Source organism: Euphorbia lathyris, chromosome 5 (assembly GCF_963576675.1).
Source record: "Euphorbia lathyris chromosome 5, ddEupLath1.1, whole genome shotgun sequence".
In the NCBI taxonomy this organism is placed as follows: Eukaryota; Viridiplantae; Streptophyta; class Magnoliopsida; order Malpighiales; family Euphorbiaceae; genus Euphorbia; species Euphorbia lathyris.
The window spans coordinates 49,402,005-49,474,093 of record NC_088914.1 but is presented as its reverse complement, the minus strand read 5'-3'; the positions used below and the strand labels follow the sequence as shown (position 1 = coordinate 49,474,093).

The 72,089-nt window shown below is 37.5% G+C and overlaps 2 protein-coding genes across 4 annotated transcripts; one reads left to right on the top strand and one right to left on the bottom strand.

Annotated features, from left to right (window-relative positions):
* Positions 1-9,100: 9,100 nt before the first annotated feature.
* LOC136230524 (nuclear transcription factor Y subunit B-7-like) lies at positions 9,101-9,574 on the top strand. Its single transcript, XM_066019604.1, has one exon. It carries the CDS (start codon positions 9,116-9,118, stop codon positions 9,572-9,574), a length of 459 nt encoding a protein of 152 aa, XP_065875676.1. The 5' UTR covers positions 9,101-9,115.
* A 10,382-nt stretch (positions 9,575-19,956) lies between these two features.
* LOC136229262 (E3 ubiquitin-protein ligase RGLG3) lies at positions 19,957-27,186 on the bottom strand. Of its 3 annotated transcripts, none has more exons than XM_066017915.1 (12): positions 26,957-27,184; positions 25,995-26,182; positions 24,440-24,524; positions 24,224-24,364; positions 24,007-24,120; positions 23,352-23,449; positions 23,196-23,275; positions 23,021-23,126; positions 22,019-22,146; positions 21,776-21,929; positions 21,631-21,687; positions 19,957-20,471 (listed from the first exon to the last, which is right to left on the bottom strand). In XM_066017915.1, exons 2-12 carry the CDS (start codon positions 26,160-26,162, stop codon positions 20,388-20,390), a joined length of 1,215 nt encoding a protein of 404 aa, XP_065873987.1. In that variant the 5' UTR covers positions 26,163-26,182; positions 26,957-27,184; the 3' UTR covers positions 19,957-20,387. The 3 variants fall into 3 exon arrangements, with proteins under 3 accessions (XP_065873987.1, XP_065873988.1, XP_065873989.1); XM_066017916.1 differs by lacking the exon at positions 26,957-27,184 and adding an exon at positions 26,754-26,873; XM_066017917.1 differs by lacking the exon at positions 21,631-21,687 and having other exon boundaries at positions 26,957-27,186.
* Between the last annotated feature and the right edge of the window lie 44,903 nt (positions 27,187-72,089).

Here is a 72,089-nt window from a genome sequence, read left to right as displayed (position 1 = left end):
CTGATGATTGAAAGTACAACCAGTGTGTATGTCCACCTTATGATCATCCCTAAGATGAGGAACCAGGAAAGGAAAATCACCAACAACAGAGCATTCTAGGCACCCCAAGTTGTAATATTTGCAGGGCAATTCCAGTAATTCAGCCACCTCTTCTAGTGTTAAACATCTAATATCTCCAAGCTCCTGCCAAAAAGTGCGACACATGTGGTGTACCCTTGATTTACATGTAGAGCACAGTGTGTGTCCGTTGTGACACTTTAAACTCTATAATTAGAGTCTGAAACATGAATAATATAGTAGAAAATGATTTTTAAATGAACAAAAGTGCTCAAGAAACTCAAGAACTTACTGATGATTTTTCAGGAGGAAATATTTGAAAAACAGGGCATAACTTCAATAGTTCTAGCTATGCTTCATAATATTTACCTTGGATTTCCAAAGCCTGCACCCAGGCAGAAAATAGTCCAATTAACCTCATTTTATCAGACTATGTATAATATGCTTTTGTGATGACCAATAATACTGTTGGAAAGTAATTCCTTGAATGATTTTGATTTACAATAGTCAATATATATATATATATATATATATATATATATATATATAATGATAATATCATAAATTTAGGCTATTAAAGATACACTTTCCTAATTTTAGAAGATATGGAAAGTCAATAGTCAAATATATCAAAGATATACTTTCCTAATGCTAGCTATGTGTCACGGGGCCAGATATGAGCCAGGCCAAAACCCCATGGGCGCCTCGACTTTCCCCCAAGTCTCGGCCAACCAACTCCTATCAAAGGGGTTTATCCCCTTCCAGCGTCCCATCAATGCGTCTGTCGGTATTCTGTCCCGGAAGGTCTCCCTGTGATTAAACCTCGTCCTATAACGGGCACGCACTATGGGCACTCGCCGGCCCCATAATGTTCATAGAGTTCCCCTCTACGGAGACATCCGCCTCCCTTCACGAAGGACGAATGCCCGACTCTCATATCCCTAGTGGACGAGGGTGAATCGCTTAAGCCAGTACCGACTCTCTGCCTACGTCTAGTCCCCAGACTCCTTTGGGCTTTTAGAATCCAATACTGAGCTCTTTAAGGGTAGAGCACAAACCGGTTACAAGGCAGTTGAATATGCAAGAGTACCTTCCTCTATTCGTCTACTCAACTCCTACTAAGTGCTACAACCCAGCACCTAGATTTCTCTACCACTGAGTATTTACAACCAAACACTCAGCACAACACTCGCAATTTACGATTGATACAATTTGCTCTTTTTCAGATAAAGAACACTTTAGATGATTACAAAAGAATCAATCTAGCATTTACACAGAGATAGAAAGTTGGTGTAAGATTTCTTTCTTGTTTTTGAGTGCTTTGAACTTGTATTTTTCTCACTTGTAGATTCTGTAATTCGGCAATGATCCAAGAGGATTGCTTGTCCTTTTATAGTTGAACTTTGAGGATCAAATGATTTGAATTTGATTTGTCCGTTGAGTCCAAAACGGCTCTTTTGGGGGACAACCTTCTGGTCAGCTTCAGATGTGCAGGCCAATCTTGTTTTCTGATTTCTTCAGATGTCAGGCTTGTCTTCTTCCTACAGACTTTGTCTTCTTGCGGTAGTTTGTCTTCTAGCAACGAACATTTGATCCATGCATCTCGGAATTTGGTTTTTGCGTAATTCCAAGGCTTCAATTATTGGTGCAGACAGTTGTCGGATTTGTCTTTTAGCTATCAGATCATTCATGCTGTCCTGAAGATCACTCAGCTTCACTTCGACAGTCATTATCTTTGATTGTCACCAAATCTCATACTGAGTTCTTTTTCACTCAGCTTCTGTGGTCAGCTTCGTTCTGCAAGATCTAGTTCTGAAGCAGACTTCTTTTATGCTGAGTTTCGTTCCACTCAGCTTCTTTGATTAGCTTCTTTCTTGAGCTGTTGTTTTGAAGATGACTTATCTTCTCTTATGCTGAGTTGCTCTTCACTCAGCTTGTGTTGTGTTCTCATGCTGACTTTGTCCTGTCTTAATTTTTATTTCCTTTTGCATTTATACTCAATATTGAACAAACGGATTAGTACAATTAAATCAAAGCACTTAAATTTAATTGTCTCTTAATCATGGATTAAACTTAAATGATTTTTTCAAATCAAAATCTTGTGGAAAGGTGTTTCAACAGATCCATTTCTAGCTGTCGCAATGATAAACACGACTTCCCTCGAAGTAGCACCTTCTAGGCTTGATGTGCCTAAAAACACCCCAAGTTGAAAGAAAAAGCTCCATTGACATCCAAAATGAAGCAAATTTGGGTACCTAAAGGCACTTTTCCGATTGCAATAAAAGAAGAAAAACCATGGAGGAAACAAAATGTAAAAAAGACAAATAAAAATGTCACAAACAAAGGCAGACCATGTTTATTACCCCACCGGTGCAAATCCCACTCAGGAAATGGCACGTGAATCGATATAAAAAAATTCGACAACCTCTCTCAAAGAAGGCAAAAAGAAAAATTAGAAAGAGAGGCAGAAAAAATGAGAAAAAATGAGACAGATTTGTCTAGCGTTGATTAGTAATGTTTCGAAAAATAAAATCAAAGTCAAGAAAAATAAAAAAAAACTCGTGTCAGGGATTTTATTATCTATGTTGGATGTGTTGTCACTTCTTTACTTTTACCATTAAATTTTAGAAGTAAAAATCCAAAAGATCGACAAAGTGGAGTGATGATCAAAGCTTCATCAGAAGATCAGATGAAACGGTTTATTTCGACAAGCCCACTCTGAGAATGATATGCCATATCAAACCGTTATACTTTAAAGCACTCATCGGCGACAAATCTGTTTTGAGAGTTCTAGTTGATAACGGATGCACCGTTAATATATAATTCCCATGAAGATGGCTATAACTCTCAAGAAATTGGAAGACGATATGACATTGTTAGAAGTTTCTATCTCAGCTTTCACCAGTGAAATTGCCATGAAAACCCAATTGTAAGGTTTTGCTTAGAAATGAGAGAAAGGCGGAATTCCAATACACTGAATAGAAACATATAACATACAAATGAAAATTAAAAGAGTCTCAATTTTTAATAAATTCATTTTATCGCGTGATAAATTTGCCTTTTTGTGCGGACTAAAATAAAAAACTGTTGTAAGTACTCGATCAACTATATGTTGATCAAGCTATTTGTAATAAATGTGAACTGAGCCTATTATGAAAAATATTACTTTTACTATGCCAAATGACACTACTAGAAAAATCACGTTTTGTGACGGAAAATTCTGTCAGAAATCAACCTATTTCCGTCACTAAAGTGATTCAGTGACGGAATTTTTGACGGAATAGAAACGTCAGAAAACAGTCGGCGCAGATTTTGCTCACGTTTTTACTGACGAAATGTCCTGACGGAATGCTGACGGAATCCCGTCAGCACGTCAGACGAAAACTGTGACGAAATAACCCGTCATAGATCATTCCGTCACAAAACTATTTCTTGACGGATATTCAATCACTTAACTTTCTGTCTGAATGCCTCTTTTATGACGAAAACTTCCGCCAGAATTTATTTTTTAACTTTTAAAAAAAATTTAAATTTATATATATATATATATATATATATTTGAATAAATATATACAACTTAAATTCTAATTGGAAATCATTGATATAACATAAATTCTCACTATAATACCATAACAATTCCAAAGAAAGACAATAACTTCAAGTTAATAATAACTTCTAATGAACCTAAACAAATTGAGCAACAATTACATAATATCCCTTTTCATAGCAGTGCCTTCTCTACTTTCTAACCTACACCAAAACGCACAACTAAATCATTTCAACTTTCATTTTTGGGTCTCTTCTTGGTTGGTGATCTCTTTGTTTTTCGTTACATTTGGAACATCTTTCTACAACTGCACTTGAAATTAAAAAAAAAACCAATAAAAAAATGGAATATCAGTAATGCATTCCCATTATTTTCAACTTTCTAAGTAGGTTAGGAAAACTAAATATAGCAAAAACCTCAATACAATAAACTAAAAAATGGAATAGCACATGTGAAACAAAATAATCCAAAGCAATTTTTGACAACTATATAATCTGGACTTCCCTTTAGGGGGTCAATATCACAAAATAACAGGCCAGGAAAAATATGAACATTTTTATAGGTCAGACACCAAATAGTACTTTAAGCCTAAAATCTATTAGATCTTGCAATTATGCCTTAAAATCATTTCATCATATTTAACAAGCAAGAATCTAGGATTGCAAGTACCTTCAACACATGTAAATTGTTCTATAATCCTATTGAAATATTTATCATACACTCATGTTGCATCAAAACTTTTGTTCTGTGCTTTTTCTAGAGAAGATAAGGTAATATTATTTGCGGCATATATACAATTTAGTTTAGTAATCTAAAAGGTAAAAAAATGCTAGAGTACTTACCTTTAGCATCCAAGTTGTGTTATCCACCTCTTGAGGGATATGACTTTACATACTGATGATTGAAAGTACAACCAGTGTGTATGTCCACCTTATGATCATCCCTAAGATGAGGAACCAGGAAAGGAAAATCACCAACAACAGAGCATTCTAGGCACCCCAAGTTGTAATATTTGCAGGGCAATTCCAGTAATTCAGCCACCTCCACTAGTGTTAAACATCTAATATCTCCAAGCTCCTGCCAAAAAGTGCGACACCTGTGGTGTACCCTTGATTTACATGTAGAGCACAATGTGTCTCCGTTGTGACACTTTAAACTCTATAATTAGAGTCTGAAACATGAATAATATAGTAGGAAATGATTTTTAAATGAACAAAAGTGCTCAGGAAACTCAAGAACTTACTGATGATTTTTCAGGAGGAAATATTTGAAAAACAGGGCATAACTTCAATAGTTCTAGCTATGCTTCATAATATTTACCTTGGATTTCCAAAGCCTGCACCCAGTAGAAAATAGTCCAATTAACCTCATTTTATCAGACTATGTATAATATGCTTTTGTGATGACCAATAATACTGTTGGAAAGTAATTCCTTGAATGATTTTGATTTACAATAGTCAATATATATATATATATATATATATATATATATATATATATATATAATGATAATATCATAAATTTAGGCTATTAAAGATACACTTTCCTAATTTTAGAAGATATGAAAAGTCAATAGTTAAATATATCAAAGATATACTTTCCTAATGCTAGCTATGTGTCACGGGGCCAGATATGAGCCAGGCCAAAACCCCATGGTCGCCTCGACTTTCCCCCAAGTCTCGGCCAACCAACTCCTATCGAAGGGGTTTATCCCCTTCCAGCGTCCCGTCAATGCGTCTGTCGGTATTCTGTCCCGGAAGGTCTCCCTGTGATTAAACCTCGTCCTATAACGGGCACGCACTATGGGCACTCGCCGGCCCCATAATGTTCGTAAAGTTCTCCTCTACGGAGACATCCGCCTCCCTTCACGAAGGACGAATGCCCGACTCTCATATCCCTAGTGGACGAGGGTGAATCGCTTAAGCCAGTACCGGCTACTGACCTAGGGGGTGGCGAAGATCCAACGCCAGGGTAGTCTCTGTCCCCTATAGTGTTGCTTATACTAACTCGGCCTCTACCATCAGCGTACGTTGATATGTTCTATTCGCCACTCGACACCGAAGCTTTCTCGTAGCTTTTCCAATGTTTAGGGTTGAGTTTGCCTATGGACAAACTCCCCCCCCCCCTTACACTATGCATAATGGAAAGTCAAAGTCAAATATAATATTTATCAAATACAAATAATGACATTGTAATGGGGTGCACCAAAACTAAAAAGTGAAATTTGTTAAGAGAAAAGATTGATCTTTGAAAGTCTGACGAACTCGGTGATGATTGAAATTACTTGAGGTCGACAATTGACGTTCTTGGATCTTCCTCGATGTACATGTTACAATGTGTGAAGGGTGTTTTTCCCATTTGCTAATCTATATATATTATATAATAGTAATGATGGAACTGAACTGACACTTTCTCCTTTTTTTACTAGTTAAAAATATCGTATATTAATTTTAATTATATTGTATATTTATTTATAAAAAATATTTTATTTGTACTATATTTATCTATAAAAAATTTAGTTTAAAATTCTTTAAACTTTCTATATGGTTTTATACTTTTTTTTTTTTTTTGTGAAGAGACTATAAAACAATAAGTCTCCATTTATATAAAATACTTTTTTCTATACAGATTATATTAATGGTTTACTAAGTCCTTATTCATCTATGTAGCTATCTATACATCTACTAAAAGCTGAACTATTTCTACACATCTATCTATTACTATACTTAAAGCTGAATACACTAAGAGCAATTATACTAGGTGTTACAAGGGTGTATCTTGTAACAACCAATATTTTGGTTGTTGTAGATTTAGGTAAGTTACAAACAAATACATAAAAACAATACTGCCAAATAGGAAGAGAATTTGCACTACACCCTTATGATATAGAAGATGCCTGTATCCTAGAGGCACGTTAGCTTCTCCAATTGCTAGAAAGCCACATACTGTATGTCTGTCAAATTAAAATAAATATTGTACAGAATATCTTTTGAATATAGTAGATTTGATTTTTGTTCTTTATTTTTTTTAATAAAAAAATTGTTTTTAGTTTGAAATAGGGAAAAGAATAACTTGTTGTGTCAAACGGTAGAAACAATTTAATTTTATAAATATATACAAATGGTCACAAATAGTAACTTTTAAATTTTTTTTTAAATTATTCTTTCAAACAGTAAAATTTTCAAAATTCAATATAAAATCCCAACATATGTTTGTGATTTGTTACTGATAAAATAACGCACGTGTGAAATGTAGATGACAAAATTAATGACCGAGAAGACAATTTGATTAATTATTTTTCAAATTAAACCAAGTTATCAATGTTAAGAGTAAAATTACTCTTGGCTTCCAACGTTATGGGTAAAATTGCATTATTTTAGACGTTAGGGGTAAAATTGTTCCTAACCCAAGACTTTAAGGGTATTTTTGCACCTTAAACTATAAATATTATATAATTTTAAGAAATTATTAAAAAGTATTGAATTAATTATTTATTGTGTTAAAAATTATTATTTATATATTAATTGAGGGGTTTGGATAAAGTTGTATGATAAATGGAGGAATCGAAAGAATAACTTGTTGCATAAATGGACCACTCGTTCTTCTTCACTTGCTCACACAAAGGTTAACAACTGTTGTTTTCATTTATGAATTGCTCTTTCTTTGGGATGTTTGAGTTAATAATCTTTAGCCTCAATTCAAGCTTTCTTCTTTATTCTATCCATCAGTTATTCTACTCTACTCTACTCTACAGGGTGCCTTGCCTGATCTTTGTGGCTAATCTTCAATAATATGTAATGAATTTTATCCTTCTTTTACTATGGGTTGTTTGCTTCTTCTGCAATAATAATATTCTTTTTGTGAGATGGATGCTTCTATTTCTTTCTAAAATGGTTCTAGACATATCCAGTCAGATTCTATTTAATTTTATATATGTTGTCTAGTATGGAGAGCCATTTTTGGGGGATTCTAAGGTTTAATTCCTTAAGTACACACTGTTGTTGCTTTATGTGGAATTATTTTACTCCTCCTACTCAACTTTTTTAATGAGTCATTCATGGGTCAGATTGATATTTTTACTGGTTGTTGATACATTCATATTGGGACCTTTCCAATATCGAGAATCACAATTGGTCACAACATTTGGTTTTCTTCTTACTAAGATTATGGAGTGCTAACAATTACAATATTGTGCTATTTAACTCCTCATTATGATACTACCATTTAACTATTACTATTCAGAAACATGGTTAGATCAGCCATTTTTATTCCAGATAAAGAAGATCATGGAATGTTCTTTAATACGAGTATATATTTAATAATGTGAGATAGAGAAGTGCTCATCACTACATAGCAATATGTTATGCTTATTTCCTTTCCTAACAAGGCCAACATTATACTTGAAATTGATATGGTTATTTCCTTTCATAACAAGGTCATATATATATATATATATATATATATATATATATATATATATATATATATATATAGTGATATATTATGCTACTTTCCTTTCCTTACCCTTCAATTGTCTTCTAACTCATAGGATAGAATATAAGAGGGTGTTTGGTTTAAACTTCGAAATCAGAATTAGAATCGAAATCGTAATGCTATGGAATAGTTGGAATGCCTATTTATTTATTTTTTTGTTTGGTTTAATTCGGAATCGGAATTCAATTACTTTAACAAGTGTTTGGTTCAAATTTTAGAATCATAATCAAAATGCGACAAAATTAAAATTAATTAGATAATAATATATTTAACAAGTAAATAAAAAATAAAAACTATTAATAATTAACAAACCTGAAAAAAGAAAAAATAATTTGTATTATACAAAATATTAAAAAATATATTATCAATAACATAATCCTTGACAATATGTTAATATAAATTTATAATAATGATATGATATCAAATAGAAAACAAAAATAAAACGATATAAAAAACCTAATTAACATATAAAATGAGAATGAATTATAAACTATAAAAAAGAGAAAAACAATAAACAAACTCACAACCATCAGATGTACATGGGAGTGAAGAAGAAAAGAAAAAAAATGATATTAAATTTAAATTGTTGTATTTATTATTTTATTTAATGAATTAATAAAATATTGTAGGTGAAGAAAATGATTGAATATCTGGTGCATTAGCATTAGATAGGTGTAGACAGTAGTAAGTTAATTAAATTGAAATTATGGGTATAGTGAAATAAAAAGTGAAGTTTATTATTATAGTAAGTAATGTTTATATATAGTAAGAGAACGAGTCAGATGGAAAAATAATTAGTAGTGAGCCTGTTGATTAGGCTAAAAGGAAGGTGGTTTATGGAATTATTTAAATCCATAAAAAGAAAAGAAAGTAGTAGAAGAAACAAAAAAAATGGAAGATGGAAATGGAAATGGGGATAGAAGTGAAAGCCCAGAAAGTCCAATATTCACAAAGAATAATAAAAATAACAGTAAAGAGCAAGATAGATTTCTACCAATAGCAAATGTAGGAAGAATAATGAAGAAAGTAATACCAGGAAATGGTAAAATATCAAAAGATGCGAAAGAGACAGTTCAGGAATGTGTATCAGAATTCATAAGCTTCATAACAGGAGAAGCTTCAGATAAATGTCAAAGAGAAAAAAGAAAGACCATCAACGGTGAAGACATAATATGGGCAATTACAACTTTAGGATTTGAAGATTACGTGACACCTCTTAAATTATATCTCACTAAATACAGAGAGATAGAAGGAGAAAAACTTAATATTCCAAAGCAGCAGCAGCAACAACAATATGATACTACTAGTAGTAGTGTATATTCATCAACTACACCAAATCCACAACTGATATCTCAACCAAGTTTTCTGAGCGCAGATCAATCTTTTTCATTAAATTTTTCATCTCCTACATCTATCCAAAAACAACTACAACACCAACATCAACAAGATCAAATTGATTCAGTTGCCCATTGGTAATTCTAATACTATCTCATCTCTTTTCTCTCTCTCTATATATATATTTACATTTTCTTTTTTTTTTTTTTAAATATTTTATTTTATTTTTTGTCGCTTATTAATGATATACATACTTTTTTTATTATTTGTCATATTTTTGTGTGGAGCATGTTTCTACTCTAAACTTCCATCAATTATTAGATACTCACAACCATTAATATTGTAAATCAATTCGATTCATTTCAACAACTTCTTCATCTGTGTATATGGACTTTTTTTTATTATTTGACCTCCACTTTCTACCTTGCTTTATTAATCTAATAGTATAAAAACAATATGCTTAATTTTATTTTTATTTTTAATTTATCAAGTATGAACTTCTCCCTATTCTTCTTGGCTTTTTGAAAAATTGAAGATTCCATTGTTTTATTTTCTTTTTCTTTTTCACTTCTTAAAAATTCATCAAGTTTAGAGGTTTTTTTACCTCCCAATTTGTAAAATAATGGCTATAAAATGACAAATAGTTGGCTTTTATAACTTTTCAACAACAAAATTTCACTCATTAATACTTTCTTGATGATGCGAGATATCTTTTAACGTCAAGAAGGTGAAAAATGGTAGCCAACTAAAACTGATGTACATCAATTTTCATTATATATTCTTTTGGGGCAAGCAAACTAAAAAATAAATAAATTAAAACACATGTTTATAGTTTAAAAGTTTATAAATAAAGTTATGTGATATGTTTTTTAATAAAATACATTATTTTAAATTAATGCAATATACAATCGACAATTAAGGACATTTTGATCTTTTAAAAAAATTATATGTATAAGTATATATATAAAAAAAATACAGTCCCCTTCCAAGACACAAGCTCCCCAAATCAAACCATAAATCATATGAATTTTTTTTACTAATTTGTCATTTTATGGACTAAATTAACGTTTAAGTTTATTTTACACAGCTGTAATTCAATTTGAAAAATGTGTTTCATCGAACTATATGTGAATGTAATTTTAAAAAAAAGGAAAGATAAAAATGTCATTCGTTATCATCAGAACTTAACAATGTAATTTAAAATACTTTGTTTTGTAAACAAAACATATAGAAATCTTTGTTTTATTTTCAAATGTCTAGTTTTATAATTTACCTGGTCTTAAAAATCGGAATAGGTTTGCTAAATGGTTATGGAATTCCAACATGGACTCACCGTCTATCCATTATGGACTGGCCATCCACAACTTATTATTTCCAACAACGAAGGTTTTCGTTTTTAATGTAATATTCTGTTTTTACCCCCATTTTTTTTGTAAGTTTCTTTTAGGGATAAGGTGCAAAAATACCCCTAGCATTTACATCTAAGAGTAATTTTATTCCTAGCATCTAAAATGGTATCATCTAAGAGCAATTTTATCCCTAACGTTAACAAGTTGGGTCAATTGAAAAATTTATTCATCAAATTATATTCTCGGTTATGAATCTTGTTATCTACATTTCACATGTGCGCATCATTTTATCACTCATTAGTAACAGATCATAAACATATGATTACACGTGAAAAAAATTAAATTAAATTAAAAAAATATATTGTATTTTCTACGAGTTGGATAAAAAAAATTCAAACATTTCACCGAATTTAAAAATATTAATCTTCAATTCTATTATTATAATCACAAAAATATGATATTTTTTAGAATCAACTTACGTGCAATTGGTGCAGAATAAGAAAAAAAATATTTATGTTTTATAATAATGTCTAAAATTGACCTAACTTGCCAACTTTAGGGGTAAAATTACTTTTGACTACCAACGTGAATGGTCTACATCATTTTAGATGTCAAGAATAAAATTATTCATGCCTCTAAATATTAGATGTATTTTTACACCTTGTCTCTTTCTTTTATAACTGTTTATGGGCATTTTTAGGTTTTGAAAATAGTATAAATTCATCTCTTAGGAATTCTTTCCTTCAAGCTTTGGATGATTCAATCTTAAAATCAATAACTAGGTTTTCACCTATAATTTAGGGATTTTTCCCTTTAAGATTTAAATGTTTGAAACTTTGTTGGTTTAGAGTAAAACTAAAACCCACATGATGGACAAGAATAAACATATTTGCTCCAAATCGTTGAATCGCGTACGATTTCCGATTGAAACCTCTAAAATTCAACAAGAACTTTGGAAATGTGAAAACTCACGATTTCATTAATCAAAACCAGCTCTCCTTTACAGTGAAGTCAAGCCCTTAAGTAGGTAACCAAAATCTTAACGGAATATGAAAAGACTTAAAAGAAAAATGACATAAAAGCAAAAAAAAAAAAAAAAAAAAACTGTAAATTGCAATTAATACTAAATCAATTGCTATTAATTGTAAATTTTAATTTCATTAATTTACAATTAACTGTAAATTTTTGAATTTGATCGAAACATCTGAAACTCCACAACTTGAACAAAATTCGGCCTCGAATTTTCATCATCCAAGAATTTTCAACAATTTCTACTGGTCCAATTTTCTTGACAGACAACCTTTTATAATTACCTCTAGAAAACCTCATCCACACAAAATCTCCCTTTTCGAACTCAGCATGACACTACTTATCAGGAACTGTAACCTTTTCGTCTACTATCTTCCCGTTTAACGAATATACTAGCTTAGTTTCATGCATCACTTCCTCATCCACACATTCCTCATCAAAGATTAGTTCACCCGTAAGCACGACGTCACCCTCGTCATCATCACCCTCATCCAAAATTTCCTGATCAAAGATCAATCCATGAGTAAACATAGTATCATCCTCTTCATCATCACCCGTATATACAATCTTTTGATAAAAGATCAGTTCACTAATAAACAAGGTGCCATCTCCGTCATCATAGTCTTGATCAGAATTATATATGTCGGCATACTCTCCGGCGCAGGGATTTATTTGTCCATCATCATTATGATTCCTTCTAGGATTAGGATTCCTACGTTCATGAAGCGCAAACAAATCTCCATCCTCCGTGTCAGTTGATCCATGATAACATCAATTTGTTGACATATCATTTGCTCAACTGATAGGGACATTTTATCCCTATATTTTAGGGTGAGTTACGGTTTATTCTTGAACTAATAATGACTTTTAGTGATTAGTTCTTCGTAAATTTCAATAAATCAATCGAGATGTAATAAAATGTGTACTTTCAGTTAATTTTAATCATTTTGAATCTCGTTTCATTATGAATAAAGTAAATAAATAAATCAAGTAATCTCGAGTTTAATGATTGTCTTTTACGGGCTTAAGAAATGCACGCAAGATACAAGAGGCAGACAAAAAGCACAGAAGCAACGGATCACACGTCATGTGAAAGGAAGAAAATATCCTTCTAGAGCACCACACGGAGTGTCGGAAGTCAACTCGATGTGTGGATGTGAAACGGACAGGAATGATAGTTAAACAGAGACTTTTTGAAAATTTTCCCTGGTGAATAGGCAACTTACACGTCGTGTGACTGTCCCACATGGTGTGTGGGAAGGCCCACACGGCGTGTGGATGGCCCACATGACATGTGGGAGGCCGAGAGTAGCTGTTTAATCGTCGAATTTCGCCAGAAATGTGCCAAAAGCAAGCCCACTCACCGTGTGAGGTAGCCGCACACCGAGTGGGACCAAAATTCAGCATTTTGTGTGTGAAACAGCCGAAAAGAAATGTAATTACGATTGTGCTAGAGCTTGATTTCTGTATAAATAGGAGTGATTGGCACTCAATTACACATTCAATTTTCATGTAATAAAGTTCCTTACACCTTGAGAGCTTGTTGTAATTCTCTCGTTCCCCCGATAAATTTACGTTCCATCCTCGTTCCCCAAGCTTGAGAGTTCCACCTCTGAATCCGAAGCGACGACCTTGAGTCCGATTAGCTAGTTCTAAGGGCTGACTCTTCTTCCCTTTACATTGTTAACTAGTTTGTACTCTTCCTATGTGCTAGATTCGGTTGTATTCCGCATTTACACTTTTCACAATTATAATATATGATTTACGATTTTCAGCTTCACTATAGTTGTTAATGTTTACTCCTTGCTTTGATTCTCATAATTGATTATTGTGTAGGTTGATTACAAACTCTGAAATCTATTAAATTCACATAAGTGTTGCCATACCGGAATTGACAATACGGAAACCGTAGGAATTGACAAGCCACATAACTTATGGGCCCTATTTTCTGAACCTAAACATTAGAGTCGCCTTAAGAGGGAACCACGATCTAAGAACTTCACGGAGTTGGTCGGTTTGCATATAATCATCTTTGCAAGAGTAAACTATTACTCGTACATATTCTGAAACATTGTTTATCACGTGTTGTAACTTAACGCCATCTATATCATCCCATAAGGGCTTGAAACGCATGAAAATTGTCTCACCTATAGTTTAGGAGTAGTTTATTATTGTTACCCAAACCAACCTAAAGTATTCATCGCCTAGATAACATATAGAACCGAGTAGTTTAATACTTATGGGTATAAATCCCATGCATTTGATACTTGGACTTAACCAGATTTATTACTTGATAACGACGGGTACACTTATCCCTTAATTGAAGCCATATGAGTAGGAATCACCTCTAGTGCATCACCGCTCCTCGATTACCATAAAGTTTTTGGCACCGTTGCCGGGGATTTATTTTTCTTGCAATGTTAGACCAAAACGTTTTATTGTTAGTCTAAGCATTTTTTGTGAATAATTTTTTTATATATACTTATACACTAATATCATTCTTTTTATGTTAATATTTTTCTTTTCTTAAAGTCATTAATTCTTTTCCAGTTTATGCTCACCCGATCCCAAAGAGGTAATATTATTCTTATTGATCTCGAAATTGAACATACTTTGTATAGGATAAGAAGAGGAAGAATGGTCGAATTCAACAACAAGAACCAACATGCTGAGAACAACCAACGCCAAAATGGAGGAGGCAACAATACAAGGATGATGTTGGAGATCTTAGCTCCGGATAGACCACAAAACCGAAACGGAATCGTCGCCCCTTCCATTCCGGCAAACACATATGAAATAAAGACAAACATGATTCAGCTCATCCAACAAAGCGGCCAATTTGGAGGAGAGCTTCATGAAAATCCAAACGAACATTTAGATAAATTTCTTATATATGTCGATTCTCCGCAAAACGGTCTTCCACCCAAGGTCGTCCGTCTAAAGTTATTTCCTTTTTCTTTGATAGGATAAGCATTATAGTGGTTGTTATCCTTGGAAGCGGGATCTATCACGACATGAGAGGGGCTCAAAAAGGAGTTTCTTTTCTACTATTTTCCGCCTTCCAAAACAGTTAAGTTGTGGAATGACATCACCTCTTTTCGGCAACTTGAATATGAGGCCCTTCATGCAGCTTGGGCTTGATTTAGAAAATTGCTCCGTAGTTGTGCGCATCACAACATTCGAAAGTACAATCTAATAAGTACTTTCTATCACGGGTTGACTTCCATTAATCGTGCAACTATGGATTCTATAGCAGGTTGAGACCTTTTTAGAAAACCGGCAAGTGATGCGTATGGACTCATCAATGAGCTTGCCAGAAAGAGCGTCCAATGGCAAGAAGGTGGACTAGTCGGACCCCTGAGACATCAAACATTCGTCGTGGAAAAAGAGGCTCCAAAAGGTTCCATGGTTAAAATGAATAAGAAATTAGATGCCTTGATGGGACAAATGAGCCTTAATAAAAATGCATAGGTCCTGATGTGCAATCATTATAGTGGAAACCATTATGTGCCAAGTCGGTAGTCCATTTGCCAGTGACGGCGAAAGTATAAATTATGTAGGAGGTAATCAAAGGTACAGTTCTAACCAAAACTCCTACCCAAACACACACCACCACCATAATAATAATAATAATAGTGATAACGGATGGAGGCCTCGGTACCAATACCCTAGCTTGTCGTACAACAATAATAATAATGTGTTGAGGCCCCCATCCGGTTTTAATCACGAGTATAAGGAGCATGGGCTAGGCCAAGCACAAAATGATCAAGGAGGGCAAAACGCCCAACCTCCCAACAATACGCAAGACCAAATGGTAACTTTCTTGCTTAAGGGTATCTTAACATGTCTTGCCGATAATGAGGCTTTTGTAGGGATTTGGACCACCAAGTGGCTCAGTTAAATCATCAACAGCAGGAGAGACAACTAGGGTCTCTCCCAACTAACACCGAACAAAACCCATAGTCCAAAAATAGAGAGTATAGTCAAGCAATGACTCTACGAAATGGTAAGGATTCGGATCCATTGGTTTCCAATGCGGACTTGATAAGCTCATATTTGACCCTAATAAACATACCTTGTATGAGTTAAATGGGGCGAATTAAGGCTTGGAATTACATAAAATATGGACTAAAAGAGGTTTTATATGCATATCTAAAAGAAAGGACGAAACAGCTGCCATGCAACCTGTTTTGCAGGAAAAGCTGATTAAGACCCGACGGACCGACGGATAAAGGGAAGAAACGCGGTAGACAGCTGAAATAGGGAGGCGGTAGTAGGAGTGGCTAAAAGTAACATAATGAAAAGAAGATCCGGACCTTGAGTGTTCAAGTGTCCAAAGTCAACACTCCTTGATTGAAAGAACAATTTCACCTTTTGCTGAACAATCTATTTTCTGTAATAATTAGTACTATTTTATTTTGGGAGCCTTTCCTCCTATTTATAGCGAACAATAGGTGGAGGAAAGGACACACGTTTATTTTTGGATAATTTTGAGAGAGAGAAGCTTCATCTTTGGAGCGGAAACTCTGTGAAGGAGCCAACAACCTCCATTAATGGAGAGTTACTACTTATCTTCTGGCTGTTCACTCGGCACCATGAGTGAGTAGTCTTTTGAATGGGCTAAGCCGTCTTAGGGCTGGAGCTGTAGGTACTCTTACTCTTTTTTATGAATGAATGTAGTTTATGCTTACAGTATTTAATGATGCTCTTCAATGCATGTTTCTATATTTGTTATCTTGTATTTATGAATGATGGGAGACTGCTTTCATTCTCACTGATCTATAATTAAATATGTGGAACCTGAAATAGGAATATTAAGGTTTTATATCAAGGGTTTTCTGAAAGGAAATGATGCTTTGTGTTTAATGCAAGAAAGAACCATCTTTAAGGACGCTTGAAGTTGTAGTAAGTCTTAGGATCTTAAGAACACACGGAAGTTGACTTAAGTGGACCTAAAGCAGAGACCTTGATTGTGCTATATTGTATTCATGAATAAATAGACCAAAGTGATACTATAGCTCATTGTTCTTACCTGTGGCTTAGCCTGTTCTACCCTTTTTTATTGTGAAAAATCAGTATTTTCTAAACGAACTATTAGAAGATCTATTTCTCTGTAGCACTTTCTAACCAAGTGTACAAAACCATTTCCAACTAAGAAAGAAGTTACGTTACTACGAACACCCTGTTCTATAAGGTTTTTCGGGTTAAAATTATTCATCAATCCTTGAGGAGACGATACTCTACTTACTAATATATTACTTGTTGCTAGTGCACTTGCTAGAGTCCACTTTTAGGACAACATGACTCCCTACAATAGTCGCAAACACGAGAAAGTCGAACTACTCCGACTATAAACGTAGCGACGATTTGAATTCTTCGAACCATTATTTATATGTATTATATGCATTATATGTATTTTTATTTTCATTTCTCTATTTTTCCATGAGGGCGAGCCTTGGAGCAACGGTAAACGTTGTTGTCGTGTGACCAAGAGGTCACGGGTTCGAGTCTTAGGAGTGGCCTCTTGCCAAATAAATTGGTAGGGGAAGGCTTGCATATACACCGTGTAAAATAGAAGGGAAAACGAGAAGGGAGTTTTTCTTTCCATGTTTCATTTTGTTTTTGTGTTTTTTTATGTTTTTGTTTTGTACTTTTGGAATTAGTACAAATTTTGTTCATGAGGATGGGTAGCGACACCCTCGCACAAATGTTTATGTGTGCTAATTATTTTTTATGTTTTGAATTTTCTTTTATGTTTTTATGTCATTACATATTTCGTATGTGTTTCGTAATTTTTGTTAGTAATTTCGTAAATTTTTATACATAAAAAGGGGCGGTCCGGTCGCATTACGCGTCCCCGCTGAGCGAGGGTCCGGGGAGGGGTCCCACCACAAGGGTGTATTATTGGGGGCAAGCCTTCCCTTGCCAATTTAATTGGCAAGAGGCCGCTCCTAAGACTCGAACCCGTGACCTCTGGTCACACGGCAACAACGTTTTACCGTTGCGCCAAGGCTCGAGATTAATAAATATGTATATATGTATAAATAAATAGCTCGAGATTAAATCGAGTCTATCGCCACCTCCAAAATTTGGTTTCGTTATTTATCCTAAAAATATAAATAACTCGATGTGCGGGATCGATTCAATTGAGAAATATTAAGTTTTGATTCTGAAACTAGGCAATTTATGAGTAGATAAAATTTTCACCTAACAAAAATGAATTCAATAGTTCCAAATCCATGAATTATTCTTTTCTATTCTTTTCTTATTTTTCATAATCCTTAGAAAACTCATTTGAGCCTATTAACCAATTTTCTTTCTCAAACCATTAACATTTAACCCATATTTTTCCTTGTTTGAGCAACGAAAGAATCAAAACAATTGCATCAATCACTTAAAAGCCAAACTTCTAGCAAAAAGTGTAAAACCACTATTGAAGTAGTTTTTATGTCACTCTCGAATAAAATAAAATAAAATAAGAGAGTTTCAAGCATTTTCAAGCTCTTTCGAGCACTTTTGGTCATTATCTTTACAAATTACTAAAATAACCAACAAATTATGATGCAAATCCAAAAAATTGGTACTCGAACTTGAGTCTCGCAAATTAACGTTTAACCTGTCTAAAAAGCATCAATCTCATTATAACCACAATCTGAGATCATGTTTAATATTGTGTTAACCGTAACAAACACGAAAAGGGTCGGATAAACATGCAAACTCTGTGACTTCAGGTAAGTACAAAAAAGGGAGTATAAACATCCAACCATCCAAAATTTGTGTGATTGAGTGAAATACCTTGGTAAGGTGCAATCGAGTTTCCCGTGTGGATAATCAAATTCTGTTAATATTGACTATTAAGATTAAACAATGAAATTTTTAAAACGGGAATTTGGTAATCATATATGATTTACGGTTTTCAGTTTCACTATACTTGTTGATGTTTATTCTTTGCTTTGATTCTCATAATTGATTATTGTGTAGGGTGATTACAAACTCCAAAATCCATTAGGATTCACATAATGTTGCCTTACCGGAATTGACAACCCGAAAATTGTAGGAATTAACAAGCCACAGAACTTACGAGCCTTATTTTCTGAATCTAAGAATTAGTCGCCTTAAGAGGGAACCACGATCTAAGAACTTCACAGAGTTAGTCGTTTTGCATATAATCGTATTTGCAAGAGTAAATTGTTACTCGTATATATTATGAAACATTATTTATCACGTGTTGTAACTTAATGACATATGTATCATCTCATAAGGGCTTGAAATGCATGAAAATTGTCTCACCTATAGTTTAGGAGTAATTTATAATTGTTACCCAAACCAAGCTAAATTATTCACCGTCTAGATAACGTATAAAACCGAGTAGTTTAAAACTTATGGATATAAATCCCGTGGATTCGATACCTGGACTTAACTAGATTTATTACTTGATAACGATGGGGTAAACTTATCCCTTAGTTGAAGCCGTAGGAGTAGAGACCACCTCGAGTCCATTGCCGCTCCTCGGTTCCCATCATCAAACCCATTGTCTAAACCTCTCCTCAATCTATTGTAGAGCCTCACAACCATACACCTCCTCCACAACTCATCTCTTCGAAGGCATGGTGAATATGGTGAGGCTCTGATACCAAACCGACGCAACAGGAATAAACAGACTTGTTGCAAATCATTGAATCACGTACGATTTCCGATTGAGCCCTTCAAAATTGAAAAACTTTGAAAATGTGGAAACTCACAATTTCATTAATCAATATCAGCTCTCATTTATAATGAAATCAGACCCTTAAATAATTACGTAAAAGCAAAAAAAAAAAAAAAACTGTAAATTGCAATTAATGTTAAATTAATTGCTATTGATTGTAAATTTTAATTATAATTAATTGTAAATATCTGAATTTGACCAAAACATATGAAACTCCACAACTTGACACAAATTACAAAATTGTCATTGCATCACCCCCATCAATTCTTTCTCTCATCTATTTCTAATCCATATAAGAAACCCTCTTGTGGCTAAGCATAATTTACAATCCCATCTTGCCAAAGCTAGTTTGATTGTTGACAATGCCAGGTAATGGTTTTATGACCCTCGTGCTTGCATTCATTATTTGTTTTTGTTCGAAATTAGATAGATTTACGTGTCAGAATGAAGACATAATTCATTAGTAATCAATAAGAAATCACATCGTTCATCCAAATATCCAACTCTTAAATCTCATGAGATCAAATTGCATCCCAAGTTCACAAATACATACATATTTCAAGAGCATAACATAACCTCTAAAATTCTCAACACAAATAAATATGCAAACAACCTTTATTTTCTGGATAGATCTTCCTTTACGGACCTGTAACGTGGAGTGACCTTCCTCAAATGGCTCTCGTTCGTCTTCATTGCCAAACCAGTAACTTAAAATGTACTCTGGATGCTATTATTATTCTGGGAGTTGATAGAAATGGTTTTGGCTACATGCTTAGAGATTCATTCGTATTCTTGTAAATTTACATGGTTTGGTGTATTAATGAATGTCCATGACATCTTGATCACCACCTCTCTTTAGCTCCCAAAATCAAGTAAATAGTCTTAGACGCGTCTTTATAGGCTCGCGGCACAAAGGGCAAGTTGAAATTGTTGCACCACAATCCTTGCACGTCTTTAAGTAAAATAATAACAAATTAACAACTTAGAGAACACACACAGCTAGCTTCATGCCGAGACAATTACAATTCTCAAGGAAAATAGGCAAATAAAGAGACTTGAAATGCAAATTCACTACTTTCTGCTCATTTTTTGGACTTTTTGTGTTACGGCCAGATAGAGAAACTAATCCCTACTCTTAGGAAATGTGTTTCCCTTAAAGACTAAATGTTACATGTCACAACTCCATATCTGGGGACGTCTTTCTAGCAATTTGCTACTATACATATTTTTAATTGTCATTGTAGTTTTTATTTTTTTTTTCTCAATAATTTGTCTTGATCACTAGTAAAATAGAAGGTTTCCAAGTGATAAGTTTCAAGTTTTGAGGGTCTTTTTTTGCAATATAGTTGACGCGTGGAAGAAACCCTAACTCAAGTTTACCCTTTTCTAAGGGATTCCATGTGGATAAATAAGTCCATAACTAATTCGTCAGTATTACTTGAAAAAGGATAAAGCTGAGCTAGTGTTTCTACCATTGAGGCAACATTGCAACATTTCCTCTAAACTCACTCAACATTTCCTTATTCCTAAACAAATAATCTTATTGGGTCTTGGACAGCTAAGTGTCTTTGTTTTGTTGGCAGAATTTCAATTAGTTATTTTCAAGTGTTTTGGATGGCAGTGTTCAATGTCCCTAAATCTGTTCTGAATAAAATTAATTTTTTTTGTGGAAAGGTTTCTTGGAAGGAGGTCTGTAAACCTAAATAAGCTGGGGGTTTGAGGATTCGTATTCTGGATATTTGGAATAAAGCTGCTCAGTGAAAACTACTCTTTGGGCAGTGTGGGTGAATGCAATTAAGCTTAAATGCTTGAGTTTTTTTGGGGATCATTAAGCCTTTTGATGCCAGCTGGTCTTGGAGAGAGATTCATCGGATCAAACAAGAGTTCAAACAGTTTGTCACTTATGAAGTTGGGAATGGTATATCTTTTTCTTTTTGCTTTGACCCTTGGGTAAATGGGAGTTTTCTGTTTCTAGTGCTTAGATGCTTTTTATGATAATTGAATAAACTTAGAGGTAAATTTAACTCCTGGCAATATTTACCTTCAGGACAAACATCATTAAATTTTCAGATTGACATTGTAATGTATGAAGATGATAAAAATGCACTTACCATATGACCGCATCCAAATGCCATGTCTTTTGGGTTTGTCAAGCAAATGGGACAGACCTTAAATAACAAAACTATTTATTATTAAGCACCGTTCATTTCCATATCAAAACTGATCTAGGAGAAATTTAGAGGAAAAAATCCATACCGGTTCTACTGGAGCAGTTGGTTCTACTACTTCAAAAAAATTCATCACCGGGATTGATTTGACTGCATTATCATGATCAATCACTTCAGAAGGAGGTTGCAATGGCCTCGCAAGAGGAAGAGATCTTGTATGTGGATCACTTCCGGATTCTCGACTGCTTAAGAAGACGGTTTTAGTTTTCGATCTCCCTTACTTCATAATGTATCAGTCATAACATGAAATTGTAGGTAGCTTCTGCCTTACTTGATATAATGAAGTCTTTGCGTGGCTCTATACTGGAACGGAACTTCCATAAGCCCAGCAAGTGCAAAAGCTATTTCTTTCTTTGATGTTTCTGAGTTCTCAGACATGAGTTTTGTGAAGTTGACAAACTGCAACAGGAATAAAACAAGTGCAGATGAAATGTAGGAACATTATTTATTTCAATGGTAATTTCAAACAAGTAAAATAAAAGGGAACACACATAATCTTCAATCAGATACACCAACTGATCCATTCGATCACAATTGATGAGGTCATTTGATTTCTATCCGAATTGATCAAAAGGCCCAGTAATTTTTGCTTGCTTACACATGATATATAACCAATTAAACACGTAATAACTCAGTGTAGCATCTATAAAAGCATAACTGTAACAGGAATTTGAAGTTATTAATTTAAATCATAATAAACTAGCTTGGGACATGAATCCAAGAGCAAAATTGGAAGTTTGAAATTTGACCAAATATGTAGAGCTTAAGCTCCCTCGCTCAGCGGGGACGCGTAGTGCGACCGGGCCGCCCTTTTTTTTTTTTTTTTTTATGTAGAGCTTAAGCTATTTTAGGGAGTGGAGTCCCTTTTTTTCAGTAATCTAAGCATTCCCTCTTTTTCTTTTGTATAAGTTAGATTCATGATACTCCTTAATCCTTATCCTCTTAGGCGCAATTTGTCAGTTTGGTCCCTGTACTTTAATTTTGACATATTTGACTGATGTACTTTATTTTTTCAAAATCTAATCATTGATATACGGTTTTATTACAATATATCAAATTCTCTGTTAGAAAGGTGTCTCATCAACCTGTATATTCCCATTGTGTAATTCCACGTGTATTTCAAAACAATTAATGAAGGGCCAAATTTTACGAAAAAATAAAGTTTAAGGAGCGAAAGGTACCAAAAAATATGTTGAGGGGGCATAAACAACAAATTATGCCAAGTACAAGGGCCAACTTTTGACTTTTTCCAATGCAAATTTGTATAGTTTACCTGGAAGTTATCAAAAGCACGTTGAGGAATATTATCATCGAATTCTTTCATTGCATCCCATGGTCCATCCCCAACTCCGACCAAAATGATTGAGAGAGGATAATGGCTGTTAATTAAACAATTAAGACAGTTGAAAAGCACAGCTATAAGTTGAGATTAAATTTGGATGCTTTACCTAGCAGCAACAATGGAGTTCACAGTTGCTTGCTCTTGTGGGCTGTAACACCCATATGGAGTATCAAGACTCCTAGTAACCTATATACATAAACATCAAGATAACATTCATTCACTAGCCATCAGATGACACGAAAAGACACAAAGCTTTAAGCACCTGTCCATCTGCAATGATGACAAGGACATGATATTGTTCATTGCTTTTCTCCACAATGTCTATTGCTGCATCTATGACGGGTGCAAATGAAGTCGGACCTACATAAATAGGAAACCCATGTACTACTAGTCACACCAGCTGGGACATATATAATTTCACTTAGCAGGTAGGATCAATTTGCTCTAAATGAACTATGGATACCAATTTGGTCATTTAACTTGGCATTTCTGGTTAAACTAGTCCAAAATGATGTGTCAGCATCAAAACTTTACAAATTACAAAAACTCAAAAATCATATGTTGACACGTGTCACTTGTACACCAACTTGACCAAAAATGTCAAGTTGTGGACCAAATCAATACTCACAGTTCATTTTGGGGAAAATTTATCTTGGGAGCCAAGTTGAATGGTCCAATTGACCTTTTATGCAATATCTACACTTGAATGTTAAGTAGCAGATTAAGTGATCAACTCTTTTTAATTCATTGATGCACGCAGATGCATTATACTTATTCGAATAAGTTCTCCTGAATCAAACCCAAAGAATTATTCATCTCCAAAATTATCAGTTCTTAAGATGTTACATTTACATTTCGCCTAGGAATCTTGAAGAAGCGAGCAGAAACAATGACAAAGAAGAACACTGTATAAAAACCTGACAACTTTAGGTATGGAACAATCTCCCTGTATCGAGTTAGAACCTCTTCAAAACCATGGCACGGTCGATGGTCAGGATAAAAGCTGAAAACAAATTTATCATGTGTTGATGCTACCAAAAAAAAAAAAAAAAAAAAGAATAAAAGAGGGAAGGAAGTCAGATAACCATCTGTATAGTTCAAAACTGAAAATTAAAGCTACAGAACTTCACTAACCATCTCCAAATCCAAAACATGGTATCAAATTATCTTCATCAAAGGGAGACAAAGTACGACCAATTATAGAAATTGCTTGTTCATAGGGGTTTTGATGGTTGCCGATTGCATGGAGGTTCTTCCGGTGAAAAGAATATCTGCCTATATCAAATAAGTGAGTCATTATGCTTCCAATTAACAAAATCACATATCAGTACTTTGGGCAAAGAGAGTTACCTGTCCACTCATTACTCTTTGTAAAGTCAATTCCAAGTATTAAATTTGATGACTCAAGACCAGCATCTCTTAGAGCAGAAATAACCTAAGGACAAACAGCAAAGTTTTGTTGATTGTATTCTCCCAATTGAAGGTAAATAATATAAGCAACAAATATCTTCAAAATGCTTTTATTTTGAATCAAACACAAATGAGAATCATGGTGATATTGTCACAAGCAATGAAAAACATAACAACTTTAAAATTGAATATGCATATGATATCATTTCAATGCAATGCAACTCATATACCTGACTATTATTCTTACTCTTGTAAACAAGAAATAATCATGCTTTCAGCTTATCAAGGAAGCAAAATCATGTAGATAAGGCCAAAAAATAGCTTTTATAATTATATATGACACAGCTTAACAAATACAATGGAATCAATGAAGGTTGCCCATATCTTGAGATTGCTTTTGATATTGCGGATGAACTTGTAAGTTCAAATCTTGAAATTATTTATGCCACTTCAGGTGTTCTATTATAGATGTTGCCAGAGCTTTTTCATTAACTGACAAAGGGATACTTCGATGGAAAAAAGAACAATAGGTTAAACCATTTTGATCTCAATCTTATATTATTATTAACTACCAATTAAAAAAATATCACCCAAAATGGAAGCAAAATATCAGGAATGCACGGGCATGAATTAGAATTTTCTGCAAAGAAAGAACAAATGATAAGTTGAAAAGGCAAAATAATTCTGTTTTTCTTCTATCTTGGGTTTAAGCCTCTCACATCTCTGCCTAAGCTAACCAAAACTGATTAAAACATATAGAGAAAGCTACCACAGCAATGCTTTAGAACAGTATCAGTATTCCTTAAATATATAGAATAAATTATGTACCACAACGTTAATGCTGACAAGAGAATAACCATGATAATTTTGAAATAGTTGTCTTCTGTAATGGTGAATTTATGATTTTGGGCCATGAACTCTATGGGTTGGTTAATTTGAGACTGCTTTTGTTCTGATTTTGATAACAATAAAATTGAACATACAACATCTTCTATTGAAACAGATCTCACCAAGAAAATCAACCCAAGGTACTTATTTATATTATGTATTATTAACTATCAGAGTAAGACATGGAACTGGAGGATTCAATTCTCAAAGATTTCATGTGAAAAGCAAAATAAAAGAAAACAGATTTGGAATGGTTAAGGTAATTTTCACTTTATTTTTACTCAAATCAGATAACCTCCAATTTCAGAGTTGTTACACTCATTATGTGCTTCACGACACTATTAAAAAAAAAAAAAGGCGGCCCGGTCGCACTACGCGTCCCCGCTGAGCGAGGGTCTGGGGAGGGGTCCCACCACAAGGGTGTACTGGGGCAAGCCTTCCCCTGCCAATTTATTTGGCAAGAGGCCGCTCCTAAGACTCGAACCCGTGACCTCTTGGTCACACGACAACAACGTTTCACGACACTATCTTGTTACAAAAAAAACTTGTGCATTTCTACTACACAGTTAAGAAAGTAAAGGGAAAGCAATGAATTATAAGTGAATACCTCATCTAAAGAGTTGAAATTGTCAGCTATGTAGGTCGGATGCTTCCTATCTGGATAATTATGTTGGATTGAACTTCCTGCATGAGAAGCAGGTGGCTGTGGAATATGTTCACGAGTATGTGGAATATCATCATGACTATAATCAATACTGGATTCCCCATTTCCCATAATTAATAAGAAATTTGTACCTATATCAGAATAACATGCAATGGAACATCATAAGAAGAATTTTGATGAACAACATCTACATAAGTTAGTTAGTTAGTTTTTGCATGAGTGTAACTAAGTGCTATGAGTAGCAGTACTGTAGGCAGGTAGTGGGTGGTCAATTTGATTTTCAGAATTGGTGAAATTTGATTTTTGTTTGGACAAAATGGGCAAGCTTGAAGTGAAGTCCACCATGAGAATGAAGAAAATCATGTTTCATCTTACAGAGGTGGTGGATGTTAACATAGTAGACCAATGCAATTGATATTGATATTGATATGTGAGATATCATAAAGCAAAGTAATATTACTATCTACAATAAGTTTCTGCATTCAAATCAGTCTTGTTACCATTACTCACTCAGTAATGAAATAGGAATCTATCAGAAAAGTGATACTCCCACTTCCGTTGAAATTTACTTTTCCTTTTCCAAGTGGATTTAGAACCAATTAGATTTACTTTTGTGGATCAAACAAGGGTAGGGTGATTTAGTCTTAACTCCTAAATTTTAGTGAAAACAACAAAAACGACATATATAAAAGAATGCCATACTCAAATTAAACGGGAAAAAGAATATATATGCAAGTCCTAGCTGCAGAATTAATTGGTCAATATCTAATCTTTTAACAACCCGGAAGGATGCAGCAAAAGAGTAAAGTAAAATTGATGTAAGTTGTAAATGGTCAACTGTACTGTAGTGTTTGAATTGAGAAGCATATTGAATGGAAAAGAAGAAAGAGAGAGTGTAGCTGCACCTGTGATTTTGAAATCTTGCTTGGATTGGAAGATGTTGATGTCTACGCTAATTTCTCTCAAGAGGTCTTCTCTTTTCTTATGCCTGGAAAATTGTAAAGTTAAACAACAAAAGAACAAAAAGAAATACTATGATTATTAGTGTTTTAGCCGCCTGATGGCCTTTCCGTTGCGTGCACACTTTGATTTGTCCAACCGCCCGCACTGCCTCTCTCCCCAAACATATCGTAACACTTCAACTTTTGTGTTCTTTTACTGCGTGGCTGGAGTAGGATAACTTTAGACCTGCTATAGATTTTAGTTTTAATTATTTTGACTTTTTGAAGGTTGTCTGTGTTACCCATATTTTTAACATATTTTTAAATAATGTTAATTTCAATATTTTCATGTGCGGAACGTATTAGAGAAAAATTCTCAGTTAATATATTCAGTTAAGTTATAGATTTGCGCACTAAAATTTGAAATATTAATAAGTGACACAAGTGTTGAAAAAATCATTCTTGAGTTTCTAATGCTCTTATAGAAACTTTGCTAAATTATTTAAGCTATTGTGAATATTAAAGGAAATATAAGTGTGAAATTGATACGACTTTTAACAAAAAAAAAATAGCTATTTTATTGATATAAAAAGAGTCTGAATACGATGTTCAAGGCAAATAATTACAATTGAAAAACTTTCCATATCAACATATAGATAAACCAATTGCAAAATTGAATATAAACAAATCAATAAAATGAGTAGAAATTGAATTGCAATAATTATAATAAATAAGACAAAAGGCACCATTTGGCCCCTGACTTATCCAAAATTTATGTGTTTGGCTCCTGACCTATTATTTGGTCATGGTTGACCTAGTGTTGTCAATTAGTTGGGGATTCCCCATCCCCGTTGGAGACCCGGTCCGTTGGGGACGGGGATGGTTTTTATTTTGTCCCCAATAGTCGGGAACGGGGCGAGTATGGTTATAAGTGTTCCATCCCCATCCCCGCGAATGTCCACAACGGGGATCCCCGACTAAATACCCGAATATCAAAAAAATAAACTAAAAAAATATATATGTGATTTAGATAAACTAAAAAAATAAACTCAAAAGATTGAGTTGAAACCTGGTTGCTTTAAAACGGAATATATTCTAAAAATAAATTAAGATAGATTAAGTAAGAGCTCTTAGATTTGTTTAAAATTAAAAAGGAACCTATGCAATTAATAGTAGAAATTATAAAATAAAAAAAAATTGAAAGCTAATAAGTAATGCATGCACTGGGAATAGAGATTCCCCATGAGGATGAAAATCTTAAATAATCAAAACCTTGGAAACCTTAAAAAAAGCAAAGAAATTAAAAAGTTAAACGGGGATGGGGATTCCCCGCGGAGATGGGGATTTCTCGCGGACGGGGATGGTAGCCAAAATTTTTCACATATGTTATTCGGGGCGGGGACGGGGAATCCCCGATAGACTAGTGGTCGGGGATGGTTAATGAAATCCCCGCCTCGAACCGTCTCGTTTACAAAACCCTTCACCTATTCTAATTAGTAAAATCATACCCAAATGGATGGAAAGTTAACTGAAGTTGATTTTATCACCACATAAACAATCTATTGTGGCATTAGTAAAAATTCTAAAACATCATTAAGTGTAAAGGGATATTTTACATCCCACTCCAGGTTGAGTCTTCATCTTCTCTGCAACCGCTTCTTTATCGGCTTCTGCGATTCCTTCTTTTCTAGAGGCAGCGACGACAAATAATGCTAATAATCAGCTAGGGGATGGAATGGAGATAAAAGCAGCTTCTCCGGTGGTAACTAGCATATCCGTGGGGAAAGGGCGAAGAAATCAATGATTGCACCGAGTGCGAGTTCTAGTGGCAGAGGAAAAGGTCATATGCTTGTTACCAAAGAAGATGCAGAAGCCCAGTTTTTGAAGGAATAGCAGAAGCTCGGAAGCGGTTGCGGAATCGAAGACAAAACTCAATAGGTAAATGCAACAACGCTCCTTCCACCTCACATGACGACCACAAATCCTCCAAAGGCATCAAAGTCCACTCTTCCGGCGAAGACTCAACCTGGAGTGGGATGTAAAATATCCCTTTACACTCAATGATGTTTTGGAATTTTTAATACCACAGTAGATTGTTTATGTGGTAATAAAATCAACTTCAGTTAACTTTCCATTCATTTGGGTGTGATTCTACTAATTAGGATAGGTGAAAGGTCAAATATGACCAAATAATAGGCCAGGGGCCAAACACACAAATTTTGGATAGGTCAATGGCCAAATGGTGCCTTTTGCCTAAAGGAAATGAAATTGGAAATTGAAACAACAAACTCGGAGCTAGAGTTAGCTATCTCGAGGAGGTGTTGAACCACGGTCGGATTTGGATCTGCGAACACTACGAGCACTTCGAGCAGACGGCAAAGAGTGGGACTGACTTAGTTTGGACAGATTCGGGTCAGAATTTAGTCTAACTTTGATGGCTCGTACATGAGTTTTCAGGCACAGAATGAGGTAAAACGAAAGGTTAAAGTCTGTTGGGGTTTTGTGTCCTATAGTCAATTGTTGCAGGATACAAACTTATTGTAAATGAATTGTTCTTTATATCATTTGTTTTAATGAGATATATGTTTTATAACTATATAAAGGCAATCCCTTTTAAGCACTAAATAAAGTCTAATAAAAGGAAATCCGTAAGTTTGTTTAAAGTGATTATAAAGTGTTCATACAAGCATGAAGTGAGACAAAACTTTATAATAAACTAATAAACTTAAAACCACCCCAAGTCAAGTGATATATTTAGGATTGATATATCACAGTTGAGACTTGTATGTAACAATGTCTTCTGTCCGACAGAAAGCTGATCTCACAAGCTTCACATATATAGATATCTGGACAGTTACATAGATTCGGTGAAACGTTGTTCATTAGGATTGGGGATCCGACTTGAGATAACAGGATGGGTAGATTCATCCTTGTCAACTGTTCATCTCATTGGTATTAATAGGTATAACTAATCCTCAGACTCAAAGGAATGTTAATTGGTCATCCTGAATTACTGAATGTGAGACTTTGATCATGTGGTCCCACGATCCTTAACAGAGATGACTCTGGGGTGTGAACTGCAAAGGTTGGGTGTCACAGGAAGTAATTTCAGGGTAGTTATACATTGGATTGAGCATTTATCACTCCCGATTAATGGAAGATACATCCAAGGATCGCTTGTGGAAGACTTGACTCTAAACCCTTGCAAGGTGATAGCTTAAGAGTAGAAATACAGATTTCACTTAACCTATCTTTTTGAGTTGACTCGGCCAATAACAAGTAAACCGAACGTCTCGCTATATGTGACTTGACATTACCCATAGTCATAAGATTCAGTTCAAGGATGTAGTTGATAAAGGATCGTATTATACCGTAACTAATACGGAAGGGTTAACGACAGAATCAACCTGTCTTCTTAACGGACTCTGGGGGAATGATTACGGACTTGCCAATAACATACTCTGTACATCATTCCGTTATGCAAGGGATTAAATATAATTCTTGAAGAAATTAATTTAATAGGTTGCATACGGCCAGAAGTAGTAAGGACCTAATGGATCACACATAAGACTTGGAACCAAAAGAGAGATGGATATGATTAATAGATGGAAGCCCAATTAAGCCCAGTAAGGCCCAAATACTAGGAGGGGGCCGAAATTTATATATGTTAGTAAGGAATTAATTTTATTCCATTAATCCTAATTAGATTAGGATTGTGAATTAAATTAATTAAGAGATAATTTAATTAGGAGTTTTAATTAGATTAATATTCTCCTATCATTAACCAATTAGGTTATTTATTATTATCCTAAATATATTAGATATATAATGAGATAATAATTACGAATCCTTTTCCGAATTGGATTCCTATTAAGTAACATATTCCTATCTAACTAGGGTTTAGATACAAGCTAATATATATACCCCTCCCCATAAGGAATTTCGACTAAGCCTATATCCCTCCCCTTAAGTGATTTTCGAAATTGCTTAATTAAGAGAGAAAAAGAATTCTATTCCCCAAGTTCGTGGACAAGAATTAATTCGGCATTCCATCGATTGATTAATCTTATTCATCCCTCTTTCTCTTTGATCTTGTGTTGGTTTATTAGAGGCAATCTATTTTGGTTGCATCTCATAAGGGTTGATTTCATCTTAGACTCACCGTATTAAACTTTGTGGTTGGAATCTCGGAGAAGAATTGTGGGCGCTTCTTTAACAACGGTAGATTGTTCATCGAAAGGTATTCCTTCTTATCCCTCTTTATATGAAATAACGATTAACGGATCCTATGGTTAAAAGGAAATAGGCTAAAATTTTTATATTTCCGCTGCTATACCTTAGCCTTAATTTCCTACAAAGTCAAGTTTAGGATGTCAGGAACGAGTGTGTGTAAGAATCAAGAACAGAAACATACTTTAAAGGCTTGGAATCGTAAAACGAAATATATGGGCAGATTATGTCAAATGATTTATGGTGCAAAGAATAGCTTGTAAAACGGGTTTTCAAATACAGAATGAAGCAAAACAAAAGGCTAAAGTTAAATTCAGGACATTAAAAACGAGTTTGTATTGAGGACAAAAACAAGATGTAAGTAATCTGAAATGTAAAATCAAAATTGTTGGGCAGATTGTAGAAAAATGGACAGAAAGTGATTTTGGTGAACTTTGATCTATGAAATTGTTAACTATTTGACTCGAGATCGATAATCGAATGGTAAAAACTTGAATCAACGAGTTGCTAAAGGGTAAATTGAGACTAAAAAGACGTTTTTGGAATGAAATTAGAGAGAAAAACTTAGGAAAATAAAGAACAAAGTCTAGAGTAATTTTGGCATAATGTAGGTGTTTTTGTTTGTTTGGTTGGGTTTGAAATTAGAGCTGACACGACTTGATGTCATGGTTTTATATGATGGTTCATGTTAGCCGATCCTGAATCATTTTGGGACTAAGACTTTGTTGGTGTTGTTGTTGTTGGGTTTGGAATGGAAGTTTGGGTCTATTTATAGTTTTTTTTTACGAATATGATTGATGTCCATGTTTCCCACATCTCCTTAAATTACTCTCATCTTTTGGCCATAATCTGAATTCATCCCCCAGTTCCTATTTTTGCTCCACTTCTTTAGCCATTTCGTCCCACTCTTCCTTGATCTATAGCTTAGTGTGTAGTGGATGATCTTTTTATACATGTGTAAATGAGGTGTCAGACTTCATAAGGCGATGGCTTCATTAGATTGGTTAGCTCTTTTCCCTCTCCAAAGTTGTTAATGAAGATACTTATTGTTGTATGAATAACGACACACTTATGTTGTCAAAAGGGTTTGAATTGTAGATAGAATAAGTGGTTTTAATGTGGCATAAGGGACTACTTACCACCATAATAATCTTATTAATTAAAACAATATATAATCATTATTATTATGGTTATAATGTGTAGGTATGCATGGTTGATTTCCGGCATCTTATTTATTGATTATTTAAAATTGCTCTATGTCCAATGTGAGGTTCAAACTATAGGTATGCATGGTTAGTAGGCACCTCAAATGGGTGGAACTGGTTAAGGGTGAAAGAGCCCATACTGCTCGACCACATCCCTTGGGTTTGTTTATTGTAATGTTGAATTAAATTATTAATTTAATTTTAATCTTTAATATTGTATCAAACTAATTTTTTTATATGTTTAATATATATATATATATATATATATATATATATATATATATATATTCCTCAATATAACAACCCAGACTATAATGGAAAAACGCAGAGTATCACAAACAAAATGCATAGTTTGCCTAAACTAGTCATTATACATTCAACATCATCAATCTGAGTTCAAGCATACCCAATAGCCTGCAACCATCTAATCATTGAAGGATCACACGGTTAAAATCAATGAGAATAACATCAATTTTTACTATCTTTTTCAATGAGAATAACATCAATTTTTATTCCACAAGATCTAGTTTCTATTTTATGATGGTATTAAAGAAATTTTCCGTAGTTTAAATTCATCTTTTCGTTGAATATGTTTGTTCTTTAATGGCAAACATGAATACAATTACACGGAGGAGTTCATAGTTACTTCTTTACCCTTGGTTACCCATGTCCTCACAGGGCCAAACTATCATCAATGGTTGCGTTCTGTTAAGGTTGCATTAACGTCAAAGAATAAATATGACTTTGTGAATGGTACGATAGAAGCTCCTCTTCTTGCAGATCTAATATACTCATCCTGGTAATGATGCAATACCATGGTACTCTTATGGTTCTTACATGTTGTGCAACATTAGCTTAGTGCATAATCTCACTTGCTAAGGCATCAAAAGTGTGGGATCGCTTCTCACAAGGGGATTCACTCAGAACTGTAGAGGTGAAAAAGGAGATACAAAATCTGAAATAAAAAGAGAAATGACGGTAGTTCATTGCTACATATAGTTGAAGATTTTCATGACGAATTTATGAAACTAAGGCCCTTTGCGAAAATGAATTTATGAATCTAATGAATATCTTTAGTTATTAAAGGATAATATTTATTATAGTTTTATATTTAAATGGAAGGATAATATCTAATTTGGAATTAGATATTTATTAAAAGAAAATTTGATTTCTCCCTCCCATGAAAGAAGTCAGTTTTCCCGAGGTACAACTAGGAATTACTATTTTTTTGTTACTGCATCGACCATAGACCAATTCCTCTTTTATTGGGGAGTATTGAATACACCCATAATTCTGAGCTTCATCGTACTCCTCTCAAGAGACATGTCAGATCCAGGGCATCCCAATTCGATTAAATGGGATGACAGTTTTTCATTCCAAAACTGTAAAATCCGAATTTCGATCAAATCACACTTGTGTCGCCTCCCTGTAAGGATCAAATGTCTAATTTTATCAAATTTTTTTAATTAAATGGAGGAGTTAAACTGGATTTATTGGTCTTCATTTTAATTTTAAAACTAATAAGGATTAAATAATAATAATAACTAGGTTATTTTATTTAACCTTAAGTATATAAGAAAATTTATTAGAAATTTTTTCCTAAACCTAATTCATTATATAGTGTGAATCAAAAGAAAAGCCTCAGGCTCCCTTTTCTCATTCCAGGCCGGAGGTGGTTCGGTTTTTAAATGCTGGAAAACCGGCCAGAACCGTCTAATCCGGTCGGTTGAACCGTGACCCGTCTGAACCGATCGCGGTAACCGGGCTGATCGGGTTACATTTTATACTCAATAAAAAAAATTGCTTTTCCATGTATTCGAACACAGGACCTCTGAATAAGAAATGACTGCTTAACCACTAGACCACTTATTAACTTGTATTTAATCTTAACAATATAGATATATATATATAATCATTATAAAAAAGTAAATACTCAATAAAAAATTGTTTTTTTATCTCTTCTCTTTTAGATCTTTCTCTCTCTTTTAGATCTATCTTCTCTTTTTCAGATATGTCTTCTCTCTCTCAGATCTGTTGTCATGGTGAAGAATTTTTATGAAGATTGAGAGTTTTGAGATCTATCTCTTCTCTTTTAGATCTTTCCCTCTCTTTTAGATCTATCTTCTCTTTTTCAGATCTGTCTTCTCTCTCTCAGATCTGTTGTCATGGTGAAAATTTTTTATGAAGATTGAGAGTTTTGAGATCTATCTCTTCTCTTTTAGATCTTTCTCTCTCTTTTAGATCTATCTTCTCTTTTTCAGATCTGTCTTCTCTCTCTCAGATCTGTTGTCATGGTGAAGAATTTTTATGAAGATGGAGAATTTTGAGATCTATCTTCTCTCTCTCAGATCTATTTCTCTCTTTTAGATCTTTTTCTCTCTTTTAGATCTATCTCCTCTCTTTCAGATCTCTCTTCTCTCTCTAAAACACAGGATCAATTTTATAACTCAATTTTTTTTTCTCTCTCTCTCTCAATTAGTTATAACTAAATTAACTATAACTAATAGTAGAATTTAAAACCTAAATCCTAAAAACAAACGGGCGATTCTTTTGGCGATTTTTCATGGCGAAGGAACGGGAGGCTAGGTCTAGGGTGACGATGGGAGGAGCGGGCGGCCGGGCTGCGAAGGAGGCGGCGGCTCGTGTGGCGACGAAGGGGCTGGGCGTGGATCTGGATCCGGATGGAAGCTTGGCGGAGGAGGCTAGGAGATCGGCGGATATTTCTCCGCGGGTTAGACGGTTCAGTATCGACCGTATCCGTGAAAGGTCGAGGGAACGGGTTTCTGTTCCGGAGGAAGGCGTTGCTGGGGCGGGGCTTGGTGGCTCGGAGTGTGGCCAGATTACGGCCGTGGCTTCGGGGGCGTTGGGACTGGTTGATGGTGTAGGCGGGAGCGCTGGCTCTGTTTCTCTGCCGGCTGCAGGAGAGGGAGAGCATGAGCGGGGGGCGGGATCCTTGGCGTGTGTTGCGGATTTTATCGCCCCGGCTGGGGAGGGCGGTAGGCCTTCGCCTGGCGCTCCTACGAGTGTAGGCAGTGACGCGGGGTTGCCGGCACTAAAGGTGGATGCCTAAGGCGAGGCCCCGAAGGATGGCACGGAGTTTAAGGATGTTGGGGATTTTGTGGCTCCCCCGTTGAACGGGGCTTTGGCCCAGGGGGCTGCTTGCCTAAAAATCTCAGTTCCTAGGTCTAATCCCGGTATTCATGGTAACCCTGGATTAGGGCTGGGGAATTTATCCTGGAAAGACAAGGTAATGGGGGTGGTAAAGGAAGAACCCATGATTGAGGATGACATTATCGAGGAGGTTTTTGAGGGAGATGTTTCTGACTCAGATAGTGAGGATGGTGAGCAAGAGGACCCTTTGTGTCCTGTTATCCGGCTTTCATCGGAAGACAAGCGGGTTCTTAGATCCAAATGGAAACTCTCCTTAATTGTCACTGTTCTTGGGAAAAGGATAAGCTTCAATTACTTTGCCTAGAGGATCCAGGCCCAATGGGCAAAGAAAGGGAAGGTTACCATCACGGATCTGGAGAATGACTATTATGTCATAAAATTTACAAGGGCAGAAGATTACAATTCAGTGATTAATGGTGGACCTTATATCATATCCAATCATGTTTTAGCGCTGAGGCCTTGGGTACCAAATTTTAATCCGCATGATTGCTCTGTTAATAGGATCCTTACTTGGGTTAGATTCCCAGGTCTACCCATTCAATACTATAATGAAAGATTTCTGAATAAGATTGGTGGCCTGGTTGGGAAAGTTCACCACGTTGACAAGACTACCGTGGGGGTAGAAAGGGGCAAGTTTGCCAGGGTTTGTATTGACATTGATCTTGCTAAGCCTCTTCTGTCTAAATTCTCCCTCAGAATAAGGTCTTTTATATTGAATACGAAGGTATTCACAATATCTGCTATGAATGCGGTATGTTTGGCCATACCTATGATGGCTGCCCCAGAAGAAGGAAAGTGGTCGAGGAGGTGGTGGTGCCTATCATAGGCAGAGATGAAGGTAGCAAAGGTGAGGAGAAGAATTTTGGGCCATGGATGTTGGCCAAAAAGTCAGCCCGAAGGAAGCCACGTGCTTATGCTTCTCGGAATCAAGTTCCAGACATCAGCAAGGAGACGACCTCTCTCCAAATTGCTCCTGAGATCAAGGCTAGGCCTCCTGATACTAAGAGTGGTGTTGGTAGGGGCTCAGCTTCCGATTCAGGATCTAGATTCGGAGCCCTGTCTATTGTGGATGGTCAGGATTCGGAGTTACCAGCTGAACACATGGAGTTAAGTATGCCAAGCCTGGAATCTGCTGAGCCAGCTACCATCCTTGGTGACTCTATTAATCCTCTCTTCGATCCCAAAGCTTATGCCAAGGGGAAATCCCAGATCACTGGCTCGACAGGGAAAGCAAAGCTTAATGAGGTTAGTGTCCTGAATCCCCTTGTAGACCCCCTAATTGGAAAGTCTATAGGAGTTAATAAGTCTCGTTTGAAGAAACCTAAGGCTAACCTTAAAAAGAATCTTGGTTCTTTGGATTCTTGGGATAAAAGAGGGCCGGCTGGCACCTCTTCTAGGCTCTCAGGAGCCCCGAATAAATACCTGCTCTAGGGTGTGTGCCTGTGATCAGTTGTCTTCCTTCTGATGGACTTCTTTGTTTGGAATGTTAGAGGTGCGGCTAGCAAGACAACCCGCATCCATGTTAATAATCTTATTAAGCAATTTAACCCTTCTTGTTTTGCTCTTCTTGAAACCAAGGTTAGTGCTTATAAAGCAGATGAGGTGGTTAAAAAGTTTAAGAATTGGAAGTGTGTCATGTCGGAGGCGACTGGTCGAGCAGGGGGGATCTGGCTTTTTTGGAAGCCAGGTCGTGTAAGTATTGATATTATTACTATTGATAACCAATTCATTCATAGCAAGGTGTGTTATCCTGGCAACAAACCTTTCTTTGTGTCCTTTGTCTATGCTGATCCGATCCTGACTAACCGGAAGAGGCTTTGGGAGATCCTGTTCTCTATTAGTATGAATATGATGGATCCTTGGTTGGTCGCTAGTGACTTTAATGATATTGCCCGGATGAGTGATCAGAAAGGGGGGGGGCAATCATTATATCAACCGGTGCCTTAACCATAAGTAGAATATGGATCTTTGCGGGCTATCGGACCTTGGTGCGGCTGGCCACAAGTTCACCTGGAAAAGGAACAACGTGTTTGTTCGGTTGGATAAAGTGTATGCGAATGTAGCGGCGATCTATAGATTTCCTGAGGTAAACGTGCTGAACCTCCCTTTTCGCCACTCGGACCATAGTCCTATCCTCGTTAAGCTGGTTAAAGGTCATCGGCCCAAAGGGAATAGACCGTTTAGGTACCTTATTGCTTGGGACACCCATCCTGAGTTCAGGAACTTTGTTAAGGATAATTGGAAACCCCATTCTAATGTTCTCCTTGCTGCTGAGGAGTTTAGAAGAAATGTGGTGGGATGGAATAAAAACATCTTTGGCCATATTATCCGAAGGAAAAATAAACTCTTAAGGAGGATGGAAGGCATTCAACGCTGTTTGGAGAACCGTTTTGACCACAGTATGAATTGTCATCTTAGATCTCTCCAGAACGAGTTGGAAGCGGTCCTTAGACAGGAAGAGCTCATTTGGTTCCAGAAATCTAGGAAGGCTTGGATTAAGGATGGTGACCGGAACACCAGATTCTTCCACCTTTCTACTATTATTAGAAGGCAAAGGAACCAGAACGATGCTATTAAAGATTCTAATGGTGACTGGATTTATGAGGAAGAAGATATTCATCGCCTTGCTCTTGAGTTCTATAAAAACCTCGTTAAAGAGGAAGTTGTGGATCTGGACAAAGCCCACTCTAGGGTCACCTTTCCTAGGCTGGAGGAGGAGGTAATTGTTGATGCCTTTCATCCTATCGACCGGAAATAAATTGATCTTGCCTTCACCAGTATTGGAGCTACTAAAGCTCCAGGGATCGATGGTATCCCTGCTAGTTTCTACCATAAACACTGGGACTCGGTGAAGGAAGGTGTCTATAATTTTATCTTTGGAGTCTTCCGCGGTTCCAACGAGATTAGCCTGGTGAATAAAACCCTCCTGGTTCTGATCCCTAAGGTTGAAAAGCCCTCCTCCTTTTTACAAATGAGGCCGATCAGCCTATGTAATGTTTTATACAAAGCTATCACTAAGATTGTGGCGAATAGGATCCGGCGGATCCTTCCTGAGATTATTAGCCAAAATCAAGGTAGCTTTGTTCCTGGTAGGCAAATGATGGACAATGTGGTAATTGCCCAGGAGATGGTCCATTCCATGAAAATGAGGAAGGGTAAGAAAGGGATCGTGGCTCTCAAGCTTGATCTGGAGAAAGCTTATGATCGTTTAAACTGGAGCTTTCTTTTGGATAGCTTAAGTAAAGCTGGTATTCCTGAGAACTGGAGGAGTTTGATTGAAGGTTGCATGTCTTCTCCTGTTTTCCAGGTTCTGATCAATGGAGATATGTCTGATGAGTTTTCTCCTTCTAGGGGTATCCGTCAAGGAGATCCTATGAGCCCTTTCCTTTTTGTGATAGCAATGGAAAGGCTGGCTCACCTAATTCAAGAAGCTGTGAATAAGGGGAGTCTCCATCCTGTGTCCATTAACAGATTTTGCCCTCCTATTTCCCACTTGTTCTTCGCTGACGATGTGATGATCTTTGTGGAAGGGAATGAGGAGCAAATTGGTGTGGTCATGAATATCCTGGAGTGCTTTTGCGTTGCTTCTGGCCAGAAGATCAATGTCCACAAGTCCCGGATGCTTTGCTCTAAGAACATGGATAGAAGCCTCTGTAATAAGCTTAGCGATCTTTCGGGTATCCCTCTTACCCAATCCTTGGGAAAGTATCTTGGGATCCCCCTTCATAGTGACAGAGTTTCCAAAGCCTCCTTTAAGGAGACTCTGGACAAAACTAATGGGTTGTGTGCTAGTTGGAAGGCCAATTCTCTTTCCTTGGCTGGCCGTCTAACCTTAATTCAGTCTGTCAACTGCGCAGCTCCCAATCATATCATGCAAGCATGTAAGTTGCCTGAGCCGGTTCTCAATGAGCTTGATAAAATCAACCGGCGTTTTCTTTGGGGTGAGTCTGGAGAGGGTAGGAAGATTCACCTAGTCCCTTGGAAGGAGGTCTGCCAGCCTAAAAGTAGGGGGGTCTTGGCATCAGACAAGCTAAAGATAACAATAAGGTCTTATTGATGAAGCTCCTCTGGAGAATGTGGCAGAACCCTTCTTCTCTTTGGGTTCGATTGCTTTGTGGCAAGTATCGAAAGGACAAAATCTTTGGGGGCCCTAAAGAGAGGATTGACAATTGTTCTTTTCTTTGGAAAGGGCTCAGTGCTGTGTTTGCTGAGTTCTGCACGGGGGTTGGCCTGGAGGTGGGTAATGGTAAGTCCATAAGCTTCTGGTATGACACCTGGATCGGAGATAAACCTCTTATAGAGGTTTGCTGCTCTCCCCCGCCTAGCAATTTCCGCAACTGGAGGATTGACGATGTGGTGGACTCTGATGGGGACTGGATTTGGTCTATGTTTGATTCCTTCTTGAGCCTTGATTCTCTCCTCAGAATCAGGGGAGTGAAGATTAGTAACCTTGAGGAGGACAAGGATAGGCATTGCTGGGCCCTGACAAAAAAATGGAGCTTACTCTTGCAAGTCTGCCTTTGAAGCTTTTACTCTTGACAGATTCGACCCTCTTTCGGACACTTGGAAATCCATTTGGGCTCTAAAAATCCCTTACCGAATGAGGAGCTTCCTGTGGCTTGGAGTCAAGGACAGGTTGCTGACTAATTCGGATAGACATAGACGTCACTTGGCGGATTCAGGTGCTTGCAGTAGATGGAGAGGCCAAGTTGAATCTTTGTGCCATGCCCTTAGGGACTACCCTAAGAGTAAGGAGGTTTGGCAGAAAGTTCTTCCGCACCACATTCTCCCCTCCTTCTTTGCCTACCCTGAGAATGACTGGTTCTCCAATGGGGTTAAAGGTAGGTTAATGGCTAGCATGGAGCAGGGAGACATTTTATTTGCTATTATCTGCCACCACCTTTGGAAGTGGAGAAACGAGAAGATCTTTGGTGAGAATACTGTTTTTATTCAGAACTTACCCGAGTTCTTCTCTAAAAAGCTCCTTACCATTATGGGGAGCTTCAAAGGGGACCCCCTTGCCAATTCTACCTAGAATAAAGAGGTTCAACTCGTTGGGTGGTGTAGGCCGAAGGATGGGGGTGGTTAAGTTGAACACGGATGGCTCCTGTCTCAACAATGGAAAGATCGCGGCTGGAGGCGTGCTCAGGGACGCGGGAGGTGCCTGGTTGTCTGGATTCACCCATAACCTGGTTTTGGGCTCATCCTTTTCAGCGGAACTTTGGGGTATTCTTTCTGGAGTCAAGCTTGTCAGAAAGCTGGGTATTAAAAGGCTTGCTGTCGAGTCTGATAATATGGAGGCTATTAGTATGATCTCTAATAATCATGCTTTTTGTCTTAGTAGCCAGAACCTTATCAAAGTAATAAGAAGTCTTGGCTCCTCCTTTGAGTCCTTAGAGTTCAGCCACATCTACAGAGAACAAAATCGAATTGCGGATCGCTTAGCGGCGGCTGGGCACGAGGGGATGTTAGGTGTTTCCACCCTTTCTGATCCTCCTATCTATCGTTCTTCTCTCCTTTTAGAGGACAGAGTTGGGGTTAGCTTTCCTAGACTGATCCCAGGTTAGCTTTTGTCTCGGTGTTGGTTTGTTTTCTTTCCTGTTTCTACCAAAAAAATAAAAAATAAAAAAATTGTTTTTTCAAGGATTCGAACACATGACCTTTAAATAAGAAATGACTACTTAACCACTAGACCATTTATTAACTTTTATTTAATTTTAACAATATAGATATATATATAATCATTATAGAAAGTAAATATTTAAAATTTTATTTATTATTATTATTTCTTTTTTTTTGAATCAAAATTATTATTTCTTTTTATTTATCAAATTTTTTATATTTCTATAAATATTATACAAATATTATTTTATCATTTCAATACTCATAATATTTTATTAATATTTAAATATTTCATAAAATAAAATTTAAAACTCTAAAAAATTGTATAATAACTATTTTATTATACTTATATGTTATAGTTTTAAAAAATATGTAATTTATATTTTTTAGTCTTTTTATAAATTGAATTTTTATTATATTTTTAATTCATGATTGGATTTATAAATTCAATATTTTTAATTTTATTTATATAATTTTTATAAGTTAAAATATGGATAAAATATTATTTTTTACATAATTTTTTTAATACCAGTTGAACCTCGGTTAAACCCCGATTGAACCTCTAACCCTTGACCCTTTATCCTTTCCGGTTCTTTGACCGGTCCGGTTTTGATAACCATGGCCAAGACAAAGGAGGAGGAAGCTAGTTTTGTTCTTCGTACTAGCAAAAGAATATTTCGACAGTGTTCTCGCATGTGTAAACATAGAGGGGACTGCTAGTTGTGGTCCCTGATCTCACTTTGCTTCGAATGGAATCGGTTCAAAGGGAACATCTTTCAATGCAAGGTGCAAGGTAATTAATTTCTATCCTTTTCTTAGATGTGATCCTGGGGATCCAAGTTTGGTGACTAGATTTTAATTCTGCATGTTTTAATCACGTATAAAATCCAAGAGGTAAATCATGTTATAGTCACCAATACCTCACCGTAAAATCTAAACCATGTCATTTCACATTACCTAAATATGACTCTTTAACACCAGCTAAGAAAATATTCTCCATAAACATCTCATGTAACACAAAACTCAAAATCATCAAGTAGCAAAGTATCCAAAATGGCAATTAGTAATGCAGTAAGAGCTCTTAGCTCTAGAAGATAATAACCCATGGGAACTAACAAATTTTCCTATAGGAAAGATACATATATGTTGTAAATGGGTGTTTCCAATCAAATACAAGAGTAGTGGCTTAGAAGATAGGTCCAACGCAAGGCTTGTAGCTAAGGGATTTGCACAAATTGAAGGGATTGACTTCACAACTACCTTTGCCCCAGTTGCGAAGTTCACAACGATGAGAACATTATTAGCAAGAGTTGTAGCACAAAATTGGCAAGTTGAACAAATTGGCATTAACAATGCATACCTCCATGGTGACCAATGAGAAGAGGTATACATGGTTGTGCCACATGGAATTACAACTAGCAATCCCAAAGTTGTTTGGAGACTCGGAAAATGACTATGTGGCGTAAGGCATACATGAAGACGATGGAATATAAAGTCAAGCAATGAAATCAAATAGGCAGGTTTCAAACAGACAATGGCAGATCCATCACTTTTTATCAACAGGGAAGGAATAGACATAGAGTATTACTCATTTATGTGGATGATGTTATAATAGCAGGTAACAATGATATAACTATAAAGAGGATGAAGGCATTGCTTACATGAATTATTTGGCATTAAGGATATGAGAGCTCTCCACCACTTCTTAATATTTGAATTTGCTCAAAAAAAGATAGTGCATCATATGTGCCAACGCAAGTACCTACATGAGTTACTAAGTGATTCTGGTTATTGATTGCCAACCTTCTAAAACACATGCTCTACCTCATCACAAACCATCCAAAATGCTAAGTCTCTTTCAAATATTTCATCCTATAAACAATTAATAGCGTGTTACTATATGTTACACATACAAGACCAGAAATCGCTTGTCTCAACATTTAGCCAACCCGACATTAGATGATTTATCAAGGGCTTACAGAGTATTGCGTTACCTCAAAGGTTCATCAGGATCATGCTTATTCTTTGTAGTAGATAATAAGCTCACTATTCAAGCATTCTCCGATTCAGACATGACTTCATGTCCTAATTCACGCAGTTCCATCATAGGTATGCCATTTTTCTTGGCAATGCATTTATCTCTTGGTGTTCTAAGAAACAGAATACTATCTTTCGATCTTGCTCACAAGCTGAATATTGCATCATGGCTTCCACTTCATGTGAGTTACAATGGCTTGTTGCTTTACTTAGGGTCCGTTTGGTACGTTGTAATGCAATGTAATGTGATAACAACCCAAATTATTCTTGAATAAGGAATAAGGGAAAATTAATAGAAATAATGTCAAACCATTATTCCTTCTAAAAGAGATATTTATGCATGATTAATATGGAATTAATGACAATTATTGCAGGATTAATGCAGGGGTGAATATGCAAATAATGAAGAAAATGAAGGAGTTTCTAGCATTATGCCACACCACGTGGACCATGGCGAGATACGCCATAACGAGATACGCCCGATGAGAGCGAGTAGTGGAGACCCGCCATAGCTCTCAAGGAGAGCGTACATATGCCTTGACGGATCTAAGAATACCAAAAGGCGCCTTTATTACCATCCATGAATGGGAATAAATACAATTAAATGGCAATTAATAGCCATTAAAGGGGAATAAAGACTTGACTGTTCGAATATCTCAACTCTGAGGGTTTCAATGATAAATGCTGGGATTAATGGAGAATTGATAGCAATCAAAGATGAGTAATGACACGACTCTTCACCTGCTTCCCCATTAATGTTGAAGGTTATAAAAACCTATATAAATACTCCAGCTTCCTAGGATCAAAGGTACACTTACTGATTCTCTACTTTTGTGCTTACAGTTTATTCTCAGAAATATTACTGACTTTGGCATCGGAGTGTCCCCGGCCGATCCCAACGGTGCCTCACAGGGAAGTGCTCCGATCAAGGTTTTTTCCCTGAGTTATCAATTGGTGCGATGAGCGTGGATCTCTAGCAAACAGAAGATCACAAAATCTTGATTGTATAGAGTTTCACAAAGAACAAAATAATGGAGTCAACGGAATAGAAATCTCGATCTCAAACCTTGGCTCAATCAGTACAAACAAATCTATCCAAAGATAGGATTCTCTATAGATTGGTGGGAAAGAGTTTTGTACATTAAATCTGGAATTTTATGATAAACGATATAAGTTTCCTCCCCTTTCTTGCTCCATTTTTAATTAAAGAAATTTGAGATTTCTCACCCTTATGAAGTGCTATGAATATCGATACATGTTATTATGATAAATCTAATAAACTGTGAAAGATGAAGTCATAGACACAAATCTTTCATGAAATCTTGCATGCTTACTATACCCTCATATTTTTATGCATGACAAGTGTAATATGATATTATCATTGAATTAGTACAAAATGCATGTATAAGACCCATAATCTTGGGATTTACAAAAAAAATCCATCCATTCAAGGTGATTTTGTCATTTGATATTAAAATGTCATAAAAAAGGCTCGTGTAATTACAGATCATTTAGGTATGATCAGTCTTTTGAGTGAACATGCATATAATTATTAGAAAAAATTACAAAGAAAATCATATTTGGTTTTTTAGGGTACAATTCACCATCATCTATTCACCATCATCTATGTATGGCTTTTCTCATATATAGTAGGGGTGGGCAAAAAAACCGATCAAACCGGTAACCGAACCGAAAATCGGTAATCCGAACCGAAAAAAGCGGTTAATCGAACCGGTGGTTTTCTTAATGGTTAAAAAAATATATAGGTACCGGTTTCGGTTTCGGGTTAGAGTGTCAAAAACTGCGGTTAATGGTTAAACGAACCGTTTAATAAATATAACCAATTTTTTTTTTAAAAAATTAATATATAATTATATAACATAGATTATAAGATTAAAAAAAAGTCTTTAACATAGATTATAACCTATATTAATATAAATATATAACATAGATTATACTTGAATGTAAACTTAATGGATTAATGTTGTAATAAGCACTTTGACGAAATATTATTTACATTTCTTTTTGTTTTAAATGTAAATTTGATGGATTGTTTTTTAGTTCGGTACTTATGTTTGAATTTGAACTTTTATATGAATTCGTTTCGTTTGAATTTTTGAAATGTGTATTTTAATATTGTTTAAAAATTTAGGTTTGGGTAAAAATTATGGTTAACCGTTGATTTTTTGTTAACTGGTGAGAATTGGTTAAAAACCGTTAACCGAAAAACCTAACCGAAATTAATGGTTAACCGGTTGTATGGTTAACCGATTGATATGGACCGGTTTCGGTTTGGATGGTTAAAAAACCGTTGATAACGGTTCGGTTAATTTTTTTACCTAATGGACCGGTTAACCGAACCGTGCCCACCCCTAATATATAGTACTTTTAATATCAGAAATTCATATTTTTTAATATTGTTTTGTCAAACAGTTATTTCATCCCCTTTTTTACAGGGATGTGTTTATTCATATAAAAACTGTTTATCTAACATTGTTAGAATTTCTTTTACCAACATAAGAGACTTGAAAATATTGAGTCTATTTATGATTATCATGTAATTGTCCCTAACTATTAAGGCCATTATGGGCTGATGAATTACCAAATTGGATAAATAAAACTTTCATGTCCTGAGCTAACTACAAAATAGTGCAAGTGTCAGTTTCGGATCAGAACATTAATTTATGCAAAGTTCTTAGGATATACATGAGAATTCCTTAAAGATTGTTTGGATGATTGTATATGAAGGTAGGTGAGGGTGAATTTAGTAATTTTTCTTACACCCCGAATTGGAGGAGAATCATGGTACATGTATTTTTCTTCCAAAATTACCCTTTGTATTTTATTTTATTTATACAAATGAAATGATATAAGAGTAATTTTATATATAACTACATTATTAAATCATCACTTACCTTACTTTAATTACACCTCATTCAAATGAGGCCTTGATGATCTCTGAATGTCATTAATACATGGATGCACAATATTAATTGCAAGTAAATAGCAACTATGTAAGATATCTTACCCAATATAGAATGTCATAACTTTTATGATGTTTAAAATAAATATGCTATCTTGGATATTAATGTGCATTGAAATACAAAAGGACATTGTTCTTAAACCATTCTCATTATGGTTATTTATTAAGAATTCATTATGATATTTATATGCAGTAGTAATCTTTATGGTTATGACCATTATATGTGGTATTATTAACACAAGCATGAATAAAATTCAATTATGAATTTGTTTGACATATAATATTTACTCGGTTTTATCCTTTGACTAAGTTCATTCTAGAGTCAGAGACCAACGTGAAGGAATTATTAAGTTGATTCCAAGATGAACTAAGAATTCCAAAAAGAGACATTGCATCATACATGATATTTGCCAACAAGGCCAATGCAAACAGTCTTTCCCTATGAAGTCTGTTCCATGGATCAAGTCATTGATACCCAAGGTAAGTGAATATAGCTTTTATGCCTTACCACAATCTTTTAATAATGGACAGGTGTAGACATCGAGTCGGAGGACCTGTGACGAAAACCCATAATAGACGGTTAAAGCGGTTGATTCCATTAGTTTAAAAATAAAAATCACAAAAAGGTCCTGAAGGATTGGGTGTCGGTGAGTAGGCAACTAATGGCGTCCCTTGGCAAATAGGCGTCCCACGAACGCCAGACACGGTGCTCGGTGCGCCAAACGCTCATCCAGCGGGCGTTTGACGCACGCCCGACACTCGTGGGGCGGCCACCCGACTCCCATTGGGCGAGCGCCCAACGAACGTTCGGCGTCGTCCAACAAACGTTGGGCGTCGTCCAACAGACATTGGGCGTGCGCCCAACGATCGCTGGCGAGCGCCCAACAGCGTTGGGCGTGCGTGCGCGCCCAACGATTGCTGGGCGAGCGCCCAGCAGCGGTGGGCGCGCCCAACCTCGGGGATCCCTACCTATAAAAGGTACGGATCCCCATGCATTTGGGTGAGGGTCTTGGGAGCTTCTCTCTCTAAAAAAAATTATTTTTAGAGAGAGAAAGTAAATTTTTGGGAAAAATATTTTTTTCCCTAAAAATTGAAAATTCCCAAAAAGTTAAATATTTTACAAAAAACACCGAAAACACCGAAAATCACAAATCGTGGAATCAACCGACTTCGACTGTCAATACCAATCTTGAGGTATTATCTGAGGACTAGACTCGTTTAATTTATTTATTTTATTTTTAGTTTTGTTTATTTATTTATTTTATCACATTTATTTATTTTCCCGTTATTTATTTAATTCCCATCTCGTATTAAATAAACGTTTTAGTTTTAAATAAAAACCTCGTATTAAAGTCCCAACACGAACCGTGACCCGATTTAAGGGGAGTTCGGGATTAAAACGTTGTAAATATAGAATTTAGAAAAGCTTTTTAAATTAACGTTTTGGAAATAAAACATCGTTTTGGGATACTCCGTTATAGACTATGACCCGATTTGGGTAGTTCAGGGACCAAAATGATATAATAGATTAGATCTAAAGTATTTTAATAAATCTGGAAAGTTGGGGGACTGTTTCTGATATTTTGTCTTTTCTGTCACTAAAACCAGTTTAGGACGGATTCTCCGTCGGTAAAGCTGCTGGAACTTAAAAAAAACCCATTTTCAACATTTTTCTCATCTTTTTTGGAAATGTTTTGGAAATAAAACATCGTTTTGGGATACTCCGTTATAGACTATGACCCGATTTGGGTAGTTCAGGGACCAAAATGATAGAATAGATTAGATCTAAAGTATTTTAATAAATCTGGAAAGTTGGGGGACTGTTTCTGATATTTTATCTTTTCTGTCACTAAAACCAGTTTAGGACGGATTCTCCGTCGGTAAAGCTGCTGGAACTTAAAAAAAACCCATTTTTCAACATTTTTCTCATCTTTTTTGACATTTATTCTTGTATATATATGTATGTAACTATGTAATATATTTAATAAAATTATTTTTGGGTATCTAACTAATAATTATTTATTATGTATTTACTTATTTTGTACATTTGGGTATCCTTTTCATTAATTTGATTTTGCAAAACTATATGTATATGTTTTCTTTTAATTCATTTAAACTATATTGGGTATTATTTTAGGGGATTATTTACTTGGGTATTTTGGGGTAATTAATTAGTAAACGTTTTGGGGATAATTAAATGTTATTTTGATGTTTAATGTATATTTGGGGAGGGTTATTTTCTATATATTTATTATAATAGTTATTTTGGGATTTAAGAGTTATTTTCTTATTCTTTATGAACCTTGTTCATTGTTTTACTTGTTTTTAATTAAAGCCTTGTTTTCATTATTATTTTTACTTATCAACAACTATACTACATGTTATTCCTTTGCTTCCTTATTTTTAATCTATAGATATAACTATTATTTTTAACCAAAATGTATATGTATATGTATATTTACTCTTATTTTGGACTTTCTATATGTATATATTTCAAATATATTTGGTTGGGTTTAATTTGTTAATTATTGTAATCATATTCAAGTAAAGGATCAATTGAGTGAAAAAGGGGAAAATAAACCACAAAAAGAGATTTCAATTTGGTTACTTAAACTAAAGGTTTCTAGAGGTTCCTAATGTAAATAAAAGGTTTTCGGTTCGTTACCATTTTTAAAACGACTTCTAAAATATCACGTTTTGAAACCTTAACCCGTTCCAACGACGGATTAAGCGAACCTTGTAATTAAAATCATTCTTTATTTGTAAATAATAGAGTTTTGAATTGTTTTTCTATCTAAATGGTTTTGTACAAAAATAAATTGACTTGTATGCTTAATCACATTTTCGGTTAAAACTTATTGTTCAACGTTTTCAAACGCTCGAGTCGTTCCAACGGCGATTCGAGTAAAAAGCATGTAAATTAACGGGGTTTTGAAACGTATCTAAATCGTTCCAACGGCGATTAAGGTACGAACCATGTAAATAAACCTTCTTTTCGGGGAGTGAGATTAGTTTAGATTGAATGTATGGCCTAAGACACAATTCACGTCGCAAATAAATCAATTCTTCCTTTTATCTCCCTCTTTCTTCTACATATCTTAATTCATGTAAAATGGGTGATTCTTTACTAATATGGCTTTCAATAATATGCTCAAAACGGCTTTCAAAACAAGAAAGAAAAGGTTTCAAATGAATTTTAAACTTAAAGAAATATGCGATTAGTCCGTTAGCGCCTAACATGCTAAGTAGGAGGCCGGTGGTTCATAACCGGGCGATGTCGGGATGCCTAGTAGCCTTTCTCCGGAAAGGAGCTAGCCTTCTCGGCTTGTACCTAAGCTTCCCGAACCCTCACCGGTCTCCCGCAAGGGATCGGTGTCCATTTCCCATTCGTGGGTGGCGACTCTTCCATACTCCGAGCTCCGGCCCTGTCGAGCAGCTTGATTTTACGATTGGTTGCTTTCGGCGCCAATCGCAGCATTTGTCATCAACGGTGTCCACCCCCCGGTTCGCCCGGGTGAGGCCGCGGTACCTACAAGTGGCGACTCTGCTGGGGAAGCGAGAAATTTGATTCCGGAAGGCGTGTATTAAGCCCATAACGGGGACAGATCGTATTATTTCTTTTCGTATGCATTCATAAGCATTATTGCAAACCTTTTGGGTAACTTCCGCGAAACCTCTATTGAGAGTCCATTCGTCGCTCGAAAGAGGCTAGTGTAAGTTCTCCCTTGCAGTAAGGCGCCAAAGGGTCCCCATCCATTCGTTAGGGGCGAATTTGTGCAGTCCTGTGAGGTCCCGCGATCAGCCGTGTCAGCATATAGTAGCCTTAGAAGTTGCCATAGGATTACCCGTTACTATTTTTGATGTGATGAATGAATCAATTCGTGTTTTCAAATTGCCATGATACGTGTCTAATCCTAAAATATGTAAAGAAAATGAAACGATACGTTAATATATACTCTTAAACCGATATATAAACTACCCCAAAACACCGAAACGATTTGAACTAAAGACGACTTAGTCATCTCGTATGAATGAACTTGTGCGACCCGCCTGGTCCCTTTCCGTGTCCCGAAGAAGACACATGTTCAGGAAATACGTTGTGACGGAAGCACGTATTAGTACAAATCGGTTCGGTATTAAGGATAGTTATATCTCGATTCAAAAGACTATATTAACGATAGCCGTTATTCATATTCTTTAAATACGTTGGGATAAAGCGAGATTATGACAAAACGAAAACGAAGAACATTTCTTTTTTGAACGACCCTGTTGTAACGTAAAGAGTTTCATAAACATGGCCCGTCCCTTCTAAATAAAAAATGAGCTCTTACGTTACACATTGCGTTATTCTAAGGAGAAATGGACGTATCAGCAAAAGTGACTAAAGAATAAAAGAAAATAAAAACGACCAAAATCATTCCGTATCTACGATATATGTCAATCTCGAGAGTAGTTAAAGAAAATGAACCAACGTCGTTAAATACATGCCTTGAACTGGTATATACGCCGTTTAAAAATCACGAAGCCGAATTGAGCTAAAAAACCGCATAATTGCACCATATGGATGAGACTGTGGGTTTGATTAATGGCTTGATCATTTCGACCATTATCAAAACTACAAGAAATATGGCCCGATCTACGTGTTTGCTTAGTTCGTGCCTAAATAAAAAAGAACGGTAATATCCCTGCTTCGAATAAGCATGCGATTAAACGAAACGTTGATTTTCTATAACCATGCTAGGATGATATATCCCGAAAATTGGAAGAAATAAAGAGTTGTAACTAGCCGAAAGATTATCATGCGCTCGAATAAGACTCGCCGTCTTTTCACGTAGCTAAAACGAGCAAGCAGATTTTGACGCTAGAAACAAACACGTTACGCGGTGAGTCCGTTCCCTAAAATAAAATCCAAAAGTGATGTCGTCACTAAATAAACACATGGTTACGTCTCTCGATAGATCCAAAAGATCCCGTCATAATCCAAAAATCGAGACATGAACCCACGCGAATAAAAGGGGACGAATCATTGTCAATAACAAACGATTGGACCAAAAGAATAACTCGTACCACGTCTAAATCCGAGATGCGCTCAAAGGGTGTCAAAACCCAAACTAATGCGTCTCGCGAAATAACAAAAGACGAGTTATTCGAAAGGACAATCCGTTTGGTCGATATCTTAGTCACTGAACGCTGATACGTTAAAACGAATTGTATTGTTTGATGAATGATTTATTTTTCCGCAATAATCGACGGCATCACGCGTCCCCTGGACTGCAATGTGAGCCCCAAACCAAAATCCTAGGAAAGAGACTTGGACCATCGAGTGTGTGGAGGAATAAGGGTGGAAGAGAGATGTTGTGATACGTGTAATTAGACTAACGTTTGTTCTTCTTATCTTATATATCCGTATATAATAAACGCACACACCACGAATCATGCATATAAAATCATGCATATATACTAATGGGTATCGCTCACGCAGACATCATCATTAAGCGATTGTGGTTCCGTGAGAGTAGTCGGCTAGCCAGACAGTTCGACCAGTTACAGATTGTCAGTTCCGAACCATCGCAGTCGGCAGTTGTGGCTTCTGAATCATCTTCGTTCGAGTCCGTTCAGTCTTCGGTTAGTATGTCTGCGACTAATGAAAAAGTGGCTGAATTGGAGAATTCTATGCAGAACATTAACGGTCAACTAGCGGCAATGTCGGTCCAACTGGCTGAGCTTATAATGAAGGGTAACAAAAGTGGTAGTAAACCAGCTGGGAACATTGTGAACACCGGTTCCCATTTTGGAGGTGACTATCAGGATTGCATAACAAGCAGTTTGGAAAAGAGAAATCAAATGGAGAGGAATGGAAGCCACCCATCACACAGGAAGTGTAAGACCCGCGTGGAGTTCGGACTCCCTGACATGAAGAAGTTTGATGGAACTGAGGATCCTATCGCCCATGTGAACCAATACGTGGTGGTAATGAAGCACACAATTCTGGCTGAGGAACAGATCCTAAGGCTGTTCAATGTTTATCTGGAAGGAGCTGCCCTCACATGGTTTCAGGCATTGCCGCTGGGAACAAAGAGAGATTGGAAAGAACTGGCGAAGGCATTCATCATCCAATATAGCTTCAACGCTATGTTTGAGGTTACTTTGAGGGAGCTAGAGAGCACTAAGCAGGAGGTTGGGGAGTCCTTGTCTGACTTTGTGAGTAGGTGGAGAGCTAAGGCGGCAGTTATGAAACAGAAGCCTTCGGAGTAGGATCAGATCCGGGTGGTAATTGGCAATACTTTGCCATATGTTAGGAATGAGCTGCGGTGTATGCCTTTCACCGATTTTAATCAGATGTATAGCTACGCTTTGACAGTTGAGGGGGATGGAGAGCCGAAAAGAGCTTATACTAAATGGACGAAGTCGGGGTATAGTGTCGGAGGGCCAAGTACTAATATAGAACCTACCGCAGGAAAGGTGCTTGAACTAAATGCTATCAAGAAAAGGCAGTTCACCCAGTTTAATCAGACTTATGCAAAAGTTTTCGAACGATTGCAGAAAAAGGAGTTACTGAAAGCTCTTACTCCCAAAAACAAGACATGACCCACACCACGGATGATAACCAATGGGTATTGTGAGTTCCATAGTAACTACGGGCACACCATTGAAAATTGTGAGAGGCTAAAGCATGAGATCCAAGATCTGATTGATAAAAAGAAAATAGTCGACCCATCGTCACCAAGCCCTCCCCCTAAGCGCAATCCATCGCCTATCATAGGGTGAGTGCAATTGGATCTGGGTTGGAGGAGAGCTTTGTGGTGGAATCATTCTGTGAATTTAAGGAAGAGCTTTTGAGTTCCGAAGACAAGTTAAATGTGGAAAATGGATTGCATGTATCCGTCTTAGGAGAAGGACTAAAAGAGGAAGTGATAAATGACGAAGGAAAATCCGAAGAGGTATCATCTGAGAGGGCCAGGCCTATGTTGAGTTTGTTCACTGGGGTAGAAGATCCCGAAGCCCATTTGTTCGGATATGTGCACACTATGTTTAGAGAGCCACATGAGGTGGAAGATGTCGCTCCGTGGTTCTATCTATCGCTAGTGGGCGAACCTTTTAGATGGTTTCAGTTGCTACCGGAATCGACTAAGCATGATTGGTCACTGATGTCAAGCTTGTTTTTGATGAAGTATCGAAAAGCCAAAGCACAGACGGTGAAACATAGCGCGATGCAAATTGGGCCTATCAAATGCCCGTTGCCAACGGTCAGCAAGTATAATGAAGGCAAGGACCCCATGGAACACTTGAATTTTTATCTTTCCGCAATGGGTCTCCTAGGCTTCAAAGAAAAGGAAATTACGAGTTTGTTTTGCAACTCGTTGGCAGGAGAATCACTGGTGTGGTATATGTCTCTTCCGATGAATGTTAAGGTGAATTGGGCTGAAACGAGTAAGAGATTCATCAAGAAACACACCGCATGGGGACATCCGGAAGAAATGCCTGAGTCACCCGATGAGGAGACACCGGAGGCGGTATTAACCATGGCTAAGTACAAGGGAGATGAGAACCCCATCGATCACATAAACTGTTTCCGTGCCTACATGTATGACGCAGGACTCTATCAAAACGAGTTGATTCAGCATTTCCCAAAGACACTCACAAGGGAAGCTTTGACGTGGCACCGAATGCTCCCGAGGAAGAAAAAAGGGGATTGGGGATCCCTTATGGAGTCTTTTGTACGGAGATATGAGACATACATTCCGTGGACAGGGACGTTGGGGGATTTAGAAAGGATCAAGCAGTTTCCCGAGGAAGCATTCACAGATTACACAAGAAGATGGAGGTTCAAGTATGCCTCGTGTCAGATCACCTTGAGCGATCAAGAGCAACTTATGTGCATTCGAAAGGGTGCTATCCCACTTGTGGCAAAGAGGTTGAGTATGGTGTTCTTGAAGGATTATGATGAACTGATAGGCTGGGCTCGGTATGGATCATCGGACCCTTCCTACGTAAATCCAAACGTCCCCCACGTGATGGATCTGATGGTCGTGGATATCTGGGGAAGTTCCTCGGACGAGGAAGGTATCAATCAGAGAGCTCCAATCAATATCTGGGATGAGTCTGATGATGAGCCGGAAATTACGGTAATGACGAGGTCGGGCCAAGTGACCGAGGGAAAGATTCTGCCGAGATTTGAGATCTTCAATGATGTTACCGACTGGGGCAAAGGAAAGGCAAACTGCTCCATAGAGGAGGTCGTGATGCTCGACCTGAATGCTGAGGAGCAGGTTATCATTACATAGGCAACCGGGGGAGCGGTGGATGAACCAAGCACCTCCAAGGCCCATGAGAACCCCGAGAACCTTAATGATGACAACTATATTACCACTTTGTTTGAATCTGACGATGTACTCGCCAATACTATCAATGAAATGAATTCTGATTTTGCTTACTTGCTTGATGTTGATTCTGATCATTCCATGCATTCTCATTCATATAACATGCCTACATTTGAAATCAATACAATAGAAATGTCAACTTTCAATCTTGGCACGGATGAAAATCCTAAACTTATACAAATTGCTCAAGAATTAACTACTGAAGAGAGGAAAGAATTTGAGAGAATAATTAAAAAATACGAAATAGTGTTTGCTTAGACGTACGAAGACATGCCTGGAATCGATAAATCCATCGTAGCTCACCGTATTCCAACATACCCCGATGCTAAGCCCGTAAAGCAAAAAACTCTGACGCGTGAGGCCGGAATGGGCAGATAAGATCAGAGAAGAAGTGAAGAAACAGCTTGAGGCAGGTTTTATCAAAGTAATCGACTATCCGTCGTGGGTGGAAAATGTAGTGCCAATCGCAAAGAAAGACAACAAAGTGCGAATGTGCATCGATTACAGGGATCTCAACAAGGCTTGCCCCAAAGATGAGTTTGCATTGCCTCACATCGACGTATTGATTGATAGTGCAGCATCAAGCATCTTGCATATGAATGTGGATGGTTTCATGGGATACATGCAAGTTCAGATGGCCGAGAAGCACAAAGCAAAGACCTCGTTCACTACTGAATGGGGGACGTACTGCTATAGAGTTATGCCGTTTGGTTTGAAAACTGCCGGGGCAACTTATCAGCGAATGGCTACGGCACTGTTCCATGATATGATACACAAAGAGGTGAAGGCCTATGTGGATGATATGATGGTTGAATCAGATACAAGAGAGGGGCATTTCGTGGCACTTGAGAAGTTTTTGGCCCGAATCGCAGAATTCAAGCTAAGCTTGAACCCGAAGAAATGCTTCTTTGGTGTTTCATCGGGGAAGATCCTAGGCTATATAATCAGTAACAAGGGGATCGAGGTGGATCCCGATAAAGTGAAGGCCATACAGGAAATGCCAGCACCGAAGAATGAGAAAGAAGTAAGAGGGTTCCTGGGGCAGGTTCAGTATATCAGTCGATTCATAGCACGACTCACCACAATCTGCGAACCAATCTTTAAGCTGCTACGGAAAGATCAACCCACGATTTGGAACGACAAGCGCCAGCAAGCGTTGGAGAGCATCCGGACCTGTCTGACTAATCCACCGGTTTTGAGACTGCCTAAACTCGGAAAACCACTTCTCCTATATATAGCGATCGAGGAGCGATCCATTGGAGCAATGTTGGCCCAAGAAGGGGACACCAGTGTGGAGCATGCGGTGTATTATCTGAGTAAGAAGTTCCTAGAATACGAGCTTAAGTACAATATGATCGAAAAGACGTGCGTGACAGTCGTATGGCTAACAAAGAAGTTGTGGCACTATTTTCAATCTTACAAAGTGATCATTATTTCCCGGATGGATCCCGTGAAGTATCTATACCGAACTCCATCCTTAATGGGGAAGCTGGCCCGATGGTTGTTGTTTTTGTCCGAATTCGACATCGAATATGTAACGAAGAAGGTTATCAAGGGGAGAGCCGTAGAAGAATTTCTGGCCAGTCAGCCTCTAAGTGCGGAAGAAGAGGAGATAAACTATGATTTTCCCGACGAGCACCTGAACGCAATAGAAGTTATGCCGTGGAAAATGTTCTTTGATGGAGCGGTTAACTCGAATGGAGCGGTGGTAGGAGTGTTACTTATCTCACCGAAAGGGGAAAGGATCCCAGTGGCAAAGAAGTTTCCGTTCCCTCTCACTAATAATATGGCCGAGTATGAAGTGTGCATCTACGGGTTAGAATCGTTAGCAGCGCTCGGAGCATCGTATGTTGAAATCTGGGGCTGCTCAAAGCTGATTATCGAATAAGCCCAGGGAAATTGGGAAGTAAGGGAAGAAAGGTTGCGCCCGTACCTAGATAAGCTAGGGGGATTGACACAAAGGTTCAGTGAGTGACGCTTTTATCATATTCCTCGAGCGCAGAACCAAACGGCAGATGCTTTGGCCACGTTGGTGTCAGTATGGGATAATCCACGGAACCTCACCTCGAAGCCTCTGGTATTGAGGAGGTCCCACAAACCATGCTACGAAGATGTAATGTTGTTAGGAGTGGATGGAAAGCCTTGGTATTTCGACATCGTGAACTTCACGAAAAGTGGAACTTATCCAGCAGAATCAAAACTTAGGGATCGGGTCGTGATCAGAAGGTTAGCCCATCAATTTGTCATCCACAATGATTTGCTTTACAAAAGGCGCACCGATGGGTTACAATTGAGATGTTTGGACGAGGGAGAAGCCCGTGAAGCAATGGAGTCAGTACACTCGGGAATTTGTAGAGCCCATATGGGAGGAGCAGTGTTAGCAAAGAAAATCGTAAGGCAAGGCTTCTATTGGCTCACCATGGAAAGAGATTGCAACGAATATACGAAGAAATACCATGATTGTCAAATCCATGGGGATTATAATCACCTGCCAGCTATGGAACTGCACGTGTTGGCACCCATTTGGCCGTTTGCAACTAGGGGCATTGATATCATTATCGAGGTGAGGCCTAATTGATTACTTCACCAAGTGGGTCGAGGCAGAATCATTTAGTAAGTTGGGATCTAAGCAGATGAGGAAGTTTATCGAAAAGCATCTAATCACCAGGTTCGGGGTGCCTCACCACTTGATCACGGATAATGGGGTTCAGTTTCAGGGAGAAATAAAAAGTCTCTTCCAGGAACACGGTATTGAGCATCATAGATCTTCACCATACCGCCCGCAAGCTAATGGGGTAGTGGAGGCGGCTAATAAGAACCTTAAGAGGATTCTCGTAAAAACCATGGAGTCACATCGGAATTGACACGAGCAGCTTCCACTTGCTTTGTGGGCCTATCACACGACTATTAGAACATCTACTGGGGTAACGTCGTTCTCCTTAGTGTATGGGGAAGAAGCAGTTCTGCCAATCGAGATTGAGAAGCGATCGCTGAGAGTCGCGATAGAAACTGAGATTCCTGAAGCGGAATGGGTGAAGAAGCGCTATGAGCAGCTGGCATTAGTAGACGAGAAAAGGATGGAAGCCCTTTACCACGTGCAGCTATATCAAAGGAGGATGGCCCGACCCTTCAACAAAAAGGTTAAGGCTAGTCCTATTAAGGAGGGGGACATGGTGCTGAAGCAGATCCGAATGACGCACACTGACCTTAGGGGCAAGTTTAGGCCAAACTGGGAAGGACCGTTTCTCGTGAATAAGATGCTAAGCAAAGGGGCGGTGAAACTAACTACTATGGACGACATTGAGTTCTCCGAACCTACCAATCTGGATAGGCTTAAGAAATACTTTTCGTAAAAAAAAAGAGAGAAATAAAAATTCCCGATAGGTTGAAAACCAGCAAAGGGCGATCTATGCAACAATAAGGGACATCCCAATGAGTGAAAACCCAAGGGGGCGCTCATTTGAAAATTCCGGGATAATAAAAGGAGAGTTGAAAAATCGCTGGGATCTGAAAACCGAAAAAAGCCGGGTCCTGGTAACAGTAGTTATGTCTTGAGCAATTACAAAAATAATGTATAATTGGCTAAGTATTTCTGTTGTTTGTAAATAAATAAAGGCATGAATATATTTGAAGAGAATGATTGGAATTATTATGATCGACTGAATGCATGGTATTGTAAGTCATGAGTTATACATTTCTTTTCCCCACCACCAAATAAAAAGCCTACACAAATATCTTTTTCACATATACCCGCTATACGTCACGGTAGTACTAATAAAGTTGTAAACCGAAACAATGACGGGACTATCAATGAGAAGGAATCCCAAAGTCCCAAAAGCCCTCAAACGAATCAAAGCCTCCGAAGTAAGGTGCCCGCTCCTCGGCTAAGGCCTCCTCGGCAGCCCGACGGCCCTCTACCGCAATCCGTAAACTCTCCTCAGCAGCTCGTCGGGCCTCTATATCCACACGGCTCCTCTATTCGACTTTCCAGATTCGCTCCTCCCAGCTGGAGCGCTCATCTTCCATCTCCCGATAACGGCGTTCGATCCGAGCGTCAGCATCCCGCTGTGATTCCTGTACTCTCCGGTCAACGGAATGGAGGCCTCCCTGCAAAGAAAAATAAGATGGAAGTGATGTAAAAAAAAGGAAGGAAAAAATATATATACATTCATTCATAATCATGTGCATACATATCACTACACTAGGTTATACCATAAAAATACTCACCAGGTGATGGGCGTGACTCAAGTCAAGCCGTACGCAGAAATACTCAGATAGCTCCACGAAATCCGTGCAAGTCTAGGCAGGCTTCGATAGCGAATTAAAATCCGATCTATGGGCACAAGCCATGCTACGGACTGTGGTTTACGGCATTATCAATGGGCACAGGCCCCGCTACGGACTGCGGTCTATGGTATTATCAATGGGCGTAGGCCCCGCTACGGACTGCGGTCTACAACATCATCAATGGGCACGAGCCTCGCTACGGATTCTGGTCTACGACATCATCAATGGGCACAGGCCCCGCTACGGACTACGGTCTACGGCATCATTAACTCCGATCAAACTCAGACGATCCTGGTAAAAAGAAGCGACTGCGGTCGAAACATCTAAGACGAGGTCCCAAGTCCAAACTCTCGGACGAGTGATAAAGTCCAAATATCAAAGCGACTGCGCTAAAAAACTCTCGGACGAGTGATAAAGCCCAAATATCAAAGCGACTGCAGTAAAAAAAAAACTCTCGAACGAGTAATAAAGCCCAAATATCAAAGCGACTGCGGTAAAAAAAAACTCTCGGACGAGTGATAAAGCCCATATATCAAAGCGACTGCGGTAAAAAACTCTCGGACGAGTGATAAAGCCCAAATATCAAAGTGACTGAGGTCAAAACCTCTTGGACGAGGTCTCAATTCCAACTCTCGGACGAGTGATAAAGCCCAGCTATCGTCAACAAAGAACGCCTGCGATCGATGTAGAGATTAGGGTCGAACGGTTGATTTGGAGATATGCAAAACGAAAGGACGCCTACGATCGATGTATAGATTAGGGTCGGATGTTCGATTTGGAGATCTGCAATACAAGAAAACGCCTACAATCGATGTAGAGATTAGGGTCAAATGACTAATTTTGAGATATGCGAAACGAAAGAGTACCTACGGTCGAGATAAAGACTAGGGTCGCTAGAAAGAGCTATATACCCGCGGTCGAGATAAAGACTAGGGTCGCTAGAAAGAGCTACATACCTGCGGTCGAGATAAAGACTAGGATCGCTAGAAAGAGCTACATACCTGCGGTCGACGTAAAGACTAGGGTCGCTAGAAAGAGCTATATACCTGCGATCGATGTAAAGACTAGGGTCGCTAGAAAGAGCTACATACCTGCGGTCGATGTGAAGACTAGGGTCGCTAGAAAGAGCTACATACCTTCGGTCGATGTAAAGACTAGGGTCGCTAGAAAGAGCTATATACCTGCGGTCGAGATAAAGACTAGGGTCGCTAGAAAGAGCTACATACCTGCGGTCGACGTAAAGACTAGGGTCGCTAGAAAGAGCTATATACCTGCGGTCGATGTAAAGACTAGGGTCACTAGAAAGAGCTACATACCTGCGGTCGATGTGAAGACTATGGTCACTAGGAAGAGCAATTTACCTGCGGTCGATTTAGATTAGGGTCGCTAGAAAGAGCTATTTACCCGCGGTCGATTTAGACTAGGGTCGCTAGAAAGAGCTACATACCTGCGGTCGATTTTTCGATTAGGGTCGCTAGAAAGAGCTACATACCTGCGGTCGATTTTTAGACTAGGGTCGCTAGAAAGAGCTATATACCTGCGGTCGATTTAGACTAGGGTCGCTAGAAAGAGCTATATGCCTGCGGTCGATGTATAGACAAGGGTTGGATGGTCGACTTGAAGACCGAGAACAAGGAATCACGCGGGGAGACCAACGCTCGCAGCCGATGCAAGGACAGGAGACAAGTTGAAAGCCCACGACGTGGAGGTCAGGTACTTCTTCTCCGACTCTATATGTGTCTTTTACTTTAATATATTTCCCATTGCATGTGTCGCATTCATAAAAAAGTTTTTTCGAAAAAGTACACACGTCACTGTTAAAATAGAAAAGTAGGGGCAACTGTAGACACCGAGTCGGAGGACCTATGACGAAAACCCATAGTAGACGGTTAAAGCGGTTGATTCCATTAGTTTAAAAATAAAAATCACGAAAAGGCCCTGAAGGATTGGGTGTCGGCGAGTAGGCAACTAACGACGTCCCCTGGCAAATGGGCGTCCCATGAACGCCAGACACGGCGCTCGGCGCGCCAAACGCTCGTCCAGCGGGCGTTTGACGCACGCCCGACACTCGTGGGGCGGCCACCCGACTCCCATTGGGCGAGCGCCCAATGAACGTTGGGCGTCATCCAACAGACGTTGGGCGTGCGCCCAACGATCGCTAGCGAGCGCCCAGCAGCGTTGGGCGCGCGCCCAACAGAGGTTGGGCGTCGCCCAACCTCGGGGATCCGTGCCTATAAAAGGTGCGGATCCCCATGCATTTGGGTGAGGGTCTTGGGAGCTTCTCTCTCTAAAAAAATTATTTTTAGAGAGAGAGAGTAAATTTTTGGGAAAAATATTTTTTTTCCTAAAAATTGAAAATTTCCAAAAAGTTAAATATTTTACAAAAAACACTGAAAACACCGAAAATCACAACTCGTGGAATCAACCGACTTCGACTGTCAATAACAATCTTGAGGTATTATCTGAGGACTAGACTCGTTTAATTTATTTATTTTATTTTTAGTTTTGTTTATTTATTTATTTTATCACATTTATTTATTTTCCCGTATTTATTTAATTCTCATCTCGTATTAAATAAACGTTTTAGTTTTAAATAAAAACCTCGTTTTAAAGTCCCAACACGAACCGTGACTCGATTTAAGGGGAGTTCATGATTAAAACGTTGTAAATATAGAATTTAGAAAAGCTTTTTAAATTAACGTTTTGGAAATAAAACATCGTTTTGGGATACTCCGTTATAGACTATGATCCGATTTGGGTAGTTCGGGGACCAAAATGATAGAATAGATTAGATCTAAAGTATTTTAATAAATCTGAAAAGTTGGGGGACTGTTTCTGATATTTTGTCTTTTCTGTCACTAAAACCAGTTTAGGACGGATTCTCCGTCGGTAAAGATGCTGGAACTTAAAAAAAACCCCTTTTTCAACATTTTTCTCATCTTTTTTTACATTTATTCTTGTATATATGTATGTAACTATGTAGTATATTTATTAAAATTATTTTTGGGGTATCTAACTAATAATTATTTATTATGTATTTACTTATTTTGTACATTTGGGTATCCTTTTCATTAATTTGATTTTGCAAAACTATATGTATATGTTTTCTTTTAATTCATTTAAACTATATTGGGTATTATTTTAGGGGATTATTTACTTGGGTATTTTGGGGTAATTAATTAGTAAACGTTTTTGGGATAATTAGATGTTATTTTGATGTTTAATGTATATTTGGGGAGAGTTATTTTCTATATATTTATTATAATAGTTATTTTGGGATTTAAGAGTTATTTTCTTATTCTTTATGAACCTTGTTCATTGTTTTACTTGTTTTTAATTAAAGCCTTGTTTTCATTGTTTTACTTGTTTTTAATTAAAGCCTTGTTTTCATTATTATTTTTACTTATCAACAACTATACTATATGTTATTCCTTTGCTTCCTTATTTTTAATCTATAGATATAACTATTATTTTTAACCAAAATTTATATGTATATGTATATTTACTCTTATTTTGGACTTTCTGTATGTATATATTTCAAATATATTTGGTTGGGTTTAATTTGTTAATTATTGTAATCATATTCAAGTAAAGGATCAATTGAGTGAAAAAGGGGAAAATAAACCACAAAAAGAGATTTCAATTTGGTTACTTAAACTAAAGGTTTCTAGAGGTTCCTAATGTAAATAAAAGGTTTTCGGTTCGTTACCATTTTTAAAACGACTTCCAAAATATCACGTTTTGAAACCTTGACCCGTTCCAACGATGGATTAAACGAACCTTGTAATTAAAATCATTCTTTATTTGTAAATAATAGAGTTTTGAATTGTTTTCCTTTCTAAATGGTTTTGTACAAAAATAAATTGACTTGTATGCTTAATCACATTTTCGGTTAAAACTTATTGTTCAACGTTTTCAAACGCTCGAGTCGTTCCAACGACGATTCGAGTAAAAAGCATGTGAATTAACGGGGTTTTGCAACGTATCTAAATCGTTCCAACGGCGATTAAGGTACGAACCATGTAAATAAACCTTCTTTTCGGGGAGTGAGATTAGTTTAGATTGAATGTATGGCCTAAGACACAATTCACGTCGCAAATAAATCAATTCTTCCTTCTATCTCCCTCTTTCTTCTACATATCTTAATTCATGTAAAATGGGTGATTCTTTACTAATATGGCTTTCAATAATATGCTCAAAACGGCTTTCAAAACAAGAAAGAAAAGGTTTCAAATGAATTTTAAACTTAAAGAAATATGCGATTAGTCCGTTAGCGCCTAACATGCTAAGTAGGAGGCCGGTGGTTCATAACCGGGCGATGTCGGGGTGCCTAGTAGCCTTTCTCCGGAAAGGAGCTAGCCTTCTCGGCTCGTACCTAAGTTTCCCGAACCCTCACCGGTCTCCCGCAAGGGATCAGTGTTCATTTCCCATTCGTGGGTGGCGACTCTTCCATACTCCGAGCTCCGGCCCTGCCGAGCAGCTTGATTTTGAGATTGGTTGCTTTCGGTGCCAATCACAGCATCTGTCGTCAACAGTGTCCACCCCCCGGTTCGCCCGGGCGAGGCCGCGACACCTACAACAGGGTATGCCCTACTTCTGGAGTTCTTTCAGTACTAACCCACAAGTACAAGGGAGTTGCTAATACTGCAACCAGTGCCAAACACTGGCATGAAAAATAAAGCTCAATCTAGAGAAGTGTATATTCGGAGTCACTTTAGAAAAATTCATTGACTACATCATTAGCCAAAGAGGAGTTAGAGCAAATCTAGATAAATAAAAGCCCTACGATGAGAAAGGTGAAAAGAGTGCCTAAATGAAAGCCCCACAATGGGTGAGAAAGATCCAGAGGTTTAACGGACGGATCATCGTACTAGAAAGATTGTCAACAAGCATATCAAGGTATAAAACAATTCCTAGCAGAACCACCCTTGATGAGCAGACCAATCTGAATGGGAGACCTGCATTTGTATCAATCTGTCATTGATAAAGCTATGTGCACCGTGGTTATTCAAGAAGAAGAAGGTCAACAGTTCACCATCTATTATGTTAGCAAAATGTTGAAGGATGCAGAGACAAGATATTCGAAGCTAGATAAAATGGCTTTGGCGGTTGTGACAACATCCATCCGCGTTAAACCATAGTTCCAAGCATAACCTCAACATCACCGAGATCAAAATCAAGAGCCGACTTCACCACCACGATTCAACATTGAACACACAGATGATGACATTAAAAGGCGAATGCATGACGCTCTAGATAGACAAGAGAACAATGCAGAAAGATACGCCATCCAGTTAACAGTAATTCGCCATTCACAGCGCAGATCCTGGGGTACGAGGCGGACAGAATGTTTAAAGCTCCCAACTTGCCATAATATAAAAGAAAAGAGTCAATATAAGCGGAACATTACATATCCCGAACCCAAAGGAGGGGAGCATATAACCGTTAGAAGAAACGCCAAAGCGTACTACAGGTTTCATAGAAGAAATGGCCACCACACTGAAGCTTGCTGGGAGCTGGCAAACTAGATAGATTTATCCAGAATAAGAAATAACAAGATGACAAGCAGAAGACGGAGCCTAGAAAGAAATTCAAAAGTGTCATTAATGTCATAGCAGATGGACCAGTGTATCAGCCACTCGTGAAAAAAGTAAAAATATCTGCCCTGGATAAAACATCCCTCAATTGCCCCTTTTGTAAAAACAGGTCCAGTAATCCCTCCACATGCAGATGCTTTAGTTATTACTATGGTGGTGGAAGGTTGGGAAATGAAGCGAGTAATGGTAGATTTGTGCAGTTCTTACAATGTCATCACCAGAGGTGCATTCGCCAAACTAAAGGTTGATCCCATCCAAATAGAAACAACCATTGTTGACATCATGGGAGTGACAGGTTACACTATCCAGACCAAGGGCCAGGTAACTTTGGAATGCAAGCTGGCGGATGATGATCAAGTGTGGATTGGTGATCTGGAGTTCTCTATTATGAATGGACAATTAGCTTATAACATCATTCTTAGGCGGCCGTTCATCTCAGAGGTTGTAGCCCTAATTTCCATCCGCCGTCTGGCAATGTACATTCCCACCAGCAAAGGAGGAGTAATGATTAGCAGGAACCAAAAGGTGGCTCAAGAGACCTACTCGACGTCACTATCGATCCGCCCACAATTCAAAGATGACGAAGGTGAGGAAGATGAACTTGTCACTACAGCTTTGGGCGACACGGAAATGTTCCTTATTGCTGATGGAAAGCGGGTGCGGATCGCCAAAGGATTAAAACCTGAGATCAAGGAGGATTTTACGAAAGTTCTCATTGAGTCTGAAAGCGTGTTTGTATAGGAGAATGAGATCCTCACAGGAGTAAGCCCAGATGTGATTACTCATAAGTTAAACATCATTGAGGATGCGGTTCTAGTTGCTCAGAAAAGACGGAACTATGGGCCTAAAAATTAGTATTTTTTACGTATTCTTATATGTGCATTAAACAGTTATAGTATCCTATATTTTATAATTTATTCTTTCTCGCCATATTTCTTATATTCATTTGCCTAGTTTTGTTCTATATCTTTCCAAATTCTATAGAAGAAGAAATATCAAAGATGAAGAAGGCGGATGCAATCAAAGAGGTGATATACACCCAGTGGCTGGCAAATGAAAAGTCCCACCGGCGGATCAATTTACCTCAAAGATAGGAAAATGATTGGTCGCCACCAAGGGCGGGTTAAAATTATCTCAAACATGAGAAGATTACACCGTAAACTCTCTTCTCAAAGATAGGAGAACAAAAAGCTCCAATGGCGGATCAATCTACCTAATCAATGTTGTAATGTAATCAAATGTGCAATGTAATGGAATCATGATTACATGTTTGGTCGGCAAATTTTAATAAAATTGATGAAATGCAATTATCATTACAATACATATGTTTATAATAGTTCAATACAATTTTCATGTTTTTTTACATTTTTCTCGTTTTTTGCATTTTTATGTTTTTTTCAATTTCTTTTTCCATTTTTCGTTGTTTTTCTCATTTTTATTTTCCGTTTTCGCATTTTTTCATGTTTTTCTCGTTTTACCGTTTTCGTGTTTTTCATATTTTTTTCATTTTTATGTTTTTTTTTTCTTTTTCCCGTTTTTTTGTTTTTTTGCATTTTTTTCTCGTTTTTACCATTTTCATGTTTTTTTATATTTTTTTCGTTTTTATGTTTTTTCGCTTTTTCATGTTTTTTGCATTTTTTCTCGTTTTCGGTTTTTTTGACTTTTTCGTGTTTTTTCTCGTTTTACTGTTTTACCGTTTTCTTGTTTTCATATTTTTTCCCGTTTTTTGCATTTTTTTTCTCGTTTTACCGTCTTCGTGTTTTTCATGTTTTTCGCTTTTTCCCGCTTTTTGCATTTTTTTTCTTGTTTTACCGTTTTCGTGTTTTTCATATTTTTTTCTCGTTTTTATGTTTTTTCCCGTTTATTCGTTTTTTGCATTTTTTTCTCGTTTTTTGTTTTCATTTTTTCGCATTTTTTCGGTTTTTATGTTTTCATATTTTTTTCCGTATTTTGCAATTAGTAATAAAAATACAAGGGCTAATCGTAATGGGGATTCATGTCTATTTTGTTTGTAATTCCTATTACATAAATTAGTGAAGAAAAATTGAATGATGTAATGGTGATTCCATTACGACAAAAATGATATGACTAACCAAACATGGTAATGAGCCTCCATTGTAGTGGTCATTCCATTACATGCTCATTAGAGCGTGCCAAACGGGGCCTTAAAGATCTGTACATTCTTGGTTCTCATTTTGCCCTTTTGTTCTGTGATAACTCTTCTAGCATCCACATTGCCCAAAATCATGTCTTTCACAAATGCACAAAGCATATCAATATCGACTGCCATGTCTGATACCCAGAAATAATAGAGGGAGAGAGAGAAGAACAATAGAGAAAGAAAGGATTAAGATTCTATTTCATCAGCATGGTTTCTGCAATGCAGAGGTCGGCGTAATATAGCCGTTACAGGTGGTCCTTCATACCTTCTCTCCTCTAACTGAATACAACAAAGACAAAATCTAGGAATGACACGTGTCTCATAGAGACTAAAGGAAATACATAAGTAAAACGCAAGCAGATAATGAAAACGACACTACAATTAAATTCCACATATCAATCCACTTCCCTTAAGAACCTTGACCTCAAGGTTCAACAACATTGAAATATGGAAAGCGTTGCTGTAATTCATAAGCGAATTCCCATGTTGATTCTTCGCGTGGACGGTCTGACCACTGAATAAGCACCATTGTAGCAGCTTGATTTCCCCTTTTTACCATTTTTCTATCCAGAACAGCAACTGGAACTGAGGTGTCTCCTGGAGCATTCAAGTCATTTGGGAAGCTAGCAGATGTTACTGTCTGAGCTGAGACCCTTTTCTTAAGCTGTGAAACATGGAAAACTGAGTGTATGGCGGAGCCAGCAGGTAGTCTGAGCTTGTAGGCCACTTCCCCAATCTTGTCTTCCACCTGAAATGGTCCAAAATACAAAGGTGATAGTTTCTGGTTACTTCTTGAAGCAACACTTTGTTGCCTATAAGGCTGTAATTTCACATAAACCCAATCTCCAACATTGTAGACCTTGTCTGTTCTATGCAGATCCGCCTGTTGCTTCATCCTGTGTTGTGCCCTCTTCAATTGCTGTTTCGTAACCTTCAATGCTTGCTCTCTGTCTAGGAGGAACTGATCAACAGCTTCAATTTGTGAATCCTTAGGAAAATAGGGAATATGGATTGGAGGTGGGACCCCGTAAACTACCTCAAAAGGGGTCAGCTGGGTTGAGGTGTGGTAGTTGGTGTTGTACCACCACTCTGCCAGAGGAAGCCATTTGACCCACTGTTTAGGGTGGCCCCCTGCCATGCATCTCAAATAGGTCTCTAAGCACCTATTGACAACTTCTGTCTGCCCATCCGTCTGTGGATGATAAGCAGTTGACTTAAGCAGTTCAACTCCCTGCAGTTTAAACATCTCCTCCCAGAATTTGCTAGTGAAGACAGGATCTCGATCACTCACAATCGAGGATGGAACCCCATGTAGCTTACATATATTATCCATGAAGGCTTGAGCTACAATTTGAGCGGTATAGGGATGTTGAAGAGCAATGAAATGAGCATACTTGCTCAGGCGGTCTACCACTACCATGATCACTTCTTTTCCTCTAGATTTTGGCAAGCCCTCTATGAAATCCATGCTCAGATCACTCCAAACCTGATTTGGCACAGGAAGAGGTTGAAGCAGCCCAGGAGTTGCAACATTTTCCGGCTTACATATTTGGCAAATCTCGCATTCCCTTACATAGTTTCGAACATCTCTTTCCATTCCCTTCCAAAAGAAATGCAACTGTAATCGCTTGACTGTAGCTTGAATACCTGAGTGCCCTCCTTGAGCAGAATCGTGCATCATTTTCAACAACTTCAGTTTGAGAGTAGGATCATCTCCCACCACCAGTCTTCCCTTCCTCCTTAAAATGGACCCATGCCAGGAATAGGGCCCCTTGTACGAGCTATCGTGTTGCAGCTTGTGTATAAGCTGCTGTAACTGCAAGTCTGTTGTCCAGCTTTGCTATATCTCAGGTAGCAATTGGCAGTCAGGAGAAGATACTAATAAAACAGCCAACTCTACGCTTGGTAACCTGGACAATGCATCTGCAACAGTATTGTCACTTCCCTTCTTGTAAGTAATATTAAAGTCATATCCAAATAGCTTAGCAATGTACTTTTGTTGATGTGCAGTGGTGATCCTCTGCTCCAAAAGAAACTTCAAGCTCCTATGGTCAGTTCTAATAGAAAAGCGCCTATGCGCAATGTAGTGATCCCACTTCTTCACTGCATACACCACTGCGAGGAGCTCCTTTTCCTAAACTGACATAGCTTGATGTCGAGGAGCTAGAGCCTTGCTTATGTAAGCAATGGGATGGGATTCCTGCATGAGTACTGCCCATATGCCCACATCGCAAGCATCTGTCTCGATAATGAATTCCTTGTCCGGTGATGGTAATGCCAGGACTGGAGCAGAAGTTAATGCCAATTTCAGTTTTTCAAAAGCTGCTTGTGCTTGTTCTGACCATAAAAAATTGTCTTTCTTCAACAGATCTGTTAGGGGTTTTCTAAGCACTCCATATTGCTTAATGAATCTCCGGTAGTATCCAGCCAATCCTAGGAACCCTCTGAGTTGTTTGATTGTCTCTGGCTTGGGCCATTTAGAAACTGCTTCTATCTTACTAGGATCGGTGGAGACGCCCCCTTGATGGATTATATGGCCAAGATACTCCACTGAGTTACTGCCAAAGGTGCATTTGCTCTTTTTGGCCAGTAGCTGATGTTGCTGCAGCTTAGTAAAGACTTGTCTCAGATGCTGAATGTGGGATGCCATATCTTTACTGTAAACAAGTATGTCGTCAAAAAATACCAACACAAATTGCCTGAGGTAAGGTTTGAAAATATCATTCATCAATCCTTGAAAGGTTGAGGGGGCATTAGTCAGCCCAAAGGGCATCACTACGAACTCATAATGCCCCTCGTGTGTCCTGAATGCGGTTTTGTGAATATCTGCAGGGTGCATTCTTATCTGATAATAACCAATAGTGAGATCTAGCTTTGTAAACATTGTTGCATCATGTAATTCATCCAATAACTCCTCTATAATGGGTATTGGGAACCTGTTCTTAATAGTTTTGCTGTTCAACTCCCTATAGTCAATGCACATGCGCCAACTATTATCTTTTTTCTTCACAAGTACTACCGGAGATGAGAAAGGACTAACGCTATTCTGTATTGTTCCGTTGGCTAGTAATTCCTGAACCATTCTCTCTATCACATCCTTCTGAATAGGTGAGTGTTTATATGGTCTAATGTTGACAGGGGAAGTGCCATCTAGTAGGGGAATCTGATGGTCATGTGATCTTTGTGGAGGTAAACTGGTAATTTGGTTGAATAGGTGTTGAAATTCAGTCAAAAGGTCCTGCAATTCGGGTGGAATCATAGGTATGGTGTTGTGGTTGTCATCAATTGGTTGGGGTGGTGTATGGTGGCGATCACTAGTTTGAATTTGGACTAGATAAGATGGTCCTCCCTGCATAATCATTTTGTGCATACTGTTCTCAGTTACCAACTTCACCCTGGAATTGTTGATCCCCTTAAGATGGTAATCTATCCCTTCCAATTTAAAGGTCATACTAAGATTGTTGAAGTTCCACACAATATCACCTAAGGTGATGAGCCACTGTATACCCAGTACCATTTCACATCCTCCCAGATTCATCACTAAGAAGGGAGCAGCAAATTTTTGCCCATGTACCTCCCACACAAACTTCTCACACAAATAAGGACACAACATCTCTTCACCATTAGCTATAGTTATCTTAATAGGGGTTATAGCTTTTAGTTCACAATTCAATCCCCTAGCAAGAGTAAGATCAATAAAATTGTGGGAGCTACCTGAATCCAACAATATATGCAACTTCTTCTTCTTATGTTGTCCAATGAGCCTCATTGTTTGGAGAGCTGCTGTTTGTGCTCCTCCCATTGCGCATAGAGAAATGATTGGGAAATCACTGTTGTTTCCCGCGCTGCTACTTTCTGCTGGGATTTCTGCAACCTCCAGTTCCCCTTCCCCTTCATCCGGGCATTCCTGCACTACAATCATGTGGAGATATTTTTTTTTGCACTGATGCCCAGGGGTAAACTTCTCATCACACCAAAAGCACAACCCCTTTGTTCTCTTTTCTGAGATTTCTGCATCAGTTAACCTTCTGGTTCTAGCTTGAGCAGTAGGTTTAGGAGTCAACATATTGGTTGGTCTGGAGCTAATTGAGCTATTTGGGGGAGCTGGAAGTAATTTAGGAAGATTTGGAGTGGGAAGTAGTGGTATGGATTTCTGGGGTGAGGGTGAATAGATGGTGGAATAAGCTCTGTTATTTTGGGGTTTGGTCCCTTTTGCAGCTTGTAAGCTAGCATCTTGGATCCGAGCAAGGGCATATGCCTGCTGTAAGGTTTTGGGGCTCAATAATTGCAAAGGGTAGCCAATTTCGTCCTTCAAACCGCTCACAAAACAACTAAGGAGATAGTCCTCAGGCAAGGAAACCTTATGGGAGCATATATCAAAGGACTCCATATAATCCATGAGGGAACCAGTCTGTACTAACCTCTTCAGATCTGCCATGGGGTTCTCGTAAACCCTTTCTCCAAATCTGCCGGTCACCGCCGTAACATACTCCTCCCACGGTGGTTCATTCAAGCTTTTCCGCCCCTTTAAATAGGACTGGTGCCAATCCAAGGCCCTGCCAGAGAGGTGCAATGAAGCTAATTTCACTTTAGATTCTGGAGGTGTTTGATCGATCTGGAAAAATCGATCGTATCGGAAAAGCCACCCCTCCAGATCTGTGCCGTCAAAGGAAGGAAACTCGACCTTAGTGAATCTGGTTGAGAGTTGGTAAGGAAGTTGGTTGTTTTGGGTGGGGTTTAGGTTAACAGTGTGGCTCTGTGGTGGTGGTGGTAGTGAATGGTTATTTTGGGTGGAGTTTAGAGTAGTGATGAAGTTTTTGAGCTCCGTAACAATGGATCCTTGTTGCTTGTTCATCATTTCGGTGAGTGTTTGCTCCTGCTTCTTATTATTTTCTATGAACATGCTTTTTACCATTGATTTGAGGTTTTCCTCAATTTTCTTTAGCTCCTGAGCTCTGGTCTCAGCCATGGCTGATTTCTGGGGGTTGGATATGGCGGGAGGTGGTGGAAAGGGGAGGATCGGCCGCTCTGATACCAAATGATACCCAGAAATAATAGAGGGAGAGAGAGAAGAACAATAGAGAAAGAAAGGATTAAGATTCTATTTCATCAGCATGGTTTCTGCAATGCAGAGGACGGCGTAATATAGCCGTTACAGGTGGTCCTTCATACCTTCTCTCCTCTAACTGAATACAGCAAAGACAAAATCTAGGAATGACACGTGTCTCATAGAGACTAAAGGAAATACATAAGTAAAACGCAAGCAGATAATGAAAACGACACTACAATTAAATTCCACATATCAATGTCATTCATGAACACGTTCTCTCAAGCTTAATCGGACTCATGCCAATCTCTTCTGCACTTCAAATCGATGACTTATTCACCAAAGCTCAACATTATCCCCAATTTTTGAATCATCT

What these genes read in the sequence shown, in the direction of transcription:
- LOC136229262 (XM_066017915.1), bottom strand. Translation starts at nt 26,162, where the DNA reads ATGGGAAATGGGGAATCCAGTATTGATTATAGTCATGATGATATTCCA. An exon ending in AAAGAGTAATGAGTGGACAG is followed by an intron (nt 24,365 to 24,439) that starts GTAACTCTCTTT and finishes TATTTGATATAG; the next exon opens with GCAGATATTCTTTTCACCGG. An exon ending in TCCATACCTAAAGTTGTCAG is followed by an intron (nt 23,450 to 24,006) that starts GTTTTTATACAG and finishes CTATTTATGTAG; the next exon opens with GTCCGACTTCATTTGCACCC.
- LOC136230524 (XM_066019604.1), top strand. Translation starts at nt 9,116, where the DNA reads ATGAAGAAAGTAATACCAGGAAATGGTAAAATATCAAAAGATGCGAAA.